Source organism: Nuphar pumila, chromosome 4, assembly GCF_984573655.1.
Source record: "Nuphar pumila chromosome 4, dmNupPumi1.hap1.1, whole genome shotgun sequence".
Lineage (NCBI taxonomy): Eukaryota > Viridiplantae > Streptophyta > Magnoliopsida > Nymphaeales > Nymphaeaceae > Nuphar > Nuphar pumila.
In genome coordinates, this window is record NC_143252.1 from 4,194,470 (window position 1) to 4,260,867 (window position 66,398).

Sequence of the window (66,398 nt, forward strand, 5' to 3'; positions counted from 1 at the left end):
ATCTGGGACTCATATAATTCAATACTTATTTTCAATTATATCAAGTACCAAGGCCAATCCGGGTCGGGTTGGACATCTGAAAAAAGATCATAACCCAAACTCGAAATGGATATTACTGGAGTCAAGTTCGAATCGAACCGAGTAATATTCCGGTCGGTAATTTTCATGCCCATACCTATAATCAGGTATTCAGTTTCATGTCGGGACTCATATCCTATCTGGGAACGAACCGAACATGTGTTTAGAAAAACATCCTAGCTAGCATCGGGTCAATTCTAGACTGATTCATATCCGACCCGTTTGCCACTATTTGCAGACTCAAACTCAACCAGTCATTGCAGAAAGACCCAGACTGTCGGAGTCCTGGCTTGGAGAGTCGCTCAGCCCAAACGAGTCTCTCTTTCTCTCTTATTTTCCAATAATTGCAAGGATGCGCTTGCCCGCTTCTGTACCCGCGGCTGCAGCAGACCGCCCATCCTCCCCGTCGGTGGCGCGCTTCTGTCCTTCCCTCAGACGCCCCCTCTCCGCCCCTATAAAAGGCCCCCCTCGATCTCCTCGGCCCAGCGGCGGATCGGAGCCATCTTCCTCTCTTCCCTCAACAAGGTACAACGATTCTTCTGATCCCCTAACTTTCCCTCGTTCCCGTCTTTTTCGTTTTCGATTATGTCCAGGTATTTCCGGGAAATCCTCGATGTTCCTCTGATTCAAGGGGAAAAAAGAATCGGGGCATCTTGGTTCTGCAAAATATTGCGAATTGTATTTCCAAGCGTTCGTTCCTCTCATCCCTCTTTTTTTTTTCTCGCGTTTGATTGATGGGAAAACGGTTCGTTTCGATGTTTTTTGTTTGTTTGCGCTGCTGGGGAGGACAATCTTGGAATTAGGTATGAAGGTTTTGTTGGAAGAAAAACGTGCTAATAAACGGAAGATTAGTAATTTAACGGTGTTATTTTTTGTTTTGTTTTTATCCTCTGTTTCTCTTCGATGGCCTTCGTTTTTATTTTATTCAACGATGGTTTATTTTATTATTTTTTTAAGACATAAATTGGGATTTTATTGATTTTATGAATTGGGTGTTCACCATATGTGTGTAATTCGAGATTTCTGTGGTGTCATGTATTTAATCCTGTTCAATGCTGTTTTTTAAGCTACCAGTTGGGATTTTATGAATTGGGTGTTCGCCATGTTAGTGTAATTCGAGATTTGTGTGGTGTCATGTATTTAATCACGTTCAATGCTGTTTTTTTTTTTAAGCTACCAGTTGGGATTTTATTGATTTTATGAACTGGGTGTTCTCCATATGTGTGTAATTCGAGATTTCTGTGGTGTCATGTATTTAATCACGTTCAATGCTGTTTGGGATTTTATTGATTTTATGAATTGGGTGTTCACCATATGTGTATAATTCGAGATTTCTGTGGTGTCATGTATTTAACCACGTTCAATGATGTTTTTTTAAGCTACCAGATGGGATTTTATTGATTTTATGAATTTGGTGTTCACCATATGTGTGTAATTCGAGATTTCTGTGGCGTCATGTATCTAATCACGTTCAATGCTGTTTTTTTTAAAGCTACCAGTTGGAAGTTATTTTATGAATTGGGTGTTCTCTATATGTGTGTAATTCGAGATTTCTGTGGCGTCATGTATTTAATCATGTTCAATGCTGTTTTTTTTAAGCTACCAGTTGTGATTTTATTGATTTTATGCATTGGGTGTTCGCCATGTTAGTGTAATTTAAGATTTCTGCGGCGTCATGTATTTAATTATGTTTAATGCTGTTTTTCTTTAAGCTATGAGTTGGAATTTTATTGATTTTATGAATTGGGTGTTCGCCATGTTAGTGTAATTCAAGATTTCTGCTGTCATGTAATTAGTTATGTTCTTTGCTGTTTGCCTTTTTTTTTAAGATATAGATGGGATTTTTAGCGATTGTATGAATTGGGTTTTTACAATGCTAGTGTAATTCGTGTTTTTTGCCTGTATATGGTGTCTGTTGTGAGTTTCTTCAACATATATGATGAAGTTATCTCTTTATGTTATAGAAGAAACGGGAGAAATCTGTCAGCAATTATTGTGAATTGGCATCTGCTGTAATGGATCATCATAGATCATCATCCAATAACTTTGAGGATAATGTGGGCATTCCGGAGGATTTGCGGTGCAAGAGGTCAGATGGCAAACAATGGAGGTGTAGCGCTTTGTCAATGCCAGATAAAACGGTGTGTGAGAAGCATTACATTCAGGCGAAGAAGAGGGCAGCAAACTCTGCATTACGTGCCAGCCTGAAGAGGGCAAAGAGAAAGTCCGTGGACGATGCTGATGTTTATTTGGAAAGTAAGAAGGATGAATTTGATGTACCTATCAGAAGCACAAGGACGGGGCAGGAATACGTGGGTTCAATGAAGAAGTCTAAGGAAAAGTCTTCCAAAAGCCAGCTGATGAATTCTCCGGAGGTGGTACATGTGAAAAGTTCAGCTACTCGCACTGTTCAGAAGTTTAGTGAAGAGACACCAAAAGATGCAGTTCTGAATGATGATAACCGGACTAAGTTTGTATACACTTCGGGGTCTTCATCAAGAAGCAAAAGCCAGAAGAGCCTTATGGGAAGAGCTTTTGTGGTGGGTGCTTCACTTTTTTATTCTATTATTTTGTATTTTACCACTATTCCACTGAATAATGTGCATTCAATCTTTAGGAGCATTCTGGAAGAAGCACCGAGTCATCTGGGGAGGCTAGTGGGCAGATTTGCCATCAGTGTCGAAGGAACGACAAAGGGAGGGTAATCTGGTGCTTGAAATGTGAAAAGAAAGGTTATTGTACTGGTTGTATTTCTAAATGGTAGGTCTTATTTCGTAACTTTAGATTGTTCGTATCAGTTTACAGATTTGGTGGCATTGATTGTCTAGTACCTGTTTTGATTGTATTTTTCTACAACATAGGTATCCTGATATTCCGGAAGAGGATATCCAAAAGGCCTGCCCAGTATGCCGTGGAAATTGTAATTGCAGGATGTGCTTATCAGGAGATAATCTAATAAAGGTACTTTTAGCAACGGAGTGAATTCTTATGATTGCTTGACCATCTATTGTTTAGTTGGATGATGATGGAATATGGCTGTGCACCGAGTTACCCTGCTTCATTTTCCATAAAGTAGTAGGTACTTAAGGATTTGTTTGGATTTATGATTTCAGGTCAAGATATGTGAGATAGAAGCAAAGGATAAGCTGCAGTATCTCCACCATCTTCTTTCATTAGTCCTTCCGGTGCTTAAGCGGATTCATCAGGAGCAGTCCTTGGAAATGGAGATTGAGAAAAGGATTCAAGGTAAGTGTTAAAACTTTCTCTAAAATACGTGAATCCTCTTCCTTCGCATGGCCACTTACTATGTTCTTTTGTTCTAGGAGTTAATCCGGATGTTCCCAGGGTGAGGTTAAGTGTAGATGACGAGCTATGCTGGTACTTTATCAAGTTTCATGTGCACATTTCACATGTGCCTGTAGTTTAGAAATTTGACATGATTCTCTTACATGCTTCCTATGGAACTAAACTAACCCATTTGTGTTTCTGGACAGTGACTGCTGCAACATGCCTATTATTGATTATCATCGGCACTGCACCAATTGTGCATTTGATTTATGCATCAATTGTTGCCAGGATCTTAGGAAAATGTCCCAAGTTGATGATAGAAAGGAACTGGCAAAAGGCGATTTGACTGAGATAGGAAAAGACGAAGGCACCATGAAGGAACCTCCTGAAGCACATGGAATGGCCACAGGGCAAGAGCAATCTTCTGTGTCTATGGACAAGCATGTGATTAATTTACATAACCTATTTCCTGGTTGGATATTGAATAGTGATGCCTGTATTCCATGCCCATCTACGGAATGTAGTGGCTGCAGCTATCAGTCGTTATCTCTGCAGCGCGTGTTCAAGTTAAATTGGCTTGTCAAACTACAGAAAATTGCTGAAGAAATGATTAGTGGTTGCAAGATCAATGCAGTGGAAGATTCACACTCATGCGTTGCTTGCTTGGGGGGTAGGTCACCTGAAACCAATAGTTTCGATGATAAGGTCTGCAAATCAGCAAACAGGAATGATAGCAATGACAACTACTTGTATTGCCCATCATCTCATGATATAAATTCTGAAGGTTTTGGTCATTTTCAAAAGCACTGGGTTAGAGGTGAACCAATTATTATCCGGAGTGTATTCTCTAGCTCATCGGCTTCCTCCTGGGATCCAATGGATATATGGCGGGGCATCCGTGAAACTTCAGATGAGAAACTGAAAGATGGTAACAGAGTTGTCAAGGCCATAGATTGCTTGGACTGGTCTGAGGTATATATTCTTCGATGCCCTCCACATCTTGTCTCATTTGATGGTGCAATAATCTTATTCAGACCTCAGCGCACATCTACACCAAACCGCTTTTGACCATAATTATTCTATATGGTTGCCTAAAATCTTTGAGAAGTTCTCTTGTCCTATCTTCTGTTTTCTTCTTGCTGAATAAGGTAGTAGACTAGTAGTATTATCAGGCATGAGGCAGACCTTCAATCAATTTAATTTTTGTTCAACTTCTGACACTTATCTTGATAATTACTTGGGTAATCTTTGTAAAACTGCTATATAGAACAGTCATGTGTGATTCGCTTGATATTCGTTGAAAATCTATAAGTAATACATGACAAAACTATTCACATAAAGGGTTCTCTCTTCCTGCTGCCATGATGAATGGCAAAGTCGCCTTTACACTTATGGATCTTTGAATCCAACTAGATCTATGTTTTGGGTAGGCTGACCCAATTGAATCCTGATTGAACAAACATATTAGCATTGATTGAAGTTAACAAAACTACAGACCAACAGAAAATAATAACCTACAATATCTTCTTCTATAATAATAGGGAAGCATAAGTAGCCAATTATGCTTGCCTATTAAAAAGCAGATTAAGTTGATGGAGATGAAATGAGCAACACACAGATTAAGTTGCCTATCAAGAAAAGAAAGAAAGAAAAGGGTGTCTACATTGCACATGTAGCCTTCAGGTTAAGTAGCCACTTACTCTTCAACAGAAACACACATATACACACTCATCATTTACTTTATGTTGTTGAATTGGCACTCATACTTTATCAACCAAACTATATTTATGCTTGTATGATAATGCACAAATATGCTATGAAACTTCTGCTGGGTTGTAATGGTATCTTTCCTGCTGCAGGTTGATATTGAACTTGGTCAGTTCTTCAAGGGCTACTCTGAGGGACGCATCCATGAAAATGGTTGGCCACAAATGTTGAAATTAAAGGACTGGCCATCTTTTCGAGCTTTGGAAGAATTTTTGTTATATCAGAGAGCAGAATTCATCAGTTCATTGCCCTTACTTGAGTATGTTCATTCCAAATGGGGTGTTCTTAATCTGGCAGCAAAGCTGCATTCAGGATCATCGAAGGCCAACTTGGAGCCTAAGGTTTTTATTTCTTATGGGACATATGAAGAACTAGGAAGAGGTGATTCAGTGACCAATCTCCATGTCAATAGTGATGATGTGGTAAGTGCCTTTTTTTGCTTTTGAATCATGCGATTAGTGTTCCTTTCAGGGAAAAGAAAAAAAAGTCACTAATGCACAAATTGTTACTTTCACTGTGCTACTTTATCTAGAGAGTCCTGGATTGTCCATTTCTTGCTGACATCTGTCATTATCTTTAAATATTCATTTCCAAGGCTGCATGGACCAGCAGACTTGTTTTGATGGTTACTTGCAAAAGTTTGTTAATGGAACTTTGATCATCAACCAGCTGATGTTATATATTTAAAAAGTAAATGATGTGGCGGTAGAAATACAATTACTGGAGCTGCGAAAACATCTACTAAATTGAATTAAAATTTTGGATTATTAAGAAAATGACACCTTGTGTACAATTTGGGACATGCAATTGAACTTGGAACTGAATTTCTGAATATCAAGGTGGGAAAACGAAATGGGGTGCCTGAAATCTTAGCACATGCATTTCTATCTAAATTTTGGGTGTGTCTGTTATTTTCTCGGGTTGAAAGATTGATGATATTCTTCATATTTTTGATATTTACATGGAGGAACCGCCCCCAGGATCAGAGACCTAGACGCACTGGCTCTGCCTGCCACACTTACGATCACTGTCCTGGCAGCGTAAAACTCCGTGGGCTTACCCCTTGCCCCCAGGGTGTCGCCACGCTTTGTCTTGCACAAGGGATGATGCCCATGAGATTTGAACCTAGACTGCCTGCCTAGCGGCCTAGGCCCCATCCCACTACGCCAAGGCCCTTGGGGCTGATATTCTTCTTCATATGCATATGAAAAAATGACACAGCATACTCTCTTTTTCTGACTCGTACTGGGGAGTTTTTACATTTTGTCTGTTCTTTAGGTTCATCTATTGATGCATACATCTGAAGTGAAGTTTCAAGGATGGCAGAGGGCAAAAATTGAAAAGATACAGAAAATGTTTAGGGCGATAGATGCAAAAGATAATTCAGGAGAGGGGAAAACTTCTGAAGCTACCGAAAGTCAAAATGAGAAAGAGAAGTCAGCTGATGGGATGACTCCAGAACAGGGTAAACAGAATGGGAACATCTCTGATTTAAATGTGAAGGGAGTTGAGGTCATGGATGACCGTGCAAGTCATGGGCTCAAAGCCAGTTCAGGTGAGAGAACTGATGTTCCAGAAAAGCCACACGCTGAAGTTCGCTGGGAGGTTTTTCGTCGGCAGGATGTCACTAAGCTGAATGAGTATTTGAGAGTTCATTGGAAAGAATTCAGAAATCGTACTCTGTCAAATGATGTAAGTGCTAACTCTGGTTTTGTTTGTCATTTGGCCAAATTCATATGGTTTTGCTTACTAACTTGTATACTCTAATTACTTTTTGCTTTTCACCTGTATCTCAGATTTTGCATCCTATCTATGCCGAATTAATATTTTTGAATGAAGACCATAAGAGAAAGCTCAAGGAGGAATTTAGTAAGGATCTTTTTTACATCTGTTTTGGCTGCTGCATTTGAGAAAGAAACTGTTCAAAGAATTATAAGGATATTGACATTTTTTTCTTTTACTATATAGGATAAGGACATTTTTTTGTCATCGACTTCTGCTTCATTTCTGTTTGTGTGAAATTAAAGGAGACTTTTTTGTGAACTTAGGCAATTCTGTTTCATGATTTATCGGTATATTGCCTCTCATAATTGATGCAGTGTGTTGTTCTCTCAGATGTAGAGCCATGGACATTCGAGCAACATGTAGGCGAGGCAGTTTTCATTCCAGCTGGGTGCCCATGCCAAGTCAGGAATCTTCAGGTTAGGTTTCTTTGATAGATAGACTGACCCTACTGCAAGAATCTCTCATTGCATAGAAAATTCCTACTAAAACTTGTATTGACCTTACTAATGCAATAGATAAAGTGGTTTTCTTTTCTATTATTATTTTGTCGGTGATCAATCTCCACTCTCCAGCATATAAGCGTGTTCTATACATGTTTGAGCAACCCGATCTGAGTTTAGATGTTGTAACTAGCAAGAAATATTTCATACATAAGCTAAATTCAATAAACCATTATCTGGACTGAATCTGCATAGGTGAAGAATCCATGAATTGGACATGCTATGCAAAATTTTGCATCTCTTCTGATATGAAACTAGTTATTGTGCCTTTTTTTGTTTGGCATGGCCTTTTAGTATTCTTTGTTTGAGTTGGACATTGAGAGTATCAACAAAACAGACAGAGAACATTGCTTGCTTCCTTCTGAAATTTGAATTTGATCTCTTGGCCTAAAATTTTATGACTTTATTAGGAGTGCTATTTCTGTTAGGATCAACTGGTTGGTTTTGTTGCAAGAAAGATCGTTATTATTATTAATTTTTTCCATCATTGAATTGTTTTCAGTGGCCAGTTCCATTAAAATAGGATGAAAAAGCAGCTGCCTTCATACACCAGTCATGAACTAGTTGAATTGTTTCCAAAGTGGGAGGGGGTGGGAATTTTTTGACCTTATAAAGAAATTATTTATGTTTCATCTACCCACTTGATGAAACTTGTAGATACTTAGCTTATGAGAGCTGTCATTTGATGGAAGCTATACTTTGAGGAGTTTTATGATGCCATACCATACCATATGCTGAACATCTAAATCTTGCTTATGACCGGGGTGGGGGGATTTTTTGACCTTATAAAGAAATTATTTATGTTTCATCTACCCACCTTATGAAACTTGTAGATACTTTGCTTATGAGCCGTCATTTGATGAAAGCTATACTTTGAGGAGTTTTATGATGCCATACCATATGCTGAACATCTAAATCTTTTGGTTTATTCAAAATTCAGTCCTCCGTTCAACTGAGCTTGGAGTTTTTATCCCCTGAAAGCTTGCAAGAGTCTGTTAAGCTGTCGCAAGAAATCCGTTGTCTGCCAAAAGATCATGAAACCAAGAAGCATGCTTTGGAGGTTGTATGCTCAAACAGCTTGTATTATATTTCTTGCCTTTTGTGTACTTTGTTAACTTTGGAACTTTATTTGGTCATCTGTAATATTTTTCTATTGTTCAGGTGGGGAAAATGGCATTGTATGCTGCCAGTTGGGCTATAAGAGAAATTCAGAAGTTGGCACTTGATCCCAGGTTAGCAAGCACTTTCCTTTTCTGCAGAAGCCAAAATATAGACATATTTTGTTATGTTTTGCACAATGAAAAGTACTTTAAATAAGTTTTAATAAACATCTCAGGCTCGATTCTGATATCCGAATAGAAGACAGAAACCTTACATCTCTAGTTTTGGAGAACTTGGAAAAAATCACCAAGCAAAGACAAATCACATGCAGCTGAGCTTTCATTATTTGTGGTCGCTGGTGCTTAACCTTATTGGCAGTGTAACATAGATCATGGTGGTATTTTGTAACATAGATCACTTACTGTTGATGTATGATATATTTCTTTTTGTGGAAGTTATATTGGTGATAAGTTGGCTTTTGATTTTTAATTCCTGTTGTTGGTTTTATTGCTTTTCCTTCAGCAAAATCATTGGAAATAATTAAAAAAGTTTTGTTCAGATTTCAGCATAGAAGCTCCACACACCTGGCTAGGGTGGTAGTAATTGCTTTGAGCATGTAAATGGTTCGGGTTTGTGTCGGATATCCAACTAAATCCAAATCCATGTGGTTAGCTTATTATGCAAAGCTTGTATCCAATTACTAATTGGATTTGAATTCAGTTGTAGGACTTCCAATCTAAATCTGAATCTGAGTCCAACTCAAGATCCGATAAAATCTAACCAAGTTACATGTAAATATGCATATGATTAGGGTAGGGAAATTACCCCCTAAAAAGCTAAATCATGACAGTATAACACCATGTATTTCTAGAAAGCCTTTATAAGGCATATGGACTTGAAATGATTTGGATTCGGGTCAGATCCTGCCAGTACTACATCTGACTAATCATATGATGGTTTACCGAATTCCGATTTGGATGGCGAAAAGCCCATACTAAATCTGATTTTTTTGCATATAATTGGATTTGGATACTTGTCCGTTTCAGTAACAAAATATCAAAACCATATCTGCATCTGATTATAACGTGATATGGTTTTAGCTTATCAAATCAGACTAAATAAACTCGATTCAGTTAGATATTGAATAAAAACCGGTCCATTGACCATGCCATGGAATAAAGGCATAGATAAGCTGTATTTTCAGTTGGAAATACACACTCTGGCATTTATTTTTAAAGTGACTTGAGCGTTAGGTAACCACTATCATCATATTCATATCATTTCTTTTAAATGAGGGTGCTGTCTATGTTCCGGATCTTGTCATGCATCTGATCCGACCCGGTCATGAAGTCTCGGGTACGGGCATAAAAGTGCCGACTGATTAACCTCAACCCAATCCAAATAATATTCAGGTTTGGTTTGACCCATGATTTCTCTTGGACCCTGAATCTAAGATCTTCCGTTTGCAGATCAAATCCTTGGATCTCAGATTCTAGACAATCAAACTCATTATACATTCAAACTCCTTATTTTGGGGCGCCAAATTCGGGTCAGCACTGTATCCGATGTAAACCCTCACCGTTGACATCCAGAGGACCAGACGGAAGATTTAAACAGGATAATCCGCAAAAAGCTGCAAACCTATCAGCTATTTACAAAAGCAGCTGAATCTTTCATTTATTACATTCAAGTTCACAAAATAACGTTTTTCTCCTTGGCGATTAGGGCTCAGGGCTCGGAAATGAGATGAGCCGCCGGTGGCTCGACTCATGTACAGCTTATAAAGAGCTTGTTCAAAGTCATGAAATAGGCTCCACAAGCTTGAGCATGAACAACCAATGTCCATCTTGGCTTGGCTCGGCTCGGCTCGGCTAGTAGAAAATCATTTATTAATAAAAAATATATTTTACATATATTTTATATTTGAAAAATGACTGTATTGCACGAAAGATATGACCTGTTTTCAGAAATACCTTATAATTTTCGCTATTCCTCAAATATCTAAAATCGCAAATCCCAAATTCACTATGACCTTTTTATCCCTCGCATGTGCGAAACTGTAGAACTTTGCACGATATATCACTATGATCCTTGGGTAACACAAACAACCACTTAAAAAGAGTTTCATACGTTTTTTCTTGCAAACATCACGAAGGACACATAAAATTTATGTGTGAACTTTCTGTTAATCTTGAACTTTAAAACATCGTAAATATGTCACGAAGTTCACAAATAATTTTATGTGAACCTCGTTTTAATCTCAATCTTTTAAATATCGCAAAAAACTTATGAAGTTCACACATATTTCTTGAAGTTCTCAAATAATTTATGTGCATACTTCAAAACATCACACATATTTCATGAAGTTCATAAAAAATTTATGTGAGATCGTCGTGAGTATAAAAATTGAAACACCGCAACCCAGAAATTGCACTCAAACACTTAACAGAAAATAAAAAGCAAGTTGGCAAAACAACAACTAATCATTTCATAGTGGCCCAAGAATGTATAGAAAAGGTCGTTTCCTCACGGTTGATGCCATTCATGATTTTTCTTTGAGTTATTTTTAGGTTATCATGTATACATTTGTGAATAACATCTCAAATTCACTTGAAAGTTATTTTTTTTATCACAAGGTTGTCAAATGATCCACCACATGTATGCTCGCTTTGATATTTCTTCACTTGAAAGAAACATGCTTTGCACCTTTGTGCAAAGGATCTTCCATGAGTAAACAACTATATTTTGTAGGTTCGGTCTCGTGCTTATGACAGGGACTCTATTATCACAACTCTTCAGGAATTTTGTTTTATAGTTATTTATGATGACATGATCTTTCATAAACTAATGACAATACCGAAGATCATTAAACCTTTTGTCGATAGCAATTTTTCAATCATTTGAGATTATTGTTAGCCATTGATTTTTTTTACAATCATTAAATGGTCTATTACTTAATTGTTCATATAAATGATATGTCACCACTTCGATGATTTTCAATTGCTCTTCGTTATATGAGAATCCATTAAACAATAACCAATTCAATAACATCTTATTAGTGTAAAAATTTAAAACAATTCTTATGCCAACAAATATTCATATAGCATGTACAACATACAAAGGCTTCATCTTCTCAAACATCATTCATGCATTGCTTTCACATGTTTTATTTATCTTATGTCATCACTGCCTTCATCCTCTTCCATCAAAATAATATAATAATCATTATCAATATCATCTGGTTCTCTACTACTACCACTAATTGATTGTTCGATTGCATAAACTAAGTCAAGACTCATCGTATATATCGCTTTCAACACATCCATGCATTCAACATTCCTAAAATTTTAACATTCAATATGAAGCATATATGCAAAAATATAATAATTGCACCTATATCTCAAGCATAAATTAAAACTTGTACCTAGTTTTATCATTGACACTAGCTTGTTGAGATGGTTATTTATCCTCTGCAATGATCCTTTGATCGTGCACAACATCAATTGTTCGTTCTTTATTGCCTGCACGTCAAAAATCCATATTTTCTAAATGACTGAGCTTGATCGATAGTGCCTGGGATAAATGTACTTCTCCAAAGGATCTCTATCATTCTATTCATTATTTGCTTCTTGTTCAACTACCAAAGCAATAACTTTTTCTTCAATTTTGTGAGAAACTACTTAAATGTCACCACTAAATAACATTAATTCTACATCGTCATCATCTAAGACATCTATCTATAAATGTTAGCTATCTAATTTGCCATCTTTCCTATACCAAAGGCTAATATAACTCTTCTACATATCCGGTTTTAAGAGATATCAAAACTATAAATTTTTTATAACTACTATATTTGGAAAATAGCATAGAATTCCAAGTAAGGTGATCATTGTTATAGTAATATACTTTAACCCTTTCAGAGTTTATCGTTACATGCCTATAACAACCACACAATATATCAATTTTCTTTAGGAACTAGCATGTGAGAAAAAAACATCCATATACACATAATATATATATATATATATATATGAAAAATCTTAGATATAGTAAACCCTAAACGGTAAACACAGGAAAACACAAAAAAAAGTTCAAAAACAACAACCAAATACACACACACACACACACACACACACACACACACATATATATATATATAAACATCTACAATATGTCATCGTTAAATCGTGTTTCAAAAAAAATATGTTTTAAAAAAAAGTAACTGCTTCAACAATTAAATATGTGCTTAACGAAAAAAATATATCGTCAAAGATTCTGAAATACTTGAGGATGAAGTTTTACTAGAATAGTTGCAGAAAAAGTCACCGTCGGGAAGCTGGATGGGGACCACTGGTTGGAGACCATAAATAACCTTAAAGATTTTGAATTGCAAAATTTCTTTTTTTATACTCACAAAGATCGTACATAAAGTATTAGTGAACTTCATGAGTTTTTTAAAGATGTTTCAAAGATTGAGAGTAAAACGAAGTTCACATAAAATTATTTGCAAAATTCGTAACATATGTGTGATGTTTCAAAGTTTGAGATTAAAAGGAAGTTCACACATAAATTTTATGCAACATTCATGATGTCCGCAAAAAAATGTACAAAACTCCTTTTAAGTGATTGTTTGCGTTACTCGAGAAGCAAAGCGATATATCATGTGAAATTTGTGAGTTTCATGCATGCGAGGGTTAAAAAGGTCATAGTGAATTTAGGTATTTATGATTTTAAACATTTGGGTGAATAGCAAAAAATTATAGGGCATTTATGAAAATAGGTCATATTTTTTGCACAATACGATCAATTTCTGTTTTATATTTTAGAATGAAAATGGTTGAAGTGTATGACCTTAGTTTAGAGCTTAAAATTTTAAAGACTTTTGCTTAGAAGTTTGAAACAATTATTTATTTTGTAAATGAGCTAGATTGAGCTTAGCTTAATAGGTTTAGGATACAAATTCTATTATTTTTCAAATTTAAAAATATATTTTTTTAAACGAGTTTGCTCATGCTCAGCTCATTTAGCTCGGGCTTTTCATGAGCTCAAGCCTAGCTAGGCTCAACACAAGAAATGAGCCGTTAGGTTGGTTCAGCTGGTTTACCAACCCTATTCATGATAGAACAACTCAACTCAATTTTCTTTTATTGATTTTTTTTTATAATGATGACATTTTACTCATTGTTGTTTGCTAAACAAAGTTCAAGCGTGGCTTTGAAATATGAACGAAAAAGACGTCAGATGAATGTAATAACTGAAATGCTAGTCACCTTAATAAATATCACATGAGTTGTGAAGTTTTTCGTAAACCATCTAATATTAACATAAATTATTAATAATTATAAATACGGCACGTATCGCGGGAGTTGCCACGCTCGGACCTGTCTCTCTCTCAATTGCTGATCTCTGCAGACTGCAGGAGAGGGAGGAAGCAATGGCGATGGCGAACTCTGGCCTCGCCTACCCGGAGAGGTTCTACGCCGCCGCCGCCTACGCGGGCTTCAGCGGCGGAGGCGGATCGCAGAGCAAGCCCTCTGCGATTTCCCGCTTCCAGAACGACGTCGCCCTCTTGCTCTACGGTCTCTATCAGCAAGTAAGCAATCACGATCTCTATTCATTCGCTGTCTATTCGTTTCTCCGGATTTCTACTCCGATCCGACGTTCATTCGCTGTCGATTCCTTTGTCGCGGCCGATTGCTTGAGATTCGCGGCGAATTCGTCGGGTTTCTAAGGTTCCTGACGTTTTTATCCGCGTGTGTTGCTGGAATTAGTTGAGATCTTGGATCTATGAATTGGATAAGCGAGAGATCTGGGGGAAATGTCGATACTTGGAGTATTTTTTTGTTGAATTATGCGGTGTTCTTGAGTTGGAGGCGCGTGGATCCTCAGATCTGGATCTCGCATTGGTTTTGGTGTTTCAAGGGTTTGCGTTGTTAGAAATGTGGAATTGAGTTCCATTTTTATTTTGTACTTGTAGGCTACCGTGGGGCCTTGCACGATTCCTAAACCAAAGGGATGGAGTCCCATTGAGAGCAGCAAATGGACGAGGTTAGTTTATGAAAGGAGATTCATAATCATGAAATTATGCTTTTGGTTTTATACGTCTTTGTGTCCGTGTGTTTTAATGTGCCTTTGGGCGTTTCTTCAAATGCATGACTTGTTGTTTGGATGTGGTTAGCTGTGAACTTCGATTATAAGTGGAACAATTAATTATGATTAACTAGTAGAATCATATGAATTGGTGTTTTATTTTTGACCTTTTTTTTTAAAATTTTCCAAGTTGCTTAAAATCCATGAAGTGATGGTGTGAGGTGTGCTTTGTCACAATGATACGGGTACGACCAGACACCCAACGTGGGTTTGACTCGCATGTTCAGAAGTTTTTTTTTGGAAAATAGGACACGAGGACGAGGACATGGATTTTTTTTGACATTTTAATAGTTAAAGCATATTTTATTAAAAATAATAAAAATGTACTAAAAATATTACAATAATATTCGTACGTATCAGTGTCCATGTCAGCGTGTTTGGTCCTGTCCCCAGGGGCACACGGCCAAAATGGTGTGTTCCTATAACATAGGAGGTGTGGTGAATTGCTACTTCATGATCAGAAACTGGTTCTCTTGATATCTAGCAGACACTAGATGGAAAAATGTAAAGAATCGAACTCCATATGGTCAAACAGAGTCTCCATACTCCACAGCTTACAGTTTCACGATAGCCAACTTGGTGATTTCATTTTCTTTTTTTCCTTCTCTGCTTTTAGTATGGTGAGGATTTCAATGGGTTGTGACTCTCCCTCGTGGCTCTATAAGCCATAGCTAGTGTTGACTGGTGGGTCTCATGATCCACTTGTTTTAAAAGGAAAACGACTACCCAACAATTCTCCTACAATTGTAATTCTATTATTCTTCACTGCATATCTTACATATCTCCAATTATTTTAAACGAAAAATGACTACCCAGGAATTCTTTGTCATGGACGTGAGCCATTAACTCTCACTTGGACATAAGGGTCTACTGCCTATACCTTGACATAGTTCTCTAACTCCCATATAGCTGGATTATGCTGCTTTGTGATATAGTGGCTGGTCATGGGATAGTCAGACACACAGTCTCTCTCTCTCTCTCTCTCTCTATATATATATATATATATATATATATATAAATTTCTAGTGTGCAACTAAAAGGTGCAAAGTTCAGGCTTCAAGATGTTAACTAATATGAATGTCATGCTAATGGCTAATTATGACAATAAAAATGAGACACTTCAATTTGACTCCGGAGTTGTATAATTGTTAGAACATACTGGAAGTCATGAACATATTCTTAATTGTGTCCGAGACATGTTTTTAACCATATCCAGGAAGTGTATTGGCATGTCAATTATTGTTGTCAGGCTCATCTTGTGGCCACACAAATTCATGGCTAAGTCAAGTGTCTGTGTGACATAGGTTGAGATGAATGGTAGCAGCAGTGGGGTGGGGGGTCCACTTGTCTCATTAGGGTTAGTTTTCATCTCTCATTACAAGCAATCCTTATTCAGCTGCCTTTAAATAGGCATGCATCCCTTCTCTTGAAACCAAATCCACTTTTTTGGTTGAAAACTTGAAAGGTCCTAGCTTACCATATCAAATGTTTTTTCCAATTTACTCTCAATGTAAAAGAAGGATTAGCTGATTGGAAATGTGTTAAAAATGGGATTTGTTGGTCTTAAGTCACCATGAGCTTCAGACATGCCTCATCTAATCTGCATCATCTGTCCTCTAAATTTTGTAATATAATTTCTAACCACTAACTTAGCATTTCTGTCTGACAAAATTCACCATCTTAAGGAACACTTCTAATCTTAGAATTTTTTAGAGCACTTCAGAAATCTTTAAGGTTGTACTGTCACTCATGTTTATCTTGGCTAATTACATTTCCAGCGGTTGCATTGGGTGGCAAGATATGCATGTACTTTAACAGGAGCTGGTATCTCCAGAAAATTGATCATTGGCAGGGAATCATTTTTTTATTCCTTAACAAACTTCACACCTATATCTTCATGTGTTATTGGTTGGTATTTTTAAAGGAGCTTTTAGCGTCATACTTTTTTGGGGGAAAGCTTTTAGTATCACATTCAACAGCGAAGTTTTATAAACAGTATTACATATCATGTATTATGAGCTTGGAAAACTACTATCATTTGCTACATTTTTAGAATTCCTCTTCTTGCATTGAATTGAATCTTTGTTTAGTTCTTTCTTTCTCTTTTTCTTGTCTAACATATGTTTCTGAATTTTATTGTGTAAACTTTCCTATGGAAATTTTCTGTTGATCCTTCACAAGAATTGCCAATTAAGGTTTTTCTTTGTCGATCTTATGCACACAATGCATGTATGTATGTGAAAATTTATGGTTTCTTCACTCCTTCTCATTCTTGTTACATCCTTCTTTGGAGTATTTTAAGAAATTACAATTTCCTTACAGCTGGCAAGGACTTGGAAACATGGCACAAACTGAAGCAATGCGCCTCTTTGTAAAAATCCTGGAGGTTGTTATTAACAACAATTCATGCATCTTTCCAGATTTTCTTCATTTAAGACAGCTGTTGACAATATGATCTCTTTTTTACTGTAGGAAGAAGAACCTGCTTGGTATTCAAGAGTACCTGAATTTGTCATAGAGACTGTTGTGGATGTGGAAATGAAAGTGAGTTCTGAAGACTTTGTGGTTTTTCTAAAATTTGTTTCCCCATATTTCGTACTATATTTGCCATGACTGCTTAGCAAGCACTACACTACTGACGTGCCTGTGTGTTCATTTATTCCATAAGTGTTCTCTCCATGATAGTCTCATTATCTTCCTCTGAGAAGAACTATCTTGGTACAGTATAGTAAAGTTGTTGATGCCATCATTTAACCTCATGCTGAGTTGTTTCTTTATGATCCTTGTTTACTATGATTGGCATTGTCATTCATGTTTACTTGTTTACAGTCTAATGCGGTAGGTTTGTTTTGGCCGAGAAAAAAGTTTCCTAGCGCTGCCATAGGGATGCTCATTTATAATATTGTATAATTCAGTTGAGTGAACAAACTTAGATACCTGATGAATGACTCCTTTGGTACCCTAACACTCCCATAGGGGTGCTCATTTATCATATTGTATAATTGAGTTGGAGACCCTTGCCAACAACTCCTTGCATGATTTCTATTGATGTTTCTCATATGTTTTTATTTTTTTTGTGTGAAAGATTTTCTACGATTTCTACTTTTTCCTGTCCTGATGGTGAACATATGTAGGGCGTCTCAAGGAGCTCCAGCAAATGTTATCTTTTTCTGCTTTTCTTTTTGCCCTCTTCTCTAACACTACTTCATTGTTCTGTAGGCTGTTGGTGTGGTTCTATGTTTTATATAAATACAATCTTCTTAAGCTCCATTTGTAAGTCATTATTTTGAAATCTGAGCAGTGCACTTGCTTCCATAATGCCTGCTGCATAGAAACTTCTCCACTGCCATACTTGCTCAGGCACTGTGTTTTTAAGCTACTGAATATCTCTTTCTAATGAAATCCGATTAGTTAGTAGATTCTGAAAATGTAACATGATTCATATAGGTTGCTGATAAAATATCTTTTCAAGTCAAAGCTCAATTGATAATTTCTAAAATTAACTTGTTTTAGCTGCTTCTATTTTCTATACGCATTCCTATTTTCCATTGATCTTTTCTCGTGTGGAGATCTGCAGAATCCAAGAACAGAACCAGTCATGTCAAATGGGAACTCTGTTGCAAAGCCAAAGATCTTTACTGTAGAAAATGGGGCTCTGGAGACACAGGATAAAGATGTTGTTTTGGAAGGATTTGGGTCCGTTGGGGTTTATGACAAATGGGTTGCACCCTCAATATCTGGTCAACGCCCAAAAGCTCGATATGTGGTCTGAACTCAAAACTAGCAACACATTGTTAAATTATGGTTATGCACACATTGTTAAATTATGGTTGTGCCACTGTTTTATTCTATGAGATTGTTTTGTAGTCATACCTATTGAGTTCTTCCTGCTGTTTTTTTTTCCAGCATGGAGCTGCTATAGTCCAAGACAAAATGTACATTTTTGGTGGAAATCATAATGGCCGTTATCTTAACGATCTTCAGGTATCCCTTTCCATAATGATCTGTACCATAATGCATCATCTAGACTTTTGTATAAAGCGGTCTGTTCTATTGATTGTTTTTTGTGGTTAAGGTTTCTAATTGCTGGTTGAAGCAATCTCCATCCAAATTTTCAATTTGGCAGCACACTAATGAAATTTTAGTATAGTTTGGTCAGCAATAGGAATCATTAGAAAGTGCTAGGTGGAGGATAGTATGAAATATGGATTACCCTATGGCTTTAGTTGTCAAAAGTTGCGCCTAGGCCGCCTAGGTGGGCTAGGCATAGGGCCACCTCCTAGGCTTATGGGTCTAGGTGGTAGGGCCATGTTTTTCGATCTAGGCTGCTTAGGTTGTCCCCGCCTAAGCCGCAGGGACATAGTTGTCATAAATTTTTTGTTTTTTTATCTCTTTTCTTTCTCTTTTATTTCTTTTTTCTTTTTTTTTCTTCCTCTCGTCCTAAAAGCTTTCTTTTTTTGTTCTCTCATTTTCTTCTTCTTTTGATTTTCTTTTTTTCTTCCTCTCATCCTAAAATCCGGTGACTCGTGACTCGGCTCGTCCTTGAGTGACTCGTGACTTGGCCAGGTCATGTTAAGGTTTTATTTTATATAAAATATGTATTATATATATATATATATACATATATATACTTTGTATATTTTATAGTTTGTTATCAATATATTATATATAATATGCATTATATGATATTTATGTTAAAAGATAATCATGTATCATATATATATATACATGCGTGTATATATATATGTATATTTTTTATGTTGTACCCAAAATACCCGATAGGGATATTTTGGTCTTTTCATCATGTATTTTTCTCTTAGGTTTATTTTCTCTTTTCCTATTTTCTTATTTTTTATTTTTTATTTCTTTATTTTTCTTTTATTAAATGTATCACATGGGACCATTGGGGGCCCCACTTGTGTAGTCGTTGGGGCGCCCAACAATCACAAATATGACCGTTGGGGCTCCCCAACGACTACCTAGTGGGAGCCCCAATGGCCCCCTCAATCTTCCTTTCTCCTCTGGTATATAAAGGGGTATCCCCCCCTTCTCAATGTGTGGTTTTGGGGTTTTACCTCCCACCAATAATGAAGATCATTATTTTTTAGCCTTTGTGGCTTTGCCCCTTCGTGGGTTTGTGTGTTGGCACTTTATGTGCATTCGGTTACCCCTTAGCGGGTGTGTGTATTCGCACTTCATGTGCATGTTTATTGGTTCATTCTTGAACCTATTGTATTCAAAGTCATTTCCTAACATAGTATCAAAGCTAGGTCATGATCGGGTTGTCTTTTGGTGCATCGGAAAGTGTGTCGCTCAAAGAAACTTCAAAGAATGGTGAAGTATTCATTGTTTCTCTTCTTTCTTTTTTTGAAGCCATTTGGTATGTATTATTTTGTTTCTTGAAAGTAGCATGAATCATAAAGCTATTTGTTTGATCATTTATATGCATATGTTTCCGTTATCATTATGTTGCATGTTGAGTGATTGTGTGATTTGGGTCTTCATTTGAACCCTTATTGTTTTCGTATATCACATTTCATTGGGAACTTGTTATTTTCTAGATATATGGTTGCTCAAGACATACTTTAATGGGAATGCTTTGAACCTCACCAAGGGCATGACATTGGATAGAAATGATTGGAGGAGAAAGATTCATGTGGAAGACCCAGAATGATTTTCTTTTTTGGTTCATATCGTCGACCCCAATTGTTTTGGGATGAAGGCGTAGTTGTTGTTGTTGTTGTATAAAATAACTTTCATACTTTGAATTAATTGCATATATTTTGTTTGAAAGCATATGTGTAGAAAGCTCTTAAAGAAAATTGCGTTGAAACTTTTAGTTTATGAAGAATTGTGATAATTCACATTCTTCTCTACACATCTATCGATTTCCCATCACATATAATAGTAATTTATGAAGAATCCTCTATAGAGTGATGTTTTTCAAAATTGTCTTCAATTATGTAAGATTGATGATTTTTGCATAGGTGTTCCATGATTGACTTATAAGCTAACTTCTAAAATTATATGTTTTCTTACTAAATTATCGGTCTTTGCTTAATGCTCTTGACTCTCATATGAAACCTAATTTGTTTTGAGGTCCTCTCTTGTTTATGGGTTTTTAGTGCATTTTTTGTGAAAATTTGATATAATTCTTGTATGTGAATTTCTCACATCTAAATCTTTGTTGTGCACTTTTGTATGAATCCTAAGTGGTCCTTGTTAATGATAACTATTTGTGAGAATTCCGCGATTCTTGTGAAAAGAAGGATTGTAAAGGTATTTCAATGTTTTTGATTTATTTAAAGAATTTTGAATTTTTTTGTGATAAATATGTTGCATGAACCATTGTGTTCATTAAGAAAGATTTTTTAAAAAAGAACTTCTCACACTATATAGAATCTTGATATGCATTATTTCATAGTGTCTACTGCATATTTTGGTATAAAAGATTTCATTAGTTTGGATTTTCTTCTAATGATGCAATTTTATAAACTTGTTTGTTTGTATTTTTCACATAAGGTTTCAAAACCTCTTGATTGTATCTCTTCTTTTAAAGGATGCCTACGTTGGCCGTAATATGGTCTCTTTTGTCTTGCATTGAATTGCACTTATTAAGCATATAATTGCATAATTAAAGCTTGAGAGATTCAAGCATTCTCCTTTTTATTGGAACACATGCCTTAATGCATGTTTGCTATTTTTACGCATTTGTGCGTAGTTGTTCAAGTGTTGTGTGAGTGCCTTCGTGCACATTTTGTGAAAGTTTTTTTGAGTCTTTTATATTTTAGAGCCTTTCTCAAGGCTTATGAGTGCATTGTCCCTTAATGGACTTGGATATTGACTCTTTTGTTTGATCATTATAAGACATTGTAAGTGCTTATAGCACTTTGTATGTTTCTGCATATCTCATCACAATCAAAGAATATTAAAGCTTGTTGTGTGAGATTTAATCCCAATTTTATAATTTTTTTTTTCTAGTATTTTGAATATCCTTTCTTTGGGTATTGTGTTGAAGCTCTCTTTGTGAATCATTATGGTTCTTGTGATTCCTTTGTGAAGCGCTTCGTTTTTCTCTTGATTATCCCAAGATGATTTCTTTACATGTCATTGTGTATTTGAAAGAGTATTTTTTGCCTTTTATGACACTTATTTTGTCCATCACAAGTTGATTATATGATGCATAAATCCTTTTTGGCCTTGTTATTGTTATATTAGAGATGTTTGAGGTGAGTTATGGGCACCTCGTGTTATGTCATTTTAGATTGTCAACTTTTAGTTTGACTCTAAATGACTTGTTATGTGATCTCTAATTATAAGTGTGTCACTCGTTTGTTTTTGGCCATTGATTTTTTTATAGATGCTCTTAATTATGTATACTTGTGATGGATGTTCAAAGTTTGAAACCATAGTGTTTCAAGGTATATTGAAAACTTGATGATCTTTAATTGATTTTTCATTTCAAGCTTTCCTTCTTCAAGTGTTTTCTCCTTTGTTTTCCCCTTATCTAAGTGTCACCATATGTAGACAAGAGTTGGCGGTTTACACTTTTGTGTGTAATTTGTTTAGCCCGTTAGTGGCTTTTGTTGTCTTGGTCTAGTAGCTGAACAACTTGTCTTGAGTGTCATTTTATGTAGACAAGGCTTGTTGTTTCACACCATTGTGTGTGATGTTAGCCCATTGTTGGCTTTTGTGTCCTTGTTCTAGTCGCTGATATATTCATTTCAAGTGCCACTTTATGTAGACAAGAGATGTGTTGTCACACCTTTATGTGTGTTTTAGCCCATGGTTGACTTTGTACTCTTGTTCTAGTAGCTGAACATACTTGATTTTGAGTGTCATTATATGTAGACAAGAAACGTTTATTCACATTTTTATGTGTGATTTTAGTCCATGTTGGCATTTGTTCTCTTGTTATAGTCGCTGCTACACTCATTTCAAGTATTATTATATGTAAACAAGAGGTGTTTTATACACACCTTCGTGTGTGTCTTTGGCCCTTTAGTGGCATGTTTTTATGCTCTTTGTCTAGTTGCTGATACACTTGATTTGTAGATTTTTGGAGGTCTAAAGAGGGGATTGTTTGTAGTGAAAAACCTTTTATAAAGATATATGTGTGTTTTCAAAGGGACTTCACTTATAAATTGTATGATCAATGGAATTTTTTGGGCAAAAATGATTATCAATATGTTTTTAGATTATGTAATCTCTTGCTTTTGCCTTATTGGTATTTGTTTATTAAGTTTTTATTGTCAAAAATTTCATCTCTTAATATGTGAAGTTCTCTACTCAAATGATATTGATTCTTGACTCTTAGGATGTTAAGAATGTTGATATTATCCTACTTAATTGGATGTTAAGATATGTTGATATTAATTGAATTATATATTTTCTGACATATGGAAATATGCATAATATTGCACAATTCGTATGTGCATGTGTTATTTTGTGACTAAAAGATATATCTTTGTCCTATCAGTGGACTTGCATATGATTTCTAAAACTATGTTCCGGTGTAAGGTTTATACCTTTCTTTATAAGGCTTTCTTTTTAAGCATTTCCTAATATGTCTTTGAAAAATCGTCATATAATGACTTACCTTAGTGTCGATTTATTTCATTATATGATGTCGCATATGCTTGTAATGACTATTATTCTTGAGCATTTATTGGAATTTTTTCTTTCCTTATATCCAAGTATTGTATGACTCAATTTTGCATTCAATGTTTTGTTTTTCAAAGCTTATGTGAATCATTTAATGCACAATACATCATATGATTATGAATTGAAGATTCTTGTTTTAAAATGCTTTCTCGTATACTTTGAGCTTTCTGTTTTGTTTGTTTCAGGACCTTCAAGGCAAGATGAAAGCATAATTCTATTTTTCTAAAGGAGCTTATTGGCAAGAACAATTGGAAGAAGTCATTTGCTAACTTCACCAATCTTCTGTGAAGATGGCGCCTTTTATTGAAGACTGAGACTTCTTGCCATTGTATTCAAACTTTTCGTTCCCCCTCGCAAAGTTTGAGAGAAGGTGTTAAAAGATAATCATGTATCATATATATATATATATATATTGTATCCAAAATACCCGATAGGGGTATTTTGGTCTTTTCATCATGTATTTTTCTCTTTTCCTACAACAACAACTACGCCTTCATCCCAAAACAATTGGGGTCGGCGATATGAACCAAAAAAGAAAATCATTCTGGGTCTTCCACAAGAATCCTTCTCCTCCAATCATTTCTATCCAATGCCATGTCCTCGGTGAGGTTCAAAGCATTCATATCCTTTCCTATCATCTCCATCTAAGTCTTCCTAGGCCTATCCCGACCTCTTTTAACTAATATATTTTCCCATTTCTCCATCCTTCTAATTGGAGCATCATTAGGCCTTCGCCGAATATGTCCAAACCATCATAAACGATTCTCTCTCATCTTATTTTTAAAGGGTGCAACGCCTACCTTCTTACGTATCTCCTCGTTCCGAATCTTATCTTTTATTGTATTTTCACACATCCATCTAAGCATACGCATCTCGGCTACACTCATTTTTTGAATATGATGTCTCTTGGCAGCCCAACATTCTGTACCATATAGTAAAGCAGGCCTAATAGTCGTCCTATAAAACTTTCCCTTCAACCGCAATGGCATTCTGCGGTCACACAACACTCCAGTTGCACTTTTCCATTTCATCCACCCAACCTTTATCCTATGATTTACATCTCCATCAAATTCTCCATACTCTTGAATGATAGATCCCAAATATTTGAAACAATCATCCACCGGTATTTCTTGCTCACCAAGCTTCACTACACTCCCATCACTATTTCGTTGCTTACTAAACCGATATTCCATATATTTTGTCTTACTCTTACTCAACTTAAAACTTCTTGCTTCCAATGTCTGTCTCCATAATTCTAACTTAGCATTAACCCCAGATCTAGACTCATCAATCAAAACAATATCATCAACAAACAACATACACCACGGCACATTTTCTTGAATTGATCTCGTAAGCTGATCCATCACTATAGCAAATAGGAAAGGGCTTAAAGCAAATCCTTGATGTAACCCAACCGTTATAGGAAAATTGGTTGTCACCCCTCCACAAGTGCGAACATTGGTTACTACTCCTTTATACATATCTTTAATTATACTAATGTACTTGAGAGCAAGGTTGTTAAATGCGATGAGGCGAAGCGAGGCGTTGAGCCTGCGCTTCGCCTGCGTACGCCTCTCACAACTGGAATGGAAGTGAAGCGGTGGGAGGGGAGGCACTAAGAGAAGGACCACGCGCCCAGCTGGTACGGAAGCGAGGGATATGCCGGTCGTCCGGTGGTCGGAGAAGACTGAGCAGCAGCTGCAGCACAGCAACTCTGGTGGTCGGTGGTCACAACTGGTCGGAGGTTGATGAGGCGTACACTTCAGGTACTGAGGCGTACGCCTCTCACAACACTGCTTGACAGAAACACCTTTCTTCATCATTGTCCACCAGAGAATGTCCCTAGGTACTCTATCGTATGCCTTCTCCAAATCAATAAAAACCATATGCAAATCTTTGTTCCTCTCTCTATATCTCTCAATAAGTTGTCTAAGAAGATGTATAGCTTCCATAGTTTATCTTCCAGGCATAAAACCAAATTGATTCTCCGATATCATGACAACCTTCCTCAACCTAGATTCAATCACTCTCTCCCAAAGTTTCATAGTATGACTCATGAGTTTTATACCACGATAGTTTGTGCAATCTTGTATATCACCCTTATTCTTATATAGAGGCACCAAAGTACTCTTCCTCCACTCATTAGGCATCTTATTTGTCAGTCAAATCTTGTTAAAAAGATTTGTCAACCATTCTAAACCTTTTTCTCCCAAGCATTTTCAAGCCTCGATAGGTATACCATCTAGGCCAACTGCCCTTCTTGATTTCATTTTCTTCAAAGCCTCTGCAATTTCTTTCTTTTGAATCTTGCGCATGAAGTCACGATTCATCTCATGAAAAGGAATGGAGATGTCTCCAAGATCCTGAGCATGACTTCCATTAAATAGCTTATCAAAATAATCTTTCCATCTCTCCTTAATCTCCTCATCTTTGACTAAAACCCTTTGCGTTTCATTTTTGATACATCTAACCATACCCAGATCCTTCGATTTCCTATATCTATCTTTGCAAGCCTATAAATATCCTTCTCGCCCTCTTTGGTATCCAACTTGTCATAAACCTCCTTATATACTTTATCCCTCGCGTTTCAAACTACTTTTTTAGCTTCCTTCTTTACTATCATATACTTCTCCAAATTCTCATTATCGCGACTCTTAGATTTCTATAACACTCTTTTAACCTTAATAGCTAATTTGACATCCTCGTTCCACCATGATGTATCCTTACCTAGCGGTGCATCGCCTTTAGATTCACCCAATACCTCCTTAGCCACTTTTCTCATGTCACCCGCTATCTTATTCCACATTGATTCTGAATCATCCTCGAGACACCAATCAACTTCCTTAACTACCTGCTCTACAAACATTCATTGTTTAGCTCCTTTCAGTGCCCACCACTTAATTCTAGGATCTATATTATGTCTATCCCTTTTGCGGCATTGTCTAATTCTAAGATCTAAAATTAAGACTCTATGTTGTGTAGCTACACTTTCTCCCGGTATAACTTTACAATTGATGCAACAACCCCTATCTCTCTTTCTAAGTAGGAAAAAATCTATCTGACTCCTATTAACCCCACTTTTAAATGTTACTAGGTGAGACTCCCTCTTCCTAAACCAAGTGTTTGCTAAGATCATATCATAGGACAAACCAAAATCTAAAATCCTTTTTCCACTTTCGTTTCTTTCTCCTATACCATAGCCTCCATGGATACTCTCAAATCCATCCCTACTAATGCCTACATGTCCATTAAGGTTACCGCCGATGAAAAGCTTTTCTCCATAAGATATCCCTTGTACTACTCCATCTAAATCTTCCCAAAATTGATGCTTAATGGAATCATCTAAACCTACTTGAGGTGCATAAACACTAATAATATTAATAATATCCATACCTAATACTAATTTAATAAGTAAAATCCTATCACCCTTCCTACGGACCTCAACTACATTATTTATAAACTCACGACTAATAACAATCCCTACTCCATTCCTATTCTTATTTATTCTTGTATACCAAATCTTATATCCCCAAGGTTCTATCACTTTTGCTTTCTTACCTACCCATTTGGTCTTTTGTAAACATAAAATATCAATCTTTCTCCTACACTTAACATCTACTAACTCTACCAACTTACCAGTTAAAGACCCTATGTTCCAAGTGGCTAACCTAATTTTATGGTCTTTGACTAACTTCTTTACCCCACCCGTCCAACAAAGTGAGGGAACCCTTGCCTATTTGACACCACACCCGGGCACCGGTGTGACGCGTCGCTTCTGGGCGACGACCTAGCAACCCTTGCCCATTTATCACTGCCTTCGGGCCTATAGAGTATAGTGCGTCGCTCAGTAGGGAACGCCCCAACGAAATTCTCATATTGGTTCATATTCATAGGGTATGACTAAATTTTTATGCTGGCTGTCACCAGCCTACCGCAACCCTCCTCCTTTATCCGGGCTTGGGACCGACAGTGTATAACTAAATAGTTATACACAGACGGAGTTTATTTTTTCTCTTTTCCTATTTTCTTATTTTTTATTTCTTTATTTTTCTTTTATTAAATGTATCACATGGGACCATTGGGGGGCCCACTTGTGTAGTCGTTGGGGTGCCCAACGGTCACAAATATGACCGTTGGGGCTCCCCAACGACTACCTAGTGGGAGCCCCAATGGCCCCCTCAATCTCCCTTTCTCCTCTTGTATATAAAGGGGTCTCCCCCCTTCTCAATGTGTGGTTTTGGGGTTTTACCTCCCACCAATAATGAAGATCATTATTTTTTAGCCTTTGTGGCTTTGCCCCTTCGTGGGTTTGTGTGTTGGCACTTTATGTGCATTCGGTTACCCCTTAGTGGGTGTGTGTATTCGCACTTCATGTGTATGTTTATTGGTTCATTCTTGAACCTATTGTATTCAAAGTCATTTCCTAACAATTTGTTATAATATTTTAATGTATAATATTTTAATGTATAACCATATATTTATATATAATATACATAATATTTATATTATATTTCATATAATATATGTAATTATATATAAAATGTATCATATATGCATGACTCGGCTGAGTCATGGGCATACACGGCCGAGTCATGCTAAAACTCGACTGACTTGGCCATGACTCGACCGAGTTTTGTACACAAGCAAGTTATACTAGATTTTGGCCCAATACTTGAACGATTCGAGCCGAGACAACCGAATCACCGGGTTGACCTGATGAGTTTTCAAACTATGCCTCCAACTTCTCTTATTGTTCCTCTTCTTCCTTTTTCCTTATTTTTTTTCTTCCTCCTCTCGCCCCTCCACTCCCTTCTTTTTTTTCTTCCCTTTTCTCTTTTTTTCTCTTTTTTATCTTTTTTTATTTTTGTTGTTTACATGTATTTATATGTTTTTGTGTCAAAAACATATATAAAATCTGTTTTTTCAGTTATCTCTCTCTCTATATATAAAAGAATGGGGTTCATCCTATCCTCCTTTTCTTTATGTCACCATTAAGACCCTCCAAATATCAAAGTTTCAGGTGTTTTATGCTTAATTTAAACCATTAGATATGTTTATCAATACTTATTTATTGAGAAATAAGCTTTGTTTCAAATTGATTTGATGTAAAAAATACGAACATTTTATCATAAAATTTTAGTAAGATATCAACCGATGTTTTTTTTTACCTCTTTAAAATACACATCTGAGCATAAAGATGCTTAATCAATTACATGTTCTCCATTCAACAACATTCATAAACACATCTAACAGGCGAGTATAAAACATCCAAAAACTATGATTTTGGAGGGTCCTAATAGTGACCTAACGAAACAAGGGCAGGATAATCCCCATTCTCTCTCTCTATCTATCTATATGTATGTATGTATATATATAGAGGAATCGGATGGTGTGCCTCAAGTTTTGGTGTATGTTCAATATTATGCAATTTCATGAATTTTGTGACATGTTACACTTAATTACACACTTCATCCATAGTTACAATCATATGTTTGTTATTAAATTTAACCATTTATTATAATAGTTTTGTTTTTATTGATGTTTTATGTTTTTGGTCCCGCCTAGGCCCCCGCCTAGTCCTTTTAGGTGTCTTCCGCCTAGGCTCCGACTAGCGCTTTTGACAACTAAGCCTATGGCTGAAACATCTTCCGTTAAATTTGCTTGTTATGTACTCTGTTTTGCAAAGCGTGTTATCTGACCAAATTTGGAGATTATAGTTCTTATGTGCTAAGTTCCTATCAAGCTGTGACAGGTTCTCGACTTGAAAACATTGACATGGTCCAAGGTTGAGCCTAAGGTGGCAACAGAATCGCAAGAATTTCCATCTCCAGTGCCCTTAGCTCCTTGTGCAGGTCACTCTTTGGTATGTAATAGGAATAATTCTTCTCTGGGAACCTTCTTCCGTTTATTTCTCAGGCAATTAATTTGATCAGTCACCACTGAGAGCTGTTCTGATTTCTTCTAATGTATATTCCCACTTTGGTTTGGAATGGTTAATATTTTGAAAATTTTTCCCCTGAAGATAGCATGGGGGAATAAACTTCTTTCTGTAGCTGGGCACAGTAAAGATCCTTCTGAAGCTATAATAGGTAGCAGTCCATCCATATTAATTTCTTTTTGTTTCACAAATACTTTCAAATAACTTCCTCTCAGCTTGGTTTTTATTTTTTCATGGCAGTGAAGGAATTCGATTTGCAAACATCTACCTGGTCATTCTTGAAGACATATGGGAAGCCTCCGGTATGTAAGGGAATGTAGCCTAGATAATATGCAAATATGTTATCAAAATTTCAGGCTAGTTTAACAAGGAATTCTGTAAAAAACCAAGTGAATAAGTGATATTTTTGAAAAAACAACGTTTGTTGTGTTTGATTCAGAAGACAAAAGGATTTTATGCTGTGCAGAGTTGATGTTAATGGCCTTTCCCTTAATACTCCAGGTGTAAACAAATTGCCACACAAATTGTTCAACTGAAATTCCTTGATTTTCAAATTTTCAGAAATTGTTTGCACCAGGAAACCCAAATTTTCCTTTCTGTGATCTCTGTTTAGGACTCATTTTTTTTTCTCTTGTTCAATTCTTTTCCTTTAAAAGGGGCATCTAACTTGCTATGCAGTATCATGCTCTGACACTATCATAGTTGTTGACCAAGTGAGACATCCTTTAAAATGAAGAATGTTGTTTGATATTCTTTTCCTTTCAACATGTTTGTTTAAGTTTTTATCTTCTAATGTTCTATGTCTTCCTCCCAGGTTTCCCGTGGAGGTCAGTCTGTTACCCTTGTAGGATCAAGCTTGGTCATGTTTGGTGGTGAGGATCATAAGAGGTCTCTTCTAAATGATCTGCACATTCTTGATTTAGAAACAATGACCTGGGACGAAGTAGATGCTGTGTAAGTTTATTCACAGATTATTTAGACACAAATGATTTCTGGCTTCTGCTAATTTTCTAGAGATCCTTTATATATTTATATGTGTCAGTTTTGCATGATTCTGGATGGACCAGTACTAGACTTCCCTCCCCCTTTACTGTCATTGCTCGAGCATCTGCAGTGTAGGGCTTTGGAGAATGCCACCCATATTGGTCTCTGGCTTCACCAGTGCTGGAATTGTGCTAAATAAGTGAAAAAGCTTCCTTCCTCTTATTTTAAGAGCATTTTGTGGTGAAGTGATTCCCAACAGCGACAAGATTTTGGCATAACTGATGCCAGAGCTGTACTGGAAAAGGCACGCACATACACATGCCACACTACTTAGATTGGATGCTAAGAAGTTTCTTAACTCAGCCAGAAAGGAATAGGGTTTATATACATTTTCATTATGTTATGAGAAGGGGTCATTCAAATGTATGTAAATAGATACAGTTGGATCTCTGCATCGTTACATTCCATTTAGGATTAGGAAGAGGCATAACAGAGCCTATTTGGAACTTTTTTATTTCATTACAAATGCAGAAAAATTCACTTAGTGACTCCATTCAGGGCAATACATTGATGTGGTAAACTGGTCCAATATAAGCCATGCACATTAGTAACAGGATACATGCATACAATAAAGTCGGCGAAGGGAGTCTAATGCGAATTTGATGTACACTAAAAACAAATTTAAATGGTGTTAGTATCCTGTTTTTTCTTTTTGAAGCTTTGTGGGAATATAATGAATACAGATCTTTTCATTTACTCTTAGATTAATTCTTAATGAAAAACAGCTGGATTGTACTCCCTCTCCCTCTCACGCACACACACACACACATGCACTAATGTTGGACTCTTTAAATATATCACAAGCTCACACATAAATTTTATTTTTTAAACTTTGAAAAGCCCATCACCTTTACTCTTTAATAAGAACCTTCTTTTAGGAGGGTGATTTGGCATGCATAGCTTCACAAAAGCAACAACAAGATTACAGAAACATGAAATACCACGTAAATATTCAGTCATCAAGTCCATTCTTTGCATGTGCCAGCCACCTACATTGCATGCTTAATGCCAAAGGTGCATTGTTATTGCCTACTAAGCCATATTGTAGGATTTTTATGTACACTAGTTGTTATGAATACTTTTATACATGCAGATGGAATAATTCAAAATTCTGTAATTCTTTATTTGTAGCGGGGTTCCTCCTTCACCAAGGTCAGATCACACTGCTGCTGTGCATGCAGAGCGTTACTTATTGATATTTGGTGGTGGTTCACATGCTACATGCTTCAATGATTTGCATGTTCTTGACCTGCAGAGTGTATGGGCCATTTGCTTGACCAGCCATGATTCATACTAAGGGATCTGTAGAAGAAAAACTTATTGATACTGGTTTTGTTGCAGATGGAATGGTCAAGGCCAGCAGTACAAGGTACTATCCCAACTCCCAGAGCTGGGCATGCAGGTGTAACTGTAGGAGAAAATTGGTTTATAGTTGGCGGAGGAGATAATCGGAGTGGTATGTCTTTGAACTTGACCATTTAGGCTTTTGGTAGTTAGTCAGTTCTTTCTCAGTGCTTTTATCTGCTGGCAATCAAACCACATCCACACCCTGGCTGTGCTAAGTAGCTGCCTGAAATATCTTGATGGTTCTTTCTGTTAAATGGTGCAACCAAGTTTATAATTCCTAATGTGATTATTTACAATTCAAGAAAAATATCCTTGTTGAATTTACAATAGAATCATACTGGGCAGTTGCATTTTTATAAATAACTAAATAAGACATGATACTATGCTGTTTAGCTTGAAGGAGTCATATGTTACTCTACGGTTGCATTAAATTCACTTAATTTAAAGGGGTTGTAACATGCTAAATGCTTTTCTACTATTTATGAAGATTCCATTTCCAAGGGAAAGTTGAAGCATTTCTTTTTTGGAGTTAGTATCTATACACAGGGGTGTAGCTAGGATTCATGTGAGGGGGGGGGGGGGGGGGGGGGTGCAAACAGGGGTGTAGCAAAAAAAAATTGTGTGATAGTCTGGGGTTCGGGGGCAGAGCCACCGGAAAATATATTTTTTGAGATAAAATAAAAAATGGCTACAATTATTAATAAAAATCTATTTCATATGGACAAATCAAACTATTTGCTGCAGTCAGGGCTGGGCTAGGACTGGGCTGGGCTACAAAAATGGATAAAAATCTATTTCATATGGAATCAGGGCTGGGCTTTTAAATTTATTTATTTATTTTTAACTGGGCCGGGAGGCAGGACTAGGCTACAGCCCAGTTCTGCCCCCCCCCCCTATGTCTATACATGATTGATGTGAAATCTGTGACATTGGGTGTCTGTGTCACACGTGCACACACTCACTTACAATGCTGGAGAATGGTGTTGGCAGTCCCCTGGTTTCAGAAACTATGTCGCTGACCTATATGTCGAATGTGTATATGTATTCATATTGCACTGGGTGACCTCTTGGTTAGGAACCGTGAGGCTGTAGGAGTGTAGGGATATCTAATTGTTTGCAACATGTTGCATTCTCTCCAGAACAGATTAGTACCACTCATTGATTCAACTTGTCCTGACAAGAGGGTAACTTTTTGGACTAACTAAACAACTGTGGCATAAGATGGAGTCACTGGAGGATATGATATGAGACCTTATGTTAAATGTTGGTGACGACCCTGGTTTTATTTCAGACATCTTGGCAGCTTTACAACAACAACTATGCCTTCATCCCAAAACAATTGGGGTCGGCAATATGAACCAAAAAAGAAAATCATTCTGGGTCTTCCACATGAATCCTTCTCCTCCAATCATTTATATCCAATGCCATGTCCTCGGTGAGGTTCAAAGCATTCATATCCTTTCCTATCATCTCCATCCAAGTCTTCTTAGGCCTACCCCAACCTCTTTTAACTAATATATTTTCCCATTTCTCCATCCTTCTAACTGGAGTATCATTAGGCCTTCACCGAATATGTCCAAACCACCGTAAACGATTCTCTCTCATCTTATTTTCAATGGACGCAACACCTACCTTCTTACGTATCTCCTCGTTTCGAATCTTATCTTTTATTGTATTTCCACACATCCATCTAAGCATACGCATCTCAACTACACTCATTTTTTGAATATGATGTCTCTTGGCAGCCCAACATTCCGTACCATATAGTAAAGCAGGCCTAATTGTCGTCCTATAAAACTTTCCCTTCAACCGCAATGGCATTCTACGATAGCACAACATTCCAGTTGCACTTTTCCATTTCATCCACCCAACCTTTATCCTATGATTTACATCTCCATCAATTTCTCCATACTTTTGAATGATAGATCCCAAATATTTGAAACATCTCCATCAATTTCTCCATCTTGGCAGCTTTAGCTTTCAGAAATTTGCATACACTTTGTACTGTCAAGCATATCATGATCCCAATCTGGAGGTTCATCTTATTTGGTGGGTGTACCTCTGATTCTTTTCAAGTGCTACATATGGGTGTTTACAAATACAAGATAGAGATTTACAGGGGCATCTGCATCATACGCTACTATAAACATGGTCACTGGATGCACCTCTTGTATATATGCCCAAGTAGCTTTGTTATTCATGCAGTTGTGGATGCACCAAAAGCACATTGGAACACTGCTCTCAAAATCTGCAATAGTTTATTGCTCTTTATCTCCTGAAATTGATGATAACCTTGTGGGTGGTTAATTTTGCAGGGGCCTTAGAGACGGTTGTTCTAAACATGTCTGCACTCACATGGTCTGTTGTGACTACTGTCGAAGGACGTTACCCACTTGCAAGTGAGGTAAGATCCATTGCCCCTGATGCGTGGTACTTTTTTGTATAGAATCATTGTTGGAGTAAAATTAAGGGGACATGGAACCAATAGACCCATGCATGTATCTTATAATAACAAAAACATGCCTAAAATTTTCATATCCTATAGAAGCTTTCCCCAAGGTTGACTATAAAAAAGAGGAAAAAGACTGAATTTCTTCTATGTGATATTGCCACCTTCTGCATCTTTTTCAAATGATAGTCTTATTCCAAAATCAGATCGTGGCAAATTACTTTACTTCAACAACCAAAGCTTCCCAGTTCTGGTAATGCTCATTGTGGAGAATTTGAGTCTCACAAATTTCTAGTAACTGTAGCCAATAGCATTAGAAAAGTAGTATCTTCAAATTGCAAATAAGTAAATTTTTTTTCTTTTTCATGATGACAAGGAACACCATCTTATTTGTCTAATGTCCGAGTGACACCTGAACCTTTGAAACAAATTGTCCTGCTACTTCTTCCTGATAGCAGCCTTAGCTTTCTTTATGCAGTTTGCTAATCATCACCTGTTGCCTGTTGGTTGATGCCAATGTCTGGATTTCATTGTGTTGAAGGGTTTGAGTTTGGCTGTGAGCTCTTATAGCGGGGAAGACATTCTTATTTCATTTGGTGGATATAATGGGCGTTACAGCAATGAGGTAAATCATGAGATAATATTCCTCTAATAGCAAACCTCTTTTTAATGGTATTTTAACGTGTATCCTCTGTTTTGTTAGGTTCATGTTCTTAAACCAAGCCATAAATCAACATTACCATCAAAGATAGATGCATCAGCAACAGATAGCGTTGCTCCTTTGCTTCCTACAACAAACGCAACAAGGGATGTGGAATCCGAGTTTGAAACTACTCAAGATGGAAAAATAAGAGAAATTGTCATGGACAATGCTGAACTAGACACCCTGGTAGTAAGATGTTTCGTGTATAATGTTTTTTTTTTTCAGTTGGATGGATGCTGATAAACAAATCATACTGGGCTTACTTCCAAATGATAATTCCACATTAGCTGAAATATGTTTTCTTCCAGAATATTAGCAGTGGGGAAACTGGAGAGCGGCTCATTGCAACCTTCAAGGCCGAGAAGGAAAGTGTAGAGGCAGCTCTAACCAAGGAGCAGTTGTTGACCCTCCAGCTGAGGCAAGACATGGCAGAATCTGAGACACGCAATGTAGAGCTTACCCAGGCAAGAAATTTTGCTTTTCTGTGAAGCTGTACAAATTGAACACATCAGTCAAATATTGGAACTTAATTCTGATCCTTGCTGCATTATGCAGGAACTCCAATCTGTTCGTAGTCAGCTTGCTGCTGAACAGTCAAGATGTTTCAAGCTCGAGGTTTGCACTTATTGCATTTAGATTTGTTTTTTCCTAATATGTTGTGTGTGATGGAATGTGTTAGCTGAATCTATATTTACTTGCAGTATAAGCAAAAGCATCCCCAAATAAACCTGAAAACATAAAAGTTTATAGATAACAAATCTGAATATGTGGAAACATATATTACATGGCAATAGTTCAGGAAAAAAAGTCTAGATGATCGATTGTTTTTTCAAAAGCTAGATGTATACAGTAAATAAACATCCTGATTTTAATTTCAAAGAGTTTCCAAAGCTTCACAATTAAAAAGGAGTATCTAGAAAGGGTAGTGTTACTAGAAAATTAGAACGTTTGGTTGCTTCACCTTATGCAATTTTCAGGCATTGCCTGTTCATTGAAGGGTTTGCCATTCATTCCATTTTTTAAAATAATTTTTGGGCATAGGTAATATCGTTACGTAGAATGTGAGGCATGTGAAGCTAATGCTTTGCGATAGTTTGAATAAACTACTATACTGAAAACATTGGAAAGTCTGGCTCTTTTAGATTTCAAGAATCCAAAATAAGACTAGAATCCAGAGTTTATGTTTCAGCCAACACGTACCAGTTATGAGAAGGAGAGCAAGGTTTAAGACTCGCAGATTATTAAGCTCTCATTTGGTTGAGCAGGTTGATGTGGCCGAGTTATGGCAGAAGCTACAATCCATGAAAACATTGCAGAAGGAAGTAGAACTGCTTCGTCGACAGAAAGTTGCATCTGAACAGGCCGTCTTGGATGAAAAACAGAGGCATAGCTCCGGTGGGATGTGGGGATGGCTTGCAGGAACTCCCGATCAAAAGTCCGATGCTTGACTATTTTTTTGGTCCCTTTTTTTTATAAATATACGTGTTTTTGTATTCACTTTAGATTTTCATGTAAAAGGGAAATAAGAGTAACCATACCTTTTTGTTTCTTTATCCCCCTCCAACCCTTTTTGTTGTCTTCAGTGAAAGAAGACGGAAGCATTTGTCTTAAAATTTGATTGCATTTTCCAGATACAGCAAAGCATATGTGGGAATATCGTAGGGATATTTGTCTTTTGATTTCTTAATATATTGTAAAAATAATTTAGATGAACCTGGCAGGTGGTATATTTCAGAGTGACAGGAGCATTTAATATATGTTTGTTTTTGTTATCGCTCAACTATGTACAATGTGATGCTCAGATGGCACATTCATGTCTCTTAGGCAATTGAATCCCACACAATAATCAAATAAAAAAAGGCAGTACAAAAAACTGATATTTTGAGAAGTAGAAGGCACCACTTGAAAGACCAAAGAAAATACCATTTTTCTCCTATGCATGCAACCAAAGTTGTTATCGTTGTGAATCGGCCGGTACCGATTCTCAACTGAAACAAAATGACCAGCAGATGCTGTCATAAAAATATTAAAAACTATTTTCTAGTACTTTTCTGATTTATTTGAAAGAAAAACCCGAATTGGGTCAGTTGCATAATCGGCCGTTTCAGGTCGATTCACAACAATACTGACAATATTGGTAACGGCCCAAAATCGATACAAAGCAAGGCTGATTTGTCTTATTTTTCAAAAATGCTAAAAACTTGTTAAAAATCAATTTTAATACTTTTAGTATTTTACTAACAAATGCTATCCCCTGGTTGAAAACTGGATTCAGATCAGAGGATCGAAATCTGCCCATTTCATGAATGGCTTTAAAAATCGATTCAGGGCCGGTACCGATACTGACAACATTGCATGCAACTTTACCAATTTGGCAGTTTAAGGCAGATTTACATTTTTGACGGAACAGTTGAAGCAATACATGAAATTTGATTATTTTTATCACATTGAGCTTTAAGTTTTTTTTTTCAATACATCCTCAGCTCGAATGCCTAAATAATTGCCACTTGAAGCAATAAATGAAATCGACTGTTTTTTATTAGATTGAACTTCAAGTTATATATAGAAAAAAATAAAAATAAAACGGGTGTGGTGGAGATCAGGTGAATGAGGATTCCAGCCAATCAGAGGTGTACTCATAAGCAACAAAAGTTACAGCACCTGCAGGCGCAGCTTTAATTATTGAGGGGAAAATGCCCTTATAAAGACCCACCCAACCTTCTTCGCTTGCGATCCTTCTCAGCGCATCCCACATGTTCTTATATGCTTCTTTCTCAACTCGTGCCCCATACTTTAGATCTCGTTTTAGTCCTTCAACCTGCAACAACAAATGGTAAATAAAAATGCTGTACCTGAGGTTATTTACCAGGCATAATTTTATATGATGGACGCATATCTCCTGTTATTGGTGAAAATGGATGTCTTTGGTGCGGATGTGCATATGGGCTGAAACTCATAGGTGTAAGTTGTTTCCAGTCAATCTGACCTCGCAGATGCGCTCAGCACAGTCGGTTTGTTAGACCCTTGAATCGTGTTTTTTCCAGCAAAGAAAAATACCCTTATTAAATTCATAATAATTTGGTGCTCTTACAGCCATGGGTTTTTGAATCACCAAAAAAACCCGTGCACTAGATTTCGATGATTCAAAAGTTGACCTCCAAACAGGCCGTGTTGATCATATCAATAAAGTTAGATTCACTTAAAAAATACATGAGTAAAAAATATTGCTTGTTTCAACTCACTGATACCGTATGCACTATATATATATATATATATATATATAGAGAGAGAGAGAGAGAGAGAGAGAGAGAGAGAGGGTCACTAGAATATGAGAACTAGAAATATGGGTATTTCTAACATTTTTTTTGCAAATCCAACCATGTGGATGTGCTTGGCATGGTGAATGGGATAGGAATCAACCATTGGATCGTGTATTTTCAATGAAAAAATGGGATTTTTAAATGCTTGAATATTTATCAAGATTATGAGACATTGATTTTAAAGCCTTAAAAAAATCTCGTTTATGCATAAAAAATCGGAAGATTCAACAGCGGATTCTTATAAAACCAAGCATTCACATCCGTCTGATTAGATTCAAGAGAAAAGAACAAAAAATCCATGAAAATCGCAGTTCACACGATAGTTCTCTTATTTATAGTTCTCATATTCTAGTGACTATATATGAACATCTTTAACGTTCTCAGTATATATGCTTCAAGCTACCATATCGATGGAACAAGCTTGACGACAGTCATGTTGCAAACAACAAATTCTTAAGATTCAAAAATCACAAATCGATCATATGTTGTACTTGTATCTCATAACCGATCAACATTACAAGGTCAATGATCACTAACCTGGAACCTCTTCTTAACTACATCCAGAGGGTGACAAACAGCTTTGGAAGATGTGCTAGCAGCTAAACCACATAGGAAGAGCTGGAAGCTTGTGGGTGAGTCGTCTATCCGGCTTGAGTTTGGCTGGGAACATTCATGTTGATTCCAGTTCTAAAAGCAAAAAATATTTATATAGACATCTTAACTTCTGAAAGTATGGACACCATGAAAATGGGAATCAATAAAGTAAAATGAAATCTCCGAATCAAAGGCTTCAATCATTTTTTTTCCTTCTTCAGGCAAACTAAGCACCTTGTTTGAACAGTTTGTTAAAAAGACAGCACGACAGAGAGGAAGCTTTACAAAAGTTCATGCAAAAAAGACCATCATCTTGGTCCATGAAAAAAAGTTTGAAATGTCGCAAGTAGGAAAACCTAGGTACATAATACATTAGTTGCTTTTCTTGTTGGAAAAATGCAAAACACAATTCTTACAGGACAGCATGATAAATGTAAGTTCCACAAATAGCCAAACAGAATAATACCCTGGTCCAGCGTTTGAACGTGTCGTAGGTACCAAATTGGAGGCCAGCGTAAGGAATAATTTCAACAAGTGTGGGAGATAATCCAGCATATAAGCCCCCAAAACCACGTGTTCTTACAATGTCATATAATGCAGATCTCATGGTCGGATAGACCTGAATAGGAGGATCCCTGAAAACAATTAGAACTGCAGCATGTACAGAAAAAATAAAGACAAATACACACTCAACCAGAAAGAATGATTAGCCAACAAGAATCCATGCTTAAATTTACAAATCAATAAATAACTATCAATGTCATTGAATTGAGTTTTTTTTTCCTTTTGCAGTCAAGGAGTACTGGAGATCAAATAAGAACATTTTATGCTACCAAACCTAACAATGAGAACCATGGTTGAATGAAAATGTTATTTCCAAATTCTTATCTATCCTTGGATATACAGGAAGAAAAAAAATAAACATCCATGGATCTACCTTGTTATACATCAACATTTTAGCGAAAAAACCTGGAACACGTGCACACAAGCACACAATACACAAATACAGTCACGGACATTGTTGCCGTTAACATTGGCAGCCTCTAAAGGACACTAACAAGTTCAAATTGTTTTGCCCTAAAAAAGATTTGATATTCCACGGTTGATGTTTATAATGTCACCACCGGGTGCTTCCAGTAGGTTTACAATATATATATATATATATATATATATATATATATATATATATATATATATATATATATATATATATATATATATATATATTGAAAGATGCCTTACATTCTGAAAATATAATTAACAAAAATTTCTTTTAATTTAAAAAATTACTTAATTATCCTGGTAGTGACAAGTAATTAATAGAATTGCCATGGTATTCCAAAATCTGCCATGAGCAAAACATTTTTGTGAATTTGCAACATTGTCTAAAAGCCATGGAAGCTCAGAAAATTGCCGAACATGAGGTATATTTCACAGCCATTTCAATATGAGGTCATAGCTTTTTGTTTTATCGTATTCACTGAACTATGAAGTGCAATAAACTCTTATTGTGTGAGACAATCTTCTCAAAATCAAGAGTTCCAGGATCCTGCAATAAAGTGCAATAACTTTGGGTCCCCTTGGAAATCTGCAAAAACTTGCTAACCAAAAGTTTTCCATGGGGCATACCTTTGGCTCACCCTGAAAAGCTAAAATAGTTCGCAAGAGATCAAATGGATAGGATCCAACAGTTGCTGCACATCCAGCCAATGCGCCACTTACATAAGATAAATATGGACTCACATGAATATGATCCTCTGCAGAGCAGGAACAGATAGTGAACCCAATGAGCAAACTGTGAAAAAATACAAAGGAAAAATGCTTGAAAGTCTTCTTAAGCATGCTAAGTTTATCTAATATCCCTAATGTTAAAAAATTTGATTCAATCAATGAACTTGTTTCACTCAATAATATTGATTTAGTTCATGAACTTGTGCTTAGGTTTATGTAAATTTCTCAAAGATCATATCATGATAATTCATATTATAGAAGCTGGGGATAACTCCAAGCAACATTAGGAAAACAAACAAAAACAAAAGTGCACATATTTTGGTGTTACCTGAACATACAAATTAATATACTCTGTATTTTGAAAATATGTCTTAATTTACATTCACCATTCCTGCTTTAGAACTCCACAAGATCTAATACATACACTGAAAAACTAAAACATATAAAAGTGATGAAACTATTAAAGATTTTGAAATGAAAATACATCATTTTTCTCTCATACTGCATTTCCTCATATGCTATTTTGAGCGGAAAGATCCATAAAAATTAGGGGTGTCAACGGGTCGGGTTTACCCGGACCGGACCCGAACCAAACCCTATAGGGTCAGGGTATGGTGATAAATAAGAATACCCGATTAAGACCTGGATCCGGACCCAAAGGTCCGATTAATACATGGATTCAGGTATAGTTTGTAAAAATTTATACACGACCCGAGTTCCGATTAAGACCCGCAATTTTTCAATGTAAAAATGAAAAAAAATAGTATTTCACCAGGTATGGCCCAGGTCTGGTTCATGTAGTTCTTATCGGGTCCGGGTATGATTTCTCTTATGGTGGGTTTGATTAGACCGGGGTACGGACCCGATACCATACCCGAAAATTGGGACCAGGTATGGTTCCACCTGGATCTGAACCAACCTGACCTGTTGACACCCCTAATAAAAATGCCCATACCTTGGAGCTATAGCCACTAAGCCACATCCATGCGAAAAGACAGTTTAGGTATCGAGTTTATAAAATTCATCAAATATAAAGTGTTTATTTATTACTTGGTCATTGTCCAAAATTTAGATAATAAAGCATACACTATATTATTCAATACAAAAATCCACACAGATTTGCACGATTACACTAAACATACATATATAAAGGGGCTGTATGGAAAGCATGCAGAAAAAAACTGGATTGTGAAAACCCTGAAAACATGGTTCTATCGTTTGCATGACAAACAGTTAACCTGGATTTCACCTGGTTTTATGAAAATTATTGTTCCGATGACAATTACTATAACTTTATTTTTTCACCAAAATATAACATTTTGGGTAATCATGACAATCAGTAATCACATGTTAATAACCATATTTTACATTTCTGTATATGGAATACATCCAGATTATACATTTTTAACACTATTTGCAATCCAAGGGCCTTATGTATATTGCGTTTATTGTATGTCTTTGAATTTAGACAAGGCTAAGAAGGTATAACTGAATTATACCTAAATGTCCAACCATTTTAAGCTGCTTCCATCGACAAAAAAATGGTTGTATATGTCATCGATTTTTATCTTTATTTGTATTGGTAGTTGTTCCTCAGAGACCATAATAATTGGCAGATCCTGATTAATTGGATGGGAAATTGGTCAATTTGATTGGCAACTTGTGACTAATTGGCATCCTCATAAACAACTAATGATTAAATGTCATTTATCAATAAGTGAAAAAAAACTGTTCTAGAGTTCAAATATAGTTATTTATAAATAAAATTTAGTTATACTGCTTAGTTATACACTGCCGGTCCCAAGCCCGGATAAAGGAGGAGGGTTGCGGTAGGCCAGTGACAGCCAACATAAAAAAAATTTAGTCACACCCTATGAATATGAACCAATATGAGAATTTTGTTGGGGCGTTCCCTACTGAGCGACGCGTTGTACTCTATAGGCCCGGAGGCAGTGATAAATGGGCAAGGGTTGCTAGGTCGTTGTCCAGAAGCGACGCATCACAGCGACGCTCGGGTGTGGTGTCAAATAGGCAAGGGTTCCTTCACTTTGTTGGACGGGTGGGAGTAAAGAAGATAGTTCAAGACCATAAAATTAGGTTAGCCACTTGCAACATAGGGTCTTTAACTGGTAAGTTGGTAGAGTTAGTAGATGTTATGTGTAGGAGAAAGATTGATATTTTATGTTTACAAAAGACCAAATGGGTAGGTAAGAAAGCAAAAGTGAGAGAACCTTGGGGATATAAAATTTGGTATACAAGAATAAATAAGAATAGGAATGGAGTAGGGATTGTTATTAGTCGTGAGTTTATAAATAATGTAGTTGAAGTCCGTAGGATAGTGATAGGATTTTACTTATTAAATTAGTATTATGTACGAATATTATTAATATTATTAATATTATTAGTGTTTATGCACCTCAAGTACGTTTAGATGATTCCATTAAGCGTCAATTTTTGGAAGATTTAGATGGAGTAGTACAAGGGATATCTTATGGAGAAAAGCTTTTCATCAACGGTGACCTTAATGCACATGTAGGCATTAGTATGAATGGATTTGAGAGTATCTATAGAGGCTATGGTATAGGAGAAAGAAACGAAAGTGGAGAAAGGATTTTAGATTTTGGTTTGTCCTATGATATGATCTTAGCCAGCACTTGGTTTAGGAAGAGGGAGTCTCACCTAGTAACATTTAAAAGTGGGGTTAATACGAGTCAGATAGATTTTTTCCTACTTAGAAAGAGAGATAGGGGTTGTTGCATCGATTGTAAGGTTATACCGGGAGAAAGTGTAGCTATACAACATAGAGTCTTAATTTTAGATCTTAGATTTAGAAAATGCCGCAAAAGGGATAGACATAGGATAAATCCTAGAATTGAGTGGGAGGCACTAAAAGGAGCTAAACAAGGAATGCTTGTAGAGCAGGTAGTTAAGGAAGCTGACTGGCATCTCAAGGAGGATTCAGAATCAATGTGAAATAAGATATCGGGTTGCATGAGAAAGGTGGCTAAAGAGGTATTGGGTGAGTCTAAAGGCGGTGCACCGCTAGGTAAGGATACATGATGGTGGAACGAGGATGTCAAATTAGCTATTAAGGTTAAAAGAGAGTGTTATAGAAATCTAAGAGTCGTGATAATGAGAATTTGGAGAAGTATATGGTAGAAAAGAAGGAAGCTAAAAAAGTAGTTCGAAACACGAGGGATAAGGTATATAAGGAGGTTTATGACAAGTTGGATACCAAAGAGGGCGAGAAAGATATTTATAGGCTTGCAAAGATGAGATATAGGAAATCGAGGGATCTGGGTATGGTTGGATCTGGGTATGGTTAGATGTATCAAAGATGAAACACAAAGGGTTTTAGTCAAAGATGAAAAGATTAAGGAGAGATGGAAAGATTATTTTGATAAGCTATTTAATGGAAGTCATGCTCAGGATCTTGGAGACTTCTCCATTCCTTTTTATGAGATGAATCGTGACTTCATGGGCAAGATTCAAAAGAAAGAAATTACAGAGGCTTTGAAGAAAATGAAATCAAGAAAGGCAGTTGGCCCAAATGGTATACCTATCGAGGCTTGGAAATGCTTGGGTGAGAAAGGTTTAGAATGATTGACAAATCTTTTTAACAAGATTTGATGGACAAATAAGATGCCTAATGAGTGGAGGAAGAGTACTTTGGTGTCTCTATATAAGAATAAGGGTGATATACAAGATTGCACAAACTATCGTGGTATAAAACTCATGAGTCATACTATGAAACTTTGGGAGAGGGTGATTGAGTATAGGTTGAGGAAGGTTGTCATGATATCGGAGAATCAATTTGGTTTTATGCCTGGAAGATCAACTATGGAAGCTATACATCTTCTTAGACAACTTATTGAGAGATTTAGAGAGAGGAACAAAGATTTGCATATGGTTTTTATTGATTTGGAGAAGGCATACGATAGAGTACCTAGGGATGTTCTCTGGTGGACAATGATGAAGAAATGTGTTTCTCTCAAGTACATTAGTATAATTAAAGATATGTATGAAGGAGTAATAACCAATTTCCGCACTTGTGGAGGGGTGACAACCAATTTTCCTAGAACGGTTGGGTTACATCAAGGATCTGCATTAAGCCCTTTCCTATTTGCTATAGTGATGGATGAGCTTACGAGATCAATTCAAGAAAATGTGTCGTGGTGTATGTTGTTTGCTGATGATATTGTTTTGATTGATGAGTGTAGAGCTGGGGTTAATGTTAAGTTAGAATTATGAAGACATACATGGGAAGCAAGAGATTTTAAGCTGAGTAAGAGTAAGACAAAATATATGGAATGTCGGTTTAGTAAGCAACGAAGTAGTGATGAGAGTGTAGTGAAGCTTGGTGAGCAAGAAATACGGTGGATGACTGTTTCAAATATTTGGGATCTATCATTCAAAAGGATGGAGAAATTGATGGACATGTAAATCATAGGATAAAGGTTGGGTGGATGAAATGGAAAAGTGCAACTGGAGTGTTGTGCGATCGTAGAATGCCATTGCGGTTGAAGAGAAAGTTTTATAGGACGACAAATAGGCCCGTTTTACTATATGGTACGAAATGTTGGGCTGCCAAGAGACATCATATTCAAAAAATGAGTGTAGCTGAGATGCGTATGCTTCGATGGATTTGTGGAAATACAATAAAAGATAAGATTCGAAACGAGGAGATACCTAAGAAGGTAGGTGTTGCATCCATTGAAAATAAGATGAGAGAGAATCGTTTACGGTGGTTTGGACATATTCGGCGAAGGCCTAATGATGCTCCAGTTAGAAGGATGGAGAAATGGAAAAATATATTGGTTAAAAGAGGTCGGGGTAGGCCTAAGAAGACTTTGATGGAAATGATAGGAAAGGATATGAATGCTTTGAACCTCACCGACGACATGACTTTGGATAGAAATGATTGGAGGAGAAGGATTCATGTGGAAGACCCAGAATGATTTTCTTATTTGATTCATATCGTCGACCCCAATTATTTTGGGATGAAGGCGTAGTTGTTGTATAAATAAAATTTTATTAAAATCGTAGGTTACAAACAATGTAGAGATATGCAAGATGTTTAAGTTTAGAAAAGTTAAACCCCCTGAATTAAACAAAAAAAAGATAAAATATAAAAGATCAATAGTAATTGTTAATAATATAATAATGCTTATTATCATTAGAGAGAGAGAGAGAGAGTTGCAAGAGGGGATAAGGGTAGTCTTTTTTTTTAGGGGGTTGGGAGCATGCACATGGTGTGGGGGGTTTGGCAGGGGTGAAGGGAAAGCTTTTCGAAATGGAAACCTGAGGGAGTGTGGTTTTATAATTTTAACATAAATACCTAGTTTTCAACAAAGTTGGGTTTGGGTGAACTAGGTTTGCAGTGTAATCCAAACCCAGTTTTAGAGGAGCAACTGTGGAAAATGCTGAAAACCAAGTTTTCGACCTGGCTTTCAGTGTCATCCAAGTGTATCCTAATTGTCTTCATTTGTATGAGTTCTTCAACAAAGCATATGTAAAAAAGGCTGACTAGTGGGATTTTCAAATTCCTTGTTGGCAATCATTTTCACTCTTAATAGCTAATGATAAAACCAAATGTAAGCTCAAGATCATGCACAAGAAGGTTCTATATGTATATAAGGCACCTAGAGAGCTTTATTAATACTTAGTTACCATAATCTTTCATAAACCATTTCCTAATGATTTCACCAGAAGTTTCATTGCTACAAATAAGTTCCAGATGCTGAGTTAATTTGTACTTTTTACTGTTGCCAAAGAAGCAATTCTCTTTCTAGAGATACCATCTAGGATTGATGCTTGAGGTATGACTGTGATACAGATGGGCAACAGGACACTGTTGATACGTTTCACATCTTCTCTCCTAATCAGATGACAACTAAAATGACATCATTAACTACTATGTCATCACAAGAATTTTTTTTCTTTATTTTAGGTTAGGATCACACCGCATATAATCACATATATCAGAAAACAATACTGTCTCAACAAGCACTTTATATAGCATACACTCACAGATTTTAGTGCAATTCCCATCAAAGATGACCTGATTTCGATGAACCTGTTGCAAAAGTCTTCAGCTTGTGCAAGACTGTAAACTGAATTGCTGCATATGGCATGACCATAAGAAGTGCAGGGACATTGCCTCGCCAAAACCCCTACCAGAAGTAGTAGTCTAGGTTTAAATGACCATGAGAGATATACAAAGGAACACAAAGTTCTCAAAATATAGGATCACATGATGAACTTGTCCAGAACTAAAATCTATGCATTGAATAATATTTTGAATAAATCATGGCAGACATATATATATATATATATAGCAACTAACTTGAGGAGAAAGATATACCGGAAGACCTTCTTCTCTAAAGATTTCTTTTGTTGCTTGTAGAACTCCATTATACTTGGATGTTCCATACAATTGCCTGTGAAGCAATGCCCGTGAAGAAGTAGGCTCCAATTGCACCTGTTGATTATCAACCCATCAAAACAAGACTCTGTTATTCATACAATTCACTAATAACAAATGCAAAGGATAAGGAACAAAATGGTTCTGCAAACATAATGCAACAAGCAGGCAAATATAAAAATTCAGGTGCTGGTGCAAGATATCTGCAAATGACTTATAGCCACCAGATTCTCCTACTTAATAAACAAGATCTGCTCGAGAAGCATTTTTCATTTCTCAAGTTCCACTGTGCTAAATCAACAATCTAGACTGCCAGCTGCTGCTCCAGTCTGCTCTCCCCTTGGCTATAGAATAACCATCTCATACTCCCGTTGTTATGTCTTCTCAAACATCTAATGTCACAAATGTCTCATGACACACATCACGACTAATCTGATAACTTCGACTTAATATTGACTAAATCATAAGTCCTGGTGGCATGCTACAAACCTACACCCTTTGAGTGGTACAATGGCCACTATGACAGAAAAACTGTGCAGCTATGATACATGGAACAGTCCATTAAACTGTCATACAGGGATCAACAAGAAGCCATTCTGAACATAAACATTCACTAAGAATACAATCTTACCCTCTTCTTATCATGCCTTGCAGATTCTAGTGATAATGATCATAAATTTTTCAAGCAAAAGATTTTCAATAAGGCTGTGTTTGGGAGGAGGCATTTGGTGGGACTCAATGGGAGTTGGAGGAAATATAAATACTGGAATTCAAGGGAAATGTATTTGAAACGAAATATGGATTTCCTTGATTGTTTGGAAGCACTAGTAATTTCCTTAAGGATTCCGGTTCACAAGTCCACCTGATTCCCTTTATCTTGTCTGGAAAACAATTTTACATGTAATATGGATTACAATTGGATCGAATCTCAGCACAAAAAAATAGGTATACTTTTAAAGCTATTAAGTTTTACCCAATAATTGATGCATTCAGTTTTAACAAAAAGCAAACTAACTGAAAAATACAAACTAAAAGCATGTGCCATTAAAAAATGAAACAGAAAATGGATTATCATTTGGATCAACTATCTAATTTGTCAGGCATGCCCAAGTATCAACCTCAAGCTTCCTAATAATGCCCAAAAAACTTTCATCTACAAGCTATAAATGAATTGGATTAGAATCATAGATCTGAATCCAACCATATATCTGTTTTGAAACAGTGATTTTAATTGAAAACACTCTGAATATGTAAATCTAAATTGATATCAGAAACAAAGCGCAGGTTCGGACCAAATATTTGACCAAATCCAATCCATTTTCCACCATATGATTAAGAACTCAAACAATTTAGAACCTGGTCAGATATCCAATTCAATTTGAGTCCATTCAGTTAGATTTAGTAAACAAAAAAATCAATACCCAATTGATATTCAACCTAGATATGAATTTTATACAGAGAATCTAGGTCCAGATATGACTTCAAATCCAAATATTTTACATCTGATCCAATTTGGATCCAATAAGATTTGTTTCTGATACAAATCCAATGTCTGGGATTTGGGTTACCTAAACTACGATTAACATATGTGTGTGTGTGTGTGTGTGTGTGTGTGTGAGAGAGAGAGAGAGAGAGAGAGAGAGAGAGAGAGAGAGAGAGAGAGGTGAACATCTTTTGGTAACTACCCACCGGAATCCCTTCAAAATGAGGAGTTGTAAATACCTCCTCATTGTGGAAGGAGTTGAAATGGGGTAAAAGTGAGGATTTAGAACCTCCTGAATCCCAGCCTAAATTCATGATTCCCTGAATTCCTTCTCCCAAGAAGGCTTCTGCTGAAACAAAATTTCTTAAATGGCCATAACTGTCTCTGACACCCTCCCAATTCTGCCAACAACAACCTCCCAAACACATACTAAATGCACCTGACAACTACATAGAGGTGTACCGTGGTAGTGTTGTTTGAGTGTGTGAGCAAGTCATGAATGAAGATCTTTGCAATATTACTAGTCAACAGTGTTGTTAAAAACGTGCCTCAAGGCGCAAAAAGCACGCCTCGCCTCAAGGCGAGGGCCTTTGTGCCTTGAGGCGCAGGCTTGAAACGCAATACCCTTGAGGCGTGCGTCTCATAGGCCTTGAGGCGCACGCCTTGAGGCGAGGCACGCCTCGGACTGAGGCGTACCCGCCTCGATTTATTTGGTCAAATGAGGGTCAAAACCCTCATTCGACCAAAAAAATAAGGCTTAAACAAAGCCCTACCTACTCCTTTTATGTGTTTTAATTTTTTTTTCTCACAGCCTTCTCTCCCTCACGGCTCTCACAGGCTCACAACATTCTCTCTCGCGTGGTGGAGCCCCGAAACAGGTATGGATTTTTTTTTGCTCTCTCGTTCTCCTCCTCTTCTTCTTATCTCTTCTCTCGTCCCTCGCGTGATACAAAAAAATGCACAGATGCATAGATTTGTCTCTCTTTTTGCCGTAGTTCATGCAAAGAAATGCATTCAACTATTCTAATTTATTCTTTTTGTTTTCAGTTAATGTGTTCTGCTGAATGTGCTCTGCGTTTTCAAGATGCTTCCGAGTATGTTTTGCGTTTTCAATACACATCCAAAGGTGTTCTGCGTTTTCAATACACCTCTGAATGTGCTCGGCATTCTCAATATGCATCTGAAAATAAAAGAAAAACAAAAGATTAGAAACCTGCGCACTTTGCTATGAGGCATGATTTTATTTATTTTTGTCCGGATGATTTTGTGCCAAATACATTCTGTCGTGTTTCTGCTAGGGGTCCTGCGTTTTCTTTTATGTACAGAAACCTGGTGTTACATTAAAAAATGTTTGTGTTTTATGTTTCATTAGATGGTTAATTTTTTTGTATGTTAATGGATATGATCACTGCAGCTGCGTGTTTTTGCTTTTGCTGGAAATCTGCAAATACACCTGATATGCATTTCCAGCATTAGGGAAAATTTTGATACGCATGTTTGACAGTGAAAAAGATATAATATGTTGAAATTGTGGTATCTACGTGTTTTTGTTTTTAATGAAAATCTGCAAATACACCTGATATGCATTTCCAGCATTGGGGAAAATTTTGATACGCGTGTTTGACAGTGAAAAAGATATAATATGTTGAAATTGCGGTATCTACGTGTTTTTGTTGTTAATGAAAATCTGCAAATACACCTGATATGCATTACCAGCCTAGGGAAAATTTTTGATATGCGGATTTGACATTGAGGAAAAAAATATATAATAAGTTGAAATCCCTACATCTGCGTGTTTTGCTTCTGATGATAATCTGCAAGTCTATCTGATATGCCTTTCCAGCATTAAATTTTTTTTTATAGACTTAATAATCTGATATGTGTGTTTGACAAAAAGAATAATTACGTAGAAATCCCTACTTTGCATGTTTTTGGTTTTGATGAATTTTTGTATTAAGGATATTGACAGAAATTTATTTATGTTAAGTTCCATAACAGGATATAGATGTATTACTATTAAGCATAATGACAGTTTTGAATTTCTGTATTAAGCACATTGACAGAAAGTGATCTATGTGTTAAGTTCCAGGGCAGTTTTGATTTTTTTTAGAAAAGAATAATTCGTTTGTTTTTTGTCCACAAGGATGCTTACTGATATTCTATGTTGCAGTTCATATTTTTTCCGTATTTATTTGAGATTTTTTACTTTTTGTTGGTTGTTGCTTCATCAATAAAGCATTTCTTATTTATTTATAATTTTAGATAATTTTTATAGTCTTTTTTAAGTTTTAATAAAAAAAAATTTGAGGCTTACGCTTTGCGCCTCGAGGCTTACGCCTCGCCTCAGATTTTGGTGGAGCGCCTCGCTACGCCTCAACGCTTTTCACAACACTGCTAGTCAAGGAATAGAGCATTTGTGCCCTCCTTGTTCTCAGAAAAATCTAAACCAGTCAGTTCCTTCAGCAGGTAATTATTGCCAGATTACTCTTTTGGTATCAAACAAAATACTCCCCAGACTAGAACACTCACTACGTACATTGATGGTCAACCCAAGGTGCATAAAATGATCATGTAAAATTTAAAACACTCAGCTTAGATCGTAGAAAGCCTAGATGCAATTCATGGATCTACCAAAGACGAGATCAACAGCCACACTAAACACCTCTGACTTCATAAAAAATCAGGTTTCCTTACCAAATCAGATAGAATCCTAGATTTCCGTCAATCTTCTCACTATAAATTGTTCAAGGTTCTTATTTGAATTGTATCATCTGGTAAGCATCTTAATCAGCGATCAATTATGCATTCATATTTACCTTTTTTTGAGATAAGCTTCACTATAATTGCTTAGTGGATATCAATAACAAGAATCTCCACATACCCAGTGTTAACTTTCTCTCTACTGCTGCTCAGAAACCTGCTGCACTATTTTATGCAAGACTTCAAGCATGTTTCCTAGAACAAAATCAATCTGAATCCTATCAAACATACAACCATACTCAATGAATTCAGCCGCATCACTGAAGAATGCATGCTAAATAGAGAAAGCAACATTGATGTGCCATGCTTTGTCCATGCTCACCATCCATTGAGAAGGTGGAAAACATAAGGGAACGGATGTTGATATTGGAACACAATCATCATGTTGGTATCATGAGCAAATGGTCATGGAATTAAGTTTACTAGCCTAGGCGAACTGTAATAACCATGAGTGCCGACATTAAAACCTGAAGTAGTTTAGATAACAGTGACGTTCCCATTAAAACAAGTATGAAGATCACACGTAGTTATTACAGAAGATGGGGAGCAAGAAACGTGTGAGCGTACTAAACCGGCGGAAGGCGATTCCAAACAGCAAAACCAAACAATCAGAGAGCAAAATAGAAAGAAATTACTGGAAAGCTACATATCAAATTTGAGCATATGTTGGAGATATTCTTGTGAAACTTATATAGGAAAAATTGCATAAAACAATTTAAAAGAATGGCATTTGCCAAACCTGAAATCTTATCTTTATGACGTCCAAAGGAGACGTAACAGTTCGCGAAAGACCACCCGATATTGCCCCTGCCGATGCATCTATCAATGCACGCTTCAGTTGCCCAGCGTCTTCCATTACCAAATTTTAAGACACACTTCAAATACCAAAACCAAGCACCTAAACGAACCAATTCAAACCATCACCCAAAGAAACGACGAGAAAAAAAAAAAAAAACTGCGAACGAAATTAAGGAAGTGAGAAACTAAACGTCCGGAACTCTTTTCCGCGAATTCGCTGTTTTTGCTCGAGACCAAGGCAACAACTGAACAAGAGAAAATCCAAACACACATCATTAAGCCTCCGACTCTCTCCTTCGCAACAGCAAGAGGATCATCGCACAATTTGCGAGATGTCCTGCCTTCGACGCAGCATCCTTTCCGTTTCGTCCTGGACGCGACACGCACTAAGCACGGCCTCATCATTCCGACGGCCGATCTTTCTCGCTCAATTCATCAAACAAATCAGCAGAGACGGCTTTCTTATACGATTCACCAACAAGAAAGGCATCCGCAAACGAAACACAGAAACCCTAAGCCTAAACTCGAAACCGGAACAAGAATCTCCATCCCCACACACTTTACCCCACAGAGAGAGAGAGAGAGAGAGAGAGAGAATAGGTTTTTTTCCTTACCCGATTGAAGAAAGGGAAGGGGTCCCCATGAACGAGTGCATGAATCGAAGCAGAAGAAGAGAAAAAGTACCGTCAATTAAGCATATATTATACATATACATACACAGAGAAAAAGAGAGAGAAAGAGAGTGAAAAGGACACGGTCTTTCTCTCTCTCTCTCTACAAAAGGAGGAGAGCGTAGCTTGAGTCATCTTCAACGTTACAACATGATCCGCCCAAAAGTTAAGCTCCTGCAATCTAATGATGCCAGCTTGCAAAATAGTTCTCTGATGTCACATCGTTTTGAACGTGAAGACGGACCAGTTGTTGGGGCTTGTTTTTTAGAGTTTTTTGCTGTCAAGGTAGTATGTCTGTTTTATCCAGAAAACTGCGGAATGCTTATTGTTTCCAGCGTAAGTGGATAAGTCCAAACTCCAACACTCTTTAGGGATTGTTTTCCCAAGGAATGGAACGCTACGCCTCCCACATTTTTTCCACGGAAAGCAAGGTTTTTTCATAAGAAAACCCTTCCCAATAGCCCTCCCCCACGAAACTCTGAGGTAAAACGTGAATCCCGTAGGTAGGCCGTAGATAGTAGGGATGTCAACAGGTTAGGTACCTGGACCGGGGCGGGGGTGGGGGACAAGGTCTTCACCCCCACCCCATCTCAAAATCCTACCTTCCGTCCCCATACAACTTTTGATTTTAACCTTCATTCCCGTTTCATGTCCTCCATCCCCTGTCCAAATGGGGCGAGGCGGGGCGGGACCCCATTTTCCCTCGGTCCATTGCCATCTCTAAAGAAGGATCGAAGACCGGGCGGGGTGGGGCAAGGCGGGATCGAGGACAGGGATGGGGCGGGGTGGGGGAAAGCGTAAGTCCATCCCCGCCTCAGCATTTTCTCATGAAAACTACATGAAACAGACAAGATATTGGGCACGTGCTGTTTGATTTTCATTTTTTGTGGGATCCCCCTCATTTCTCTCTCATTTGTTTTTTTTTGAAAGGCAAGCTGGGGTTAGGCAGACCCACCAGTTATTCAACCTCCCATTGGGTTTTGAAAATGCAAAGTCCCACCACAAGTGGACTTGCACTGACAGCTCCTACCAATCATGCAGAGTATCAGTTGGTCTCTCTTATTCTTGGTTTGGTGTAGGGATGACAATGGACCAGGGAGAAACAGGCCCTGCTTCTTTTGGATTGGGGATGTAAGACATGAAACAAGAATGAAGGCGAGGATGGAGGTTAAAATCAAAACCTGTGCAGGGATGGGCTTACGCTTTCTCCCATCCCGATCCCCACCTTGTCCCACTCCGTTCCCAATCCTTCTTTAGAGATGACAATGGACCAAGTGAAAACAGGCCCCTCCTCACCCTGTTTGGACTGAGGATGAAAGACATGAAATGGGGATGGAGGTTAAAATCAAAACCAGTGCGAAGATGAAAGCAGAATTTTGAGATGGGGGCAGGGGTGGACACCTTGCCCCCGCCCCGCCCCAGTCTACTGCCATCCCTAGTTTGTTTGGTGTAGAGCATGAGCACATTACTAGTTTTAGGTAATTGATAATCTGGTGGATACATGGAATGACTTGCACTGGGCCCCTGTTTGGAATTTAGAAACTGGGATAGGAGTTAATGCAGTTGACAAAAAGTCGGTCAAACTATCACCTGGTGGCTGTTTGGAAACTGGTAACTGGATTGGGAGTTAATGCAATGGGGATGGGAAGTGGCATTGTATTTACATCAAAGCATGGAATTGACCGCTATTGCATAGTAACAAATACTGCAAGATTTATGAAAATCTCACGATAATATCCTGAATGTTTAAAACGGCAATTTCTTGTGAGATTTATGAAAAAACATAAATACCACGGTTTAAACACGATATTTAGGTTTCAAAGGGCTATTTATCATGAAAACCCGTGTATTTTTATTTTTAAATATTTTTTATAAAAAATAATTTTTATATTTTTTAATTTATTTTTTTATTGCCAAGATTTTGCCAAAAAAATGTAAGAGTTATGAAAAAATTCAAATTCTTGCGAAAAAAAAGATATTTTGCACTTTTTAAACTTTGGTCACTATGGTTGGTAGTAGCTGCTGGATTTGGCAGCTGCCACTTCCCTTCCCAGCTACTTGTTTCCAAACAGGGCCTAATTGGTGGTCAAGTCGACTGTTTATTTCTATTGCCTGTGTATGCAATGTGAACTGTTAGATGCCTAACCAATACACCACAATGCTTTGTATCGTTTGGCCAACTATTCAGGTGAATCGGTTTCGATACCGATACTCAAGTGAGTCTGTAAAAACTATTATAAAAAAAAGATTATGTGTCAATTAGAACATGACAAGTGTTAATGCTATTCAAATAATATTAAAAAAATAATTTTAAATATTTTTTATATTTATTAAAAAGTAGCTGATTCAGGAGTGAAACATATCGGTATCCATTTTCTGTTGATACGGTACGCATAGATACTGACAACATTGGTACGTACAATTGCCGTCCTATTAGTGTAAAACTCCATGAGTGCTCCTCTCAACCCCTAATGAGAGGAGAGCCTCCTAGTTTTGCCTTGGGGAAAGGTAGCCACAGGGGTTCTAACTTGGGGTAGCAAGAATGCTTTCTATCCACAAGCTTGTGACCATGTGAGCAACCCTCTAGGGTCTAACAGCACACACGTTTAATCAAAGACAAAATCGTGTTAAAGAAATTACTATTTGGTGAGAAGACTAATCAAGGTTGTTAAATGCGATGAGGCGAAGCCAGGCGTAAGCCTCAAGGCGTTGAAGCCTAAGCTTCATGATCAGAATAATAAAATATATAATATTAATAAAATAATGAAAATTTTAAATAAGAATTACTAATTTGCTTTTACTTATTTTAGTACAAAATCATAAGAAAATAAAATAAAGATTCATCACCGATCTCGGCGTCCGCCATTAACTGATCGGTGTTGAACAGGGAGGTGATCTCAGAATCAACCTTGAATGAGACGATGCTTGCAGCATTTTTCGAGAACTGCTCACCGATGAGAAGCCGTGCGCCGCGGTACTCAAAGAGGAAGAGGAGGAGAGTGTACCAAATTATGCATTGGAGGATGACGATCTGTAGTCTGTACCATGAGGCTGCCGGCAGACCCTCACTGGCTACACCTGATCTTGAGAGCGTTTTTTTCATGTATATATAAAAAAGGCCGCCGACAGACCCATGAGACCGTCGGCAGACCGGCCCTGCCTCGTACATTCCAGTATGCTTCAGGTACTGAGTGTGCATCTCAGTACCTTGAGCATGCACCTCGCCTGTGAGGCGTACGCCTCTCACAACACTGAGACTAATAAATCTTCAAAAACGAACCCTTCTCCCTACGAGGTAAAACTCCGGGTTGAGAAGACGACAACCCAGCCTTATGTGCCCCAACTGTGATAAAGCAATGACAGCCCTCATGCCCCCAATGGGATTTGATCCTAAGCCTTCAGCTCGACACAGGACCCTGCTGACCACATGGGTACTGCGGACTGATTGTCTTATCCTATGAACCATTTTGCTGCTGCCCACAAGGTCTTATCAGATCGTTCGGCTTGTTCAGACAGTGGTTTGGAATCTGGATCAATTCATTAAAGGAAATCTGCCAAACTTGAGGCAAATCAGAAGAACTGTGGTAAGAAAGGATCAGCAAATAATTTGCAGGATCTCTTGGATCCAATTTATTGTTTGGATTTATATGGGCAGAAATTGAATATGAATCCGACCTATATTGGAAATTAGATACTGTGGCAGTCATTTCTTTATATAGTGGTTAGAAGTTAGAGATTGATGATTAACTTTGAGTAATTTTAATTATATTTGTTTTTTTTTCCTTTTTTTGGAAAAATTTACAAAGACATACCTTAACTTTTGAAATATTACAAATACATGCTTAGTAGTAACAAAGAAATTGGTGCATATTTGTTCAAAAGTTAAGCGTTTGTTTGTAAATAAACCAAAAAGTTAGGCATGTTATTTTATTTTGGTCACATTTGACTTGCATAACTTTACTTATATGAGTTGAATGTAAGAACTCAACTTAATTTGGGAAAGAGTTACATTGCGTGTCATGGGCGATACGAGTGAGACACGTCATGCCACGTTGACACATATTTTAATATTTTTTTATCAACTTTTAATGCTTTTTAATAATAGCTCAATAAAGGTATTTTATATTTAAAATATAAAAAAGTAGTTTTATCGATTTAAAAATTAAGTAATGTGTTTCACTATATCTTTAGTTTCAAACAATTTTGTGCTTGTGTCTTTTTGATGTAGCTATGTGCATCACACCACAAGTTTTTTACCCTGTGTGCTTTGATGATATAACACAAAAGTGCTGTGTTGTCAAAAATGATTGGTCATTATCATGATCCAAGTGGAACACATCTAGGGCTGTCAACTGATCGGGTTTGACTCAGACTCGATCTGCACCAAACCCTATAGGATCAGGCTTCTATTAGAATCTGGATCGGAACAGAAGGGTCCAATTAATATATGAAGTCAAGAATTGTTTGTGAAATTTCATACCAGACCTGGGTTGACCCGAGTTTCAACTAAGATTCGCAAATTTTCAATGTAAAAAAGATAAAAAAAAATATTTATTTGGCAGGTATGGTTCATGTAATCTTATAGGATCTGGGTATGGTTTCACTTATGATGGATCTAATTGGACCGCGGCGTTCGAACCTGTAACATCATCTCAAATCAGGTCTAGATCTGGTTTCACTTAGGTCTGAGCCAAACCCGACGCATTGACACCCCTAAACAGGTCTAACCAAACACCCCCTTTAGGAATATGGTTTATAAGAATCTAAAGGGGTAATGTTTATGACAAACATTTGTAGGTACAAATGCTTCTGCATCTCTCTATGGCATTGGCATAGGCATAAGCTGTTCTGTTGCAATCGGTTCTCATATATGGATTCAACGTGTCCAAAATAGTAAGATTTGCCTTTTGAATACGGGTTTTTAACGAAAAATTGTGATTTTATAACTCAAAAAAGTATCATACATGAAAAAACATAAATACCATGATTTAAATGCGATATTTACATTTTAAACGAGTATTTATCACAAAAAACGGCAATTTCTCGCTAGATTTACAAAATATCACGAGATTTATGAAAAAGGATTTAAACACGATATTTACATTTTAAACGGCTATTTATCATGAAAAATTTGTGTATTTTTATTTTTAAATAATTGTTATTAATATTTTCTTATAAAAAATAATTTTTATATTTTTAATTACTTTTTTTATTGCCGAAAAAAATGCAAGAATTATGATTTTTTTTCAATTTCTCACTAGTTTTTTAAAATCGAAAAATTACCGATAAAAACGTTTGTCACTATGGGTCTGACTAACCCCAGTTTGCTCTGTCAAAAAAAAATAGTAAGAATTTGTACTTTAGCAAATGTGGCCCCAGTTATCTAGAGGAAGAACTTTTTACACGTCAGCAGATAAGGATCAAAGATGGCATCGGCTGGGCCGATCAATTAGGGCCATTTGTTGCTCAGCTTGTCTGGTAGGAACTGCTAGTGCACGTCACCTTGTGTTGGGACGTTGCAGGTTCAAAACCCAATGATATAGTTGTATAACTAATAGGGGTCTGCCTAACCCTAGCTTGCCTTTCAAAAAAAAGGAAAACAAGGCCATTTGTTTTATGAGAAAAAGGGGCTTTCCCATGGTGAGTGAAACAAACTCTTCCATAGGAGAACTGAAGGTCCCCCATGTCCAGCTTGAGGCCCATATTTTCATATGAAAACCCTTTCCATAGGTGTCCCGTAAAATTGGTTCACTAGGTGAATCGAAAGCAAAAAAATGGAATTACATTAAATTGTTTTTTAATAGGAAGATTTTTTATTAAAAAATAAAAACACAAAAAACAGAAAAATAACAAAATTTGGCTGATTCTGAACCAATGCTAATTCAAATCAACCGATTTTGGTCTATTCAAATTATTCGAGCCAAAATTGGTGGATTTTAGAGAGGGGTCGAACCAGTTAACGGCTGATTCAGATCGAACAGATTTTAGTAACAGTAGTTAGAATCATATGATTTCAATTCACATGAGAAACAAACCACCAAAGGGACTTTACTATACCCACCACAACCATGAGAGAATGATTTTCATGGGCTCAGTTCTCTCATGACAAACTTGAGAGAATGGGGCTTGAGAAGCGGGCTCTTATTTGCTTTTGCAAATCAGACTCGTTTACACCAAAAATAAGGGGTAATTTACAATTCAGACGAGAGAGAGAGAGACACTAACTGTGGGTGAGAAAGTTCTTCACATAGGAATTAGAGTCACGTGTGGGGAGGTGTGACAGCTAATCTCACAAAAATCACTTTCACCCGGACCTATTTTCCAATTGGCTAGGAGAAAATAGACCCCTCATGTGGTTAGTGTTACATGAGAAAGTGTTCATTTTCATATAAAAATAAATCACTTTTTTTGCTTTCCAATTGTGTCCTTTAAAATTATTGATTTTTTTATTACCACCATATATATATATATATATATGAGTAGGTGGTAGCTGCCTACTACTTTTCTAGCCTACCATCACCTTATCGGATTTTGAAGTTTTTTTTTTAATCTAACCATACAGATGTTATCTACATGCTTGATTTTATAGGAATCACCCATGAATTGTTTAATTCCATTACACATGTAGGTCTTTATAAGATTTAAAAATCGATAGTTTAGAGTTTTCATAAATATTCAATGCTTAAAAATCATATTTTTTTATCGAAAAACATGATCCAAGTGTCATTTCCAAGCAAATCGACCATGCCAAACATATCAGTAGGGCTAGAATTGCAAAAAACAACCCCAAAACACCTATTTGCTGGTGGTAACTGCAAACACTCTAAATTTTTCTTGTTCATTTTCAGACACCCCTCCCCTCTCGCAGACGCCAACCCCCTGTAGGTTAGTGTAGGAGTATAACCCTAAGTGTGTCCTAGTTTAGGTGTCATTTTGCTATTTTTGTCAGTAAAACTCCCATTTTACCCTTAGGTCACCTCAGATACCTGTCAGTCAAGTTCGACCAAGCTCATTTTTGAGTTTAGAACAATTAGAATGTCAGTCATTTCTAGCTCTCTTGAACTTACGATGAGCAAACCCTGTTCATTTTTTGCCATTTCGACTAAAATTAGTTCATTTTTTGAGAAATGAGCTCAATTATAACTTGAATTCTAGTCAATTGTTCTTGAGTTAGTAAATCTCAGTCGACCCTATGTCCTTGAGTCTAACTTCAGCTCACTGAGAGTTCAAGTGATCTAGTTTCAGTTCAAATCCATTTTCCATAGTCTTGGAGTTCATTTTAGCCCATTTCGGCTCATTTTAGCTGAAATTGAGCTAAATCCAGTCAGTTGAGCTAGCGTTTGCGTTTCAGATTTAGTTCATCTCAGTATTACTGACCTTAATTTTAGCTCAAACCCAATACAATTTTGTGGTCCACTTCACTCCAGTGTGCATTTCTCATAATTTCTTTGAGAATTATACTATTTCTCGATCATCCAGTCTAGGAGTTTGTTTGAGTCAGTGTCATTTTAGTTCACCTCAGTTTAGAAACCCTAGAATTTAATTTAAACCAGTTCAAATCTCAGTCTCCAGCGTCACTCCTTGCCCTGCAGGGGCAAAACCATTTCTCGGATCATTTTGTCTGAAATATCACTTCTATCATTCTTTAAGCTGGTACAAACATCAATCTAGGCTCAGATCGATTTCTTTCCTGAAAAATTTAGTTATATCTGAGACTCAATTCACATTTGGATCAGATCCAACATCGGGTTTGATATTCAATCTTTAATTTTCATTCTCGAAAAGGAATGTTCAATCCTTTGTCTCTGTCAGGGGTCCGGGACTTTAAATCCCTTGCTCAGGGTTTACATTTTGTAATCATTTTATATCGTTTTGCATTATTTCATATCATTTCTTGTCATTTCAAAGCATTTCATCGCCTTGCATGTCATTCTCGAGATCCAGCACTCTGGTTTTTCAAAAATTTCAATCCAAATTTGATTTTAAACCTTTCTTTCAAAATCAATTTCAAAAACATTGGTTTTAAACCGACATTTGTCATTTGGCCAACCCCCATAGATCTTATATTCCTTTATTTCAAAATATTTTCCTTAAAAAGCGATCTGGATTTGTTTTAAACTCAATTTTCAACTGATCTCAATTCTCGGATGAGACCCATCTAAGTAGCGTTGCTTCTCGATTTCTGATATTTTAGTCATTTCAGAGTTTTAGTTGATTTAGGACTCTGTCGTTTTACCTTTTAAACCATTTTCAAAATTTTATTTTGGTTTTAAATCAGAGGTAGCCTTACCCCTTGCCCATTTTTTTTATTTTGGCCAAAATTTTAGAGTTTCAGTTAGATTAGGACTCTATCCTGGAGTTTCAGTCGAATTAGGAGTCTTTACTTTATTTCTATTTTTACCTGTTTTCAAGAAAATCGTTCAAAAGAAATCAAAATTCTAGAGTTTTAGTCGAATTAGGACTCTGTTTTAGAGTTTCAGTTGGTTCAAGACTCTAAGTGTGACTTCAGTTTTTAGAAAATCTTTTAAAAACCTCTTTATTTATCTTTCAAAAAATTAAATTTCAAAATTCTAGGACTTTATTTCAGAGTTTTAGTCGGTTTAGGACTCTATCCCAGAGTTTCAGTCGGTTCAGAACTCTACTCTGATTTCATTTTTTTACTTTTATTTTACTTGTTTTTCAAAAACATATCAAATTCTCAGAATTTTAGTTGATTTAGGACTCTATTTTGGAGTTTCAATTTCGTCTTTTTGTTTACTTTTACTATTTTTTTAGAAGATCTTTTAAAACCTGTTCATTTGTCTTTTAAAACCCAAAATTTCAGAGTTTTAGTTGGTTTAAGTCTCTAGTCCAGAGTTTTAGTTGATTAGGACTCTAATCTTCTTGATTTTATCATTTGCCTTTATTTTCATATGTTTTAAAAAACCATTTTAATCTTTACTCTAACTTTTTCAAAATCCGAATGTGTGGCCCACATAGGTGGCACCACATTTGAAGGATTTTCAATTCATATAGGATTCTAGTTGATTTAGAATTTTGATTTTTATCTTTTATTCCAAACTCTTTGAAAATCTTGTTTTTAACCCCTTTATTTTCAAAATTTAAAATCATTTTCCGAAAAATAAAATGGGACACACAGTAGGTGGCGCAAGATTTGAAAGAGTCTAAGTTAGTTCAAGTTTAGTTAGTGTTCTAATTGAATTAGAAGTTTGAAAGGATCAAATTTGATTTTAAAACTCAACCTTTATTTTAACATTTTAAAACTTTGTTTCTAAAACTTGAAATTATGGCTTTAAAAACCAGATGTGCGCTCACAGTAGGTGGTGCCATAATTGAGATTGTTTTAAACTAATTAAGATTCTAAACTAGGGTTGACTAATTAGAGTTTAGTTACGATAGGATTATCAAGCAAAACCGCCCCCCTTAATTGAATTAATTAGGAAGAGTTTTGAGAAAATAAAACACTCTAAACTAAACCTAAGAAAAATCTATAAAAGGGGCTATGTGGGTCGACCCCCACATGCTCTCTCACCCTCTCTCTCCTCCAAGTTCATCCTCCTCCATTGGTGCAAGCAAGGTAAGCTTCTTTTCTTTTCTTTTTTTTTTTGTTCTAATTTTTTATGGCTTTAGCGATTGTCGCCCCGGCCCCTTATGCATGAGTTCTTTCCATTTTTTTTCGTTAAAGCCCCATGTTCCACGATTCAAGATGATGGTCCACTGATCATTCATAATTATTTTCATGTTTTTGATCCATTGAAATCATTGAGAAATAGTTTATTATGCTAAAAGCTAAAAAAGATCAAGATTTGACATCTTATTGGTTAAATCCCTCTTTTAACGGCTAAATCAAAATCCTAACCGTGCTTCCCTGGATTTTTTTATTTATTTTATCATATTCAAGTCTATTTTAGTTGTTTAAGCATTAAATAATGATTAATGGCATTATTTACACATTTCTTTTATATATTTAGACTAAATAATCCATGTTATTTCATTCTAGGGTTTTAGTTTCGTTATTTGCAATTTTAGTTGTCTGTTAATGTATTTATTTTGCCAGTTTATACTCGTTAGAAAAATCTGAATTTTTTAGGGTAGAACCATGCATATATCCACAGTTTCCCATAAAAAAACTCAGACTTGTTTGAGGTCTGTAACCCTGTTTTCAAAAATTCAAACCGAAACCTGTTTTCTGGGTCAAGAAAACGCTATGAAAATCCAAAAGCATATTTATGAGGTCATATCTCCCTCGTTTGAGATTCAATCGATGATCCGTAAAAAAAAGTGTGCTCATCGGAGTGTCTAGTTTATCTTGTGAATTTTTTATAAATTTCTATGGTGGACTGCTATTTTATTTTAGTTAAGAGTTGGATGTATTTCTGCAACTGTTAATCGTTATTCAGAATCAAATCCAACTTGCCAGAACGATTTCTCCCTAACTGAAGATCGTATCGACGATCTGTGAAAAGAAGTGTCTTAATAATTATGTCTACTATCTTTTGTAAAATTTTCATAAATTTTGATTTTGTTTTACTATATTTTCCTGCACCCGAAACCGGATATGTCTATTTTATCTCGTTATGCATAAGCCAGAATTAGGTACAACTTGCCGGAGCGATATCTGTCTAACCGAAGATGATTTTTCTAATCTGTAAAAAAGATTATTTTTGTCTAGATTTTTAGTTTTTTCATATAAAGTTTTATAGTTTTTCATTACTGTTTGATACCTGATTCGGGTCATGTTCTATTTAATTTTTATTTAAAATTAATGCCAAAAATATAATTTTTTGATTGCATTTTAATTTTAAGGTTATTATAAGTATCCATGTCAAGTTTTACGAATTTAGAATTCATTTGATGCATTATTTAGTTTAATCATAAAAATAGGATGCCCGCGGAGTCTTGATTCAACTAAAACACGGACAAAAATTGATATTTTTCTAATATTTCAAATTTTCATAAAAAGTCATATATTTTTAAGATTTAATCATGTTCATAATCATGCTAGGGTGTTCACCCGATTTGGTGTAGTTTTGAGTTTGTTTGATCTCCAGATTAAATAAATTACCAAAAACTTTTCTGAAAAAACCCTATTTTGCAATAAAAGTCAATTTTCAAGGATATTTTAGTTATTTTTCATAAAATTCCGAATTTCAAAGTTATTTATTTTCATTATTTATTCAATTCTGCATCATTTTTTATTATATTTATTTCAGGAAAGCATGGAAAAAGGCTTATATCTAGATAAATCCCTCAATTTCAGATATTGTCGAATAAATCTCGAAAAGTCAATATTTATCCACTAATAAGTTTGCTAATTTTGCAAGGACAGTCAATGTTATATTTTTTCATATTTCAATTTATTATTGATGTAAATTATAGATATTGGAATAAGAATTTAATTTCCTACTTAGATTATGGTTGCATTGCATATAGTTTATTTCAATAATATGATTCGTGTGATGAATGTTGATTCATGCATATTCAAATTTGCAATGGTCTACACGAATGACACGTGTACCTGCTTCTAAGAAGTTAATAAATTTGATTGAGTTCGTATTTGTGGCCATAGTCAAAATACGAACAATATCTAAATTTATCTTCTTTTAAGCCACAAACAACCTACACTCTTAGGCATTTTCAGAAATCATGACACATTTTTTAAAACTTTTATAAGTATTTACTCATTTTATAATCAAACAAACTATATTCAATGCATATTCGTGGCCATAGTCATGAATATGTGTTGAGTTTATTTCATCTAAATTCTATAAGGCAAAAAAAAATCTTTTTATGTCAATGATTTTTCTCAAATTCTTCAAGAAATATTTTCAAATTGCATTCATTCATTCATTCATCTAGGTTTAGATTGCATCATAAAAGGATTTCATAGGGCCACACACCCATCCCTATTGAGTTATTTCATAATTCAATCTCAATAAAAATCAATTTTCTGCAAGTCTTTCTCCTCGGAATCAATTTTCTTAGAAAACCCTTTGATTTTCAAGAAATTTTCTATCTTTTCTTAATCCAATTCACGATTTTCTTTTCTTTAGAAATATTTCTCAAATGTGATTCATGATTTTCAAAGTGTCCCCATTTTCCAAGTACTTTCAAATCTTCAAAGCATACATCATATTTTCAATCAGCATTTTCTAAAGTTCATAGCACATGCCTGATTCTTTGTGCATTTAAGAATATAACATCGATTTAGACAAGTTGAGTAAAGCAAAGCACATGATTGATCCTTGGTTCGTTTACCCTTGTTATGGCGCCAAAAACGATTGAACCTCGTACCGACGTACGAGTCTCATTCCTCAAATTTTTCTCGCATTTTAAAATAGAGGCGAATTATTTTCAAAATCTTTTTCAAATGCCAGTTTAACTTGCAAAAGTAAAATTTTGCAATGATAACAGTAACCTAAAAAGTAGTAGATAGCTATTAAATTTTCATATATATATATATATATATATATATAGAGAGAGAGAGAGAGATGGGTCTGTGCTAAATGAAAAATGCTAAATAGGTTTTTCTGCTCAGTATTTTTTTTGCAGTTTCTACCCGGTAAATGTGTTGGGCATGGTTCATTTATAAGGAATCCATACCTAAATCATGTGTTTCTCATGAAAAAGTGATATTTAGAGCCTTAAAAACTTTCAAAGATTTTGGACTGTTGTTTTTTCTAACATTAAAAACCCACCCATGTTTCAGAATGGAACACTTCAAGAGTGATCCCTATAAAATCAAGTACATAGATGGCATCAGACATAATTTAAAAATAAAACAAGCAAAAATCTGAAAAACTCATTTAACACATTTCATTTAGCATTGACCCATCTCTCTCTCTCTATATATATATAAAGGGGATCATGCAACCAAAAAAAGGAAAAAAGGGTGCAACATCTATAACCAATGATGATTGAGCTGTGTTTTTTCTCCAACGATCGAGTTCTTTTATCGATCAGGTTCTATGTATATTGCATTTTTATCATTTATTTAGTAAGCAATATATTTTAGATTACACATTTTTTGATATGTTTTGCCTTTTACGTTCCGTCCAATCTTGGACAAGCTATTAAATACACCCTCAAAGAACATATCCCTTTCTTTTCACAAAGAAAGATGAACCAAAAAGACCGAGCTTGTGAACGGCTGACTCAAACAGAATAATAATATTCTCGATCCCATAAAAATCAAGGTCGCCACCCAACGTGCTGGCTGGTTTGGATGGCTAGTTTACAACCACCTTTCCTATTAGGGCCCATACAATCCATATCTTAAGTCTCCACTTGATATAAAAGTAACAGCCATATTGCCAAATATCTAAAGGATGAGTAAACAGTTCGGATTCTGTTCGGCTGTAGAAGTAGAATAGTCACATATGACATATCCGGTTCCAGTCGAATCTGGACCTCACCATATTAGGTAAACGATTTTTTTTTTCTGAAAGAAAGGTAAACTATTCAAACACTGAATTTTCTGTATGCCATAAGATTCGATAACTTCCAAGTCTCCAACCAAACTTGACCGTTTACCTATAAACTGGCATGCAAACTAAATGATACATCAATTCCATAATCAAACTTAAAGAAGCACAAAGTCAAGGGTCCGGAAGCGTGGAAACTCTCAGTGGGTAAGCAGACGGAGTTTTAGGCGGTCAGGACAGCGACCGTAAGTATGACAGGCAGAGCCAGCGCAGCTAGGTCTCTGATCCTGAAGGTGGTTTCTTCGTGCAAATATATATATATATATACATATATATATTCCAAACTCTCTGAAACAAACAAAAATGGGGGCCCGTCTGG

At 36.3% G+C, this 66,398-nt stretch overlaps 3 protein-coding genes across 7 annotated transcripts; 2 read left to right on the forward strand and 1 right to left on the reverse strand.

Moving 5' to 3' along the window:
* The first annotated feature begins 375 nt into the window (after positions 1 to 375).
* On the forward strand, positions 376 to 8,977 carry LOC149839108 (E3 ubiquitin-protein ligase JMJ24-like). Of its 2 annotated transcripts, none has more exons than XM_090002273.1 (14): positions 376 to 603; positions 2,046 to 2,618; positions 2,696 to 2,838; positions 2,940 to 3,039; positions 3,192 to 3,324; positions 3,402 to 3,456; positions 3,573 to 4,338; positions 5,226 to 5,555; positions 6,412 to 6,825; positions 6,930 to 7,002; positions 7,249 to 7,334; positions 8,359 to 8,478; positions 8,580 to 8,650; positions 8,755 to 8,977. In XM_090002273.1, exons 2-14 carry the CDS (start codon positions 2,094 to 2,096, stop codon positions 8,852 to 8,854), a joined length of 2,916 nt encoding a protein of 971 aa, XP_089858399.1. In that variant the 5' UTR covers positions 376 to 603; positions 2,046 to 2,093; the 3' UTR covers positions 8,855 to 8,977. The 2 variants fall into 2 exon arrangements, with proteins under 2 accessions (XP_089858399.1, XP_089858400.1); XM_090002274.1 differs by having other exon boundaries at positions 445 to 603; positions 2,043 to 2,618.
* A 4,919-nt stretch (positions 8,978 to 13,896) lies between these two features.
* On the forward strand, positions 13,897 to 36,594 carry LOC149839109 (acyl-CoA-binding domain-containing protein 6-like). Of its 2 annotated transcripts, none has more exons than XM_090002283.1 (18): positions 13,897 to 14,112; positions 14,497 to 14,567; positions 16,992 to 17,055; positions 17,142 to 17,213; positions 18,247 to 18,435; positions 18,576 to 18,653; positions 29,086 to 29,196; positions 29,356 to 29,422; positions 29,512 to 29,573; positions 30,086 to 30,225; positions 31,447 to 31,573; positions 31,657 to 31,771; positions 33,978 to 34,066; positions 34,653 to 34,736; positions 34,815 to 35,000; positions 35,102 to 35,278; positions 35,370 to 35,429; positions 36,080 to 36,594. In XM_090002283.1, exons 1-18 carry the CDS (start codon positions 13,954 to 13,956, stop codon positions 36,260 to 36,262), a joined length of 2,034 nt encoding a protein of 677 aa, XP_089858409.1. In that variant the 5' UTR covers positions 13,897 to 13,953; the 3' UTR covers positions 36,263 to 36,594. The 2 variants fall into 2 exon arrangements, with proteins under 2 accessions (XP_089858409.1, XP_089858410.1); XM_090002284.1 differs by having other exon boundaries at positions 35,123 to 35,278.
* Positions 36,595 to 37,330: 736 nt separating this feature from the next.
* LOC149839110 (mitochondrial thiamine diphosphate carrier 2-like) lies at positions 37,331 to 52,677 on the reverse strand. 3 transcript variants are annotated; one of them, XM_090002285.1, is made up of 8 exons: positions 52,539 to 52,677; positions 51,866 to 52,024; positions 46,824 to 46,940; positions 46,521 to 46,632; positions 40,358 to 40,485; positions 39,195 to 39,347; positions 38,672 to 38,821; positions 37,331 to 37,632 (listed from the first exon to the last, which is right to left on the reverse strand). In XM_090002285.1, exons 2-8 carry the CDS (start codon positions 51,980 to 51,982, stop codon positions 37,414 to 37,416), a joined length of 996 nt encoding a protein of 331 aa, XP_089858411.1. In that variant the 5' UTR covers positions 51,983 to 52,024; positions 52,539 to 52,677; the 3' UTR covers positions 37,331 to 37,413. The 3 variants fall into 3 exon arrangements, with proteins under 3 accessions (XP_089858411.1, XP_089858412.1, XP_089858413.1); XM_090002286.1 differs by having other exon boundaries at positions 46,536 to 46,632; positions 52,539 to 52,615; XM_090002287.1 differs by lacking the exon at positions 38,672 to 38,821 and having other exon boundaries at positions 52,539 to 52,675.
* Positions 52,678 to 66,398: the final 13,721 nt, after the last annotated feature.

Bases quoted from the DNA above. Each gene is read 5' to 3' on its own strand.
- LOC149839108 (XM_090002273.1), top strand. From the start codon at position 2,094: ATGGATCATCATAGATCATCATCCAATAACTTTGAGGATAATGTGGGC. The intron at 5,556-6,411 runs GTAAGTGCCTTT...TCTGTTCTTTAG, and splicing joins ATGTCAATAGTGATGATGTG to GTTCATCTATTGATGCATAC. The intron at 7,003-7,248 runs GTAAGGATCTTT...TTGTTCTCTCAG, and splicing joins AAAGCTCAAGGAGGAATTTA to ATGTAGAGCCATGGACATTC.
- LOC149839109 (XM_090002283.1), top strand. From the start codon at position 13,954: ATGGCGATGGCGAACTCTGGCCTCGCCTACCCGGAGAGGTTCTACGCC. The intron at 18,436-18,575 runs GTCTGAACTCAA...TTTTTTTTCCAG, and splicing joins GCCCAAAAGCTCGATATGTG to CATGGAGCTGCTATAGTCCA. The intron at 18,654-29,085 runs GTATCCCTTTCC...AAGCTGTGACAG, and splicing joins GTTATCTTAACGATCTTCAG to GTTCTCGACTTGAAAACATT.
- LOC149839110 (XM_090002285.1), bottom strand. From the start codon at position 51,982: ATGGAAGACGCTGGGCAACTGAAGCGTGCATTGATAGATGCATCGGCA. The intron at 39,348-40,357 runs GTATGCCCCATG...CCTCCTATTCAG, and splicing joins CTTTTCAGGGTGAGCCAAAG to GTCTATCCGACCATGAGATC. The intron at 37,633-38,671 runs GTTAGTGATCAT...TTGTTGTTGCAG, and splicing joins TAGTTAAGAAGAGGTTCCAG to GTTGAAGGACTAAAACGAGA.